General features: G+C 45.9%; 1 long non-coding RNA gene across 1 annotated transcript; it reads right to left on the bottom strand.

Annotated features, from left to right (window-relative positions):
* Window positions 1–31,251: 31,251 nt before the first annotated feature.
* On the bottom strand, window positions 31,252–66,370 carry LOC129696706 (uncharacterized). The gene is made up of 3 exons (XR_008723385.1): window positions 66,235–66,370; window positions 65,534–65,677; window positions 31,252–36,346 (listed from the first exon to the last, which is right to left on the bottom strand). It is a non-coding gene; the product is annotated as an uncharacterized LOC129696706 (long non-coding RNA).
* Between the last annotated feature and the right edge of the window lie 5,719 nt (window positions 66,371–72,089).

Raw genomic sequence — 72,089 nt, 5'->3', positions numbered from 1 at the left:
AGGAGGGTGGAGGGAGTCGGTGGTGGCTGACGAAAAGCAAGAGAACCGGGGTCTGACCTTCCACACCCTCAAGGTCAGCTGAAGGAGGCACCGCCCAGCACAAAGGTTGAACGCGGGCCCAGCGAGGAGAGGCGCGATGGCTGATCGGGGCCGAGTAGATGAATGGAGGCTCGCCTGGATCAGGGGTCGCTGTAGAAGACCATGTGTGGATCGGAATCAGCCTATACAAGGCCAGGCTGACCCTATAACGCTGCCAGGCCAACGGTCCTTTATGACCAGCTGCACTTAAAAGCAACTTGGACTTTGAAAATAAGTGAGTAAGTAAGTAAGTTTATTGGCCAAGTAATCAATCAATCAATCAATCAATAAATCAATCAATCAACCTTTATTGTCATCTTGCAAGCAACAGTTGTACAGTGCAAAATGAAAAGACGTTTCCCAGGGAATAGCGGAGCATCGCACATGAAATTTAAAATATTTCACACATAATAACACTAAAAACAATCCAGTCCCTGATGGAACAGTATAAATAAATAGTTAAAAGCAGGTAAAACACAACGTTAAAATACAATAAACCAATCATAAAAATGTCCGGGGCAGCTGATTTTAGTGGCCAGTGCCAGTTATTAAAGTGTCTGTGCCAGCCGCAGAATCAAGTGACTGTGAGGTATTCACATACAAGGAATTTGCTTTGGTGCTCCGCCCACAAGTAACAACATGACATACCGTGACAGTTACGAATAACTCAGAAAACACTAAACATTAATAATAATAAAACATTAATGATAAAACACCACTGATCAAGCATGTGAACCAACAAAATACCAGATCAAAGGGAGGCTACAGATTTTTGGCTGTTGAGTAGAGCTACTACTCGTGGATAAAAACTGTTTTTATGTCTGGCTGTGGCAGCTTTGACAGTCCGGAGTCGCCTTCCAGAGGGAAGTGGTTCAAAGCATTTGTGGCCAGGATGAGAGGGGTCAGAGATGATCTTGCCCGCTCGCTTCCTGGCCCTTGCAGTGTACAGTTCATCAATGGTGGGAAGGTTGCAGCCAATAATCTTCTCTGGTGATTGGACGATTCGCTGCAGCCTCCGGGTGTCGTGCTTGGTGGCTGAGCCAAACCAGACCATGATGGAGAAGGTGAGGACAGACTCTACGATGGCCGTGTAGAATTGGACCATCATTGCCTGCGGCAGATTGTGCTTCCTTAGCTGCCGTAGGAAGTACATCCTCTGTTGTGCCTTTTTGACTGTGGAGCCAATTGAGCCAAAACCTGGTGACTCTTGTATATGGACTATTTCTATACACGTTGTACTTAATGCTTATATATTTCAATACTTTACTGAGCCGTATGCAAAGAAAAATGTCACTGTACCTCTGTACATGTGATAATCAAGGACCATGGTAATGTCCCATGGCTGAGTTGTACATTGGCTCCTGGCATGAATCATTCCACTTGGGACCAGAATAAAATGGCAGGTGAGCTCTGCCAACAATGAGCATTTGGGCCGCCTGCCACTGTTGCGGGCTGGAAGAGTCTGTGTACCACGTGTACATGGAGTGCGTGAGGCTGCAGCCATTGTTTGAATATCTAAAGGGGCTGCTCCTTGCCTTCTGGCTGCATTTTTCACCCACCATCCTCATCTTTGGACACCCTGTGCGTAGGGGAGAGGGTAGGGCTGAAGATGTCCTGGTTGGGTTGCTCCTGGGCCTGGCCAAGCTGGCCATCCGCGAGTCACGGCGCCAGACGGTGGAGGGCTCTACTCGAGCCAGCTGCCTGCCCCTTTTCCGGGGTTACGTCCGTGCCCGGGTGGGATTAGAAAGGGAATACGCCCTGTCTGTGGGCACCCTGAGGGAGTTCCGGGCCCGCTGGGCTCCGCAGGGTGTTGAATGTATCCTCAATAAGGATTGTATCATAATTGTATAATAGTTTGTTATGGATATATGTTTGTATTGTATTTATGGTGGTGGGTTCTGGCTTGTTTTATTGTAGTGTATCTGAAGACCGCCTGCGGAGTAACGCAGACGCGGAGCAACGGAGTGGCAGAACACCAGCGCGCACCAAGCCAGCTCGGCCCACCAGAAGCACCAACAGACGGCGACGGGTACGAAAACACCGCCGGGGACGCAGAGGTGGGTTAAAGGCCAGGTTAGAGCTAGCCCCACACAGGGCAGCGATTCCTAGCCTTTTCCTCGCCAACGTGCGCTCACTGGTAAACAAAATGGATGAACTCCGGCTAAGGATCACCTCCCATCAAGGACTGCAACATCCTGATCTTCACTGAAACTTGGCTCAACACTGACGTTCCTGACAGCGCCGTCCAGCTATCGGGGCGTCATTTACTCCGAGCGGACAGGACATCAGACTCTGGTAAGACCAGAGGGGGGGGGTCTGTGCATTTATGTAAACAAAGCATGGTGCACGGACTCCACCATCATCGAGAGTCACTGCTCAGCTAACCTTGAGTTCCTCTTGGTTAGATGCAGACCGTTCTATCTGCACAGAGAGTTCACCTCCACTGTTGTGACTGCAGCCTATATCCCTCCTGATGCTAATGCCAAGCTTGCAATGAAAGAGCTGCATACTGCCATTAGCAAACAACAGACGCACAACCCCGAGGCAGCCTTCATTGTTGCGGGTGACTTCAATCACTCTAACCTGAAGACTGTACTCCCCAAATTCCACCAACATGTATCCTTCCCCACTAGAGTAGACAAGACACTGGACAAAGTCTACACCAACATGGCTGAAGCTTACAAAGCCATCCCCCTCCCCCACCTTGGTCAGTCTGATCACGTCTCATTGTTCCTGCTCCCTAAGTACTCCCCACTCATCAGACGGGTTAAACCAACTGTAAGGACAGTTAAAGTCTGGTCAGAGGAAGCGGACTTCACACTTCAGCAGTGTTTTGGAAACACTGACTGGAAGGCGTTTGCAGCCCAGGCCACCCTTGACTCTCACACGGACATTGATTCCTATACATTCTCTGTTCTGGACTTTATAAACTCCACCATCAATAGTGTCACCTCCCTCAAACAGGTGACCATATTCCCGAATCAGAAGCCATGGATGAACAGCGAGGTCAGGCTACTGCTGAAAGCATGGGACACCGCTTTCAGGTCAGGCGATGCTCGAGCCTACAGTTCATCCAGGGCTAACCTGAAGAGGGGCATCAGGAAGGCCAAGCACTGCCATAAGCTCAGGATTGAGGAGCACTTCAACAACAACTCCGACCCCTGACGCATGTGGCAAGGCATCCAGGCCATCACGGACTACAGACCCTCCAACATCACCCCCACATCCAGCGACGCCTCCTTCCTTGAGGAGCTTAATCACTTCTATGGCCGCTTCGACAGGGACAATCTAGAGACAGCCATCAAGGCTGTGCTACCTGCCGATCACCAACCCCTCACACTCACCCCCTACGACGTGTACGTGGCACTGAGTAGGACTAATGCACGTAAGGCTGCTGGCCCTGACGGCATCCCCGGGCGCGTGCTCAGAGCCTGTGCTGCGCAGCTGACAGACGTCTGGACTGACATCTTCAACCTGTCACTTGCCCAAGCAGTTGTCCCCACTTGCCTTAAAGCCACCTCCATCGTGCCAGTGCCAAAACACTCCACTGCGGCAAGCCTCAACGACTTCCGCCCAGTTGCACTTACCCCCATCATCACCAAGTGCTTCGAGAGGCTGGTCCTGGCACACCTCAAAAGCTGCCTACCCCCCACACTGGATCCCTATCAGTTTGCCTACCGCAAGAACAGGAGTACGGAGGATGCCATCTCAACGGCACTTCACTCCGCCCTCTCCCACCTCGACAACAGAGACACTTATGTAAGAATGCTGTTCATCGATTACAGCTCAGCATTCAACACCATTATTCCATCAAAACTGATCACCAAACTCGGTAACCTGGGCATCGACCCCTCCCTCTGCAACTGGATACTGGACTTTCTAACCAACAGACCCCAGTCTGTGAGGTTAGACAAGCACACCTCTTCAATCCTCACCCTGAACACCGGCGTTCCACAGGGCTGTGTGCTGAGCCCCCCCCTCTACTCTCTCTTCACCTATGACTGCACACATGTACATGGTACTAACACCATCATCAAGTATGCAGATGATACAACGGTGATTGGCCTCATCAGCAACAACGATGAGCTGGCCTACAGGGAGGAGGTCCAGCACTTAGCAGCATGGTGCGCTGACAACGACCTGGCCCTTAACTCCAAGAAGACCAAGGAGCTCATTGTAGACTTCAGGAAGTCCAGGGGCGGCACGCACACCCCCATCCACATTAACGGGACGGAGGTGGAACGTGTTTCTAGCTTCAGGTTCCTGGGAGTCAACATCTCCGATGACCTCTCTTGGACCCACAATACCTCTACTCTGATCAAGAAGGCTCATCAGCGTCTCTTCTTCCTGAGGAGACTGAAGAAGGTCCATCTGTCTCCTCAGATCCTGGTGAACTTCTACCGATGCACCATTGAGAGCATCCTTACCAACTGCATCACAGTATGGTATGGCAACTGCTCTGTCTCCGACCGGAAGGCATTGCAGAGGGTGGTGAAAATTGCCCAACGCATCACCGGTTCCACGCTCCCCTCCATTGAGTCTGTCCAAAGTAAGCGCTGTCTGCGGAGGGCGCTCAGCATCGCCAAGGACTGCTCTCACCCCAACCATGGACTGTTTACCCTCCTACCATCCGGGAGGCGCTACAGGTCTCTCCGTTGCCGAACCAGCAGGTCGAGGAACAGCTTCTTTCCGGCGGCTGTCACTCTACTAAACAACGTACCTCGGTGACTGCCAATCACCACCCCCCCCCCCCCCCCCCCCCCCCACTCACTATTATTTTTTTATTCAAATCGTTTGCTATGTCGCTCTTCAAGGGAGATGCTAAATGCATTTCGTTGTCTCTGTACTGTACACTGACAATGACAGTTAAAATTGAATCTGAATCTGGATCTGAATCTGAATCTGATTAGAAAGGGAATACGCCCTGTCTGTGGGCACCCTGAGGGAGTTCCGGGCCCGCTGGGCTCCGCAGGGTGTTGAATGTATCCTCAATAAGGATTGTATCATAATTGTATAATAGTTTGTTATGGATATATGTTTGTATTGTATTTATGGTGGTGGGTTCTGGCTTGTTTTATTGTAGTGTAAATATTATTTTTTAATAATTGAATAAATTTTTTGATTTAAAAAAAAAACAAAAAAAAAAAACAAAAAAAAACAATGAGCATTTGCTCAGTTTGGGGGCAACACGTTACCCTGGGTGAAGTATGGGAACAAATATTTACTCAGGTATTCGCAACCTTCCATTTACAAAAAGGGTTACCTTCCTGTAAAATGCTTCACATCTGTACATCATAAGCAAAAATGCGAAATGCAGGTTGAGATTTTGATCCAGTGTGTTCCTGCTTGTTGTGGCAAAAAATACCGTGGTAAGTTGATGACACATAGCCAAAGGAGTTAAAGGCATTATAGACATGAGCTTTACTTATGGATTTTTGTAAATCAAGAAATACCAGTGTAACATTACAACCAGACTCAAAGCGGACTCATCTTGATGCCAGACTTGTTAACACCACAGCCCCATGTAGATGGCTAATGTTGAGCTGGACTGGGTGGTCAAACCTTCATCACAAGTACAGGCTTGGCCTCAAACTGGCCGGCATCTACCAGGATACAATTGGGCGCTGTCTGGCAGCTAGGCACTCGCTGCACGTCTGTGTGTGGGTGATTGAAGGCTGGCGTGGCGTGGGCCGAAGGGCCTGTTTCCATGCTGTACCTTTCAATTCTCGCAGTCTCCGCCAGGCGGCACTCCTGCACAATGCCAGTCAACGATTAGTGAGGGGTAGCAACAAGACCAGGGTGAATGGCCAGAAATGCCATTTTTCCAAGCAGTGCAGGACAGCCCAATCCAGTCCACCTTACCAAGAGCCTAGTGCACTCTCCCATACTTTAGACTGTAAACTTTAGAGATACAGCATGGAAACAGTCCCTTCAGCTCACCGAGTTCACGGCGACCAGCAATAATCCCGTACATTAGCACTATTCTACATTCTAGCGACAATTTACAATTTACAGGAGCCAATCGACCTCTAAACCTGAACGTTTCTGGAGTGTGGGAGGTGTCCGGAGCACCCGGAGAAAATCCATGCGGTCACAGGGAGAACGTACACTCTCCATACAGACGCTTCCTGTAGTCAGGGTCGAATCCAGGTCTATGGCGCTGTCGGCAGCAACCCGGCTGTTGTGTCACTGTGCTGCACATTGACTGGAGATCTCTGGCAACTCCCACTGCTGGATGCCTTGCACACGTCCTCCAACCACAGCCCTTGTTCTATCTCAGAGGTCACTAGTGAAAAGGGAAATCCATCAGCATGTGTTCTCCAGAGTGTTTCCACCTCATAGACCTGCCCATTTCAGCCTAATACCATGGAGCAGAGAGATCCTGGAGCTTTGAGCAACTTACTCATTGTTCCACGAGCCTTCACCACCTGCCCTGTGAAAGCATTGGCCCAAACTTCTGGAAGCAGCAGACTGATGGGCTAGAGGGACACTTAATGTAATTATCATCAGGATGAAGGCATCGCAGACAAGGCTATTGGTAAGTACCTGTCTCCAATTGCCCTTGAGGAAGTGGTGGTGAGTTGGCTTCATGAACTGCTGCTGTTCATTGGGTGAAGATGCTCCCACATTATGAAGATGTTTGGGACAGAATTCCAGGATATGGACCCACCAACAGTGAATGGCAGTATATTTCCAAGTCAGTGTATGACTTATGCAGAACCTCCAGATGGTTCTGTTCCCAGGTCCTTGTTGCCCTAGTCCTCCTTGGTGGAGGAGAAGGACATTTGGGAAATGGTGCTGAAATAGCTGAGGTGAGTAATAGTTGTTAGACACAAAATGTTGGACTAACTCAGTGGGACAGGCAGCATCCCTGGAGAGAAGAAATGGGTGACGTTTTGTGTTGACATTTTATGGATGGTGCCCACTGCAGTCACTGCCCGCTGGTGGTACAGGGAATGAATATTTAAGGTTGTCATTGGATGATGTTGATCTTCTTGAATGTTATAAGTGTAGCATTCATGGAGGCAATTGAAGAGTATTCTATCATACTCTTGACTTTGTACTCTGTCAACAATGAAATACCTTGCAGTGTCAAAAGACGAGTCCCTCATTACGGGATACCAATGCTCTGACCAGCTATTGTAGCCATGTTATTTATATTGCTAGTCCAGTTGTGTTTCTGATCAATGGAAACCCCAAGGGTATTGAAGATGAGGGACTCAGTGATGGTATTGACTTTGCGCATCACAGGTAGGTGGTTAAACTGTCACCATTTGGACAAGCTCATAGTCTGGCACTTTTAATATAACCATATAACCATATAACAATGACAGCACGGAAACAGGCCATCTCGGCCCTTCTAGTCCATGCCGAACACGTATTCTCCCCTAGTCCCATCTACCTGCACTCAGACCATAACCCTCCATTCCTTTCCCGTCCATATACCTATCCAATTTATTTTTAAATGATAAAATCGAACCTGCCTCCACCACTTCCACTGGAAGCTCATTCCACACAGCTACCACTCTCTGAATAAAGTTCCCCCTCATGTCACCCCTAAACTTCTGTCCCTTAATTCTCAAGTCATGTCCTCTTGTTTGAATGGTCCTTTCTCTCAAAGGGAAAAGATTGTCCACGTCAACTCTGTCCATCCCTCTCATCATTTTAAAGACCTCTATCAAGTCCTCCATTGCATGTCTTGCTTGCCACTTATCAGACCATGCATGATTGTTGTGTGAGTCGTGGCGCATGCATGCATGGGTTGCTTCATTTGCAGAGGAGTTACAAATGATTTGAACATTGTGCAATATTAGCAAACGGCCCCGCTGAAAGTGGTTGATTGATTGATACTGTATTATCACATGTGACCATGTCACAGTGTATGTCTTCATTGTGTATACCACACACAAAGAGTCACCACGTATAAGGCACTGACAAAGTTACAAAAGTCCCCAGTTTTCCCTCTTCAGTCTCTGCGGCAGAGCAGTGCAGTGCCCTTAACTAAGGTGGGAGGCCCCAGCTCACGGGCAGGGAGGGGGGGGTCACGGTTGGCAGCCAGTTGCAGCACCAAAGCACTAAGGCACCAAGGCAACGGGAGATTATGTTTTATGATTCATCGTGATCTTTTACCAATGATCAACATTTCAAATGAAGTCATATGATGAGATTAATGCAATGATTTATAATAGCCTGCACTTTCTATTCAGACTTGAGTTTGAGGACTTAATTATGTTTTAGCAAGTCCTGTCAGGTTCAGGTCGGGCCCACTGGCTCCAACCTGGAAGATAAATGTTGCACATCAGATATATCACAGTTGGCACTTCAATGCTCCCTGCTCACAAAACACATAAATAAGGTTCACATCCCGAAATAAGGGTGGCACAGAGGTGCAGCGGTGGTTGCTGCCTGACAGCACCAGATACTCATGTTCGACCCTGACTACAGGTGTTGTCTGTACGGAGTTTGTACACACTTCCTGTGATCACATGGGTTTCTCCCAATGCTATGGTTTCCTCCCACACTACATACAACAAATAGTCCTCCGTCAATTTCGCCACCTCCAACGTGACCCCACCACTCGCCACATCTTCCCATCTCCCCTCCTGTCTGCCTTCCGCAAAGACCGCTCCCTCCGCAACTCCCTTGTCAATTCTTCCCTTCCCTCCCGCTCCACCCCTTCCACGAGCACTTTCCCTTGCAACTGCAAGAGATGCTACACTTGTCGCTTTACCTCCCCCCTCGACTCCGTTCAAGGACCCAAGCAGTTGTTCCAGGTGCGACAGAGGTTTACCTGCATCTCTTCCAACCTCATCTATTGCATCCGCTGCTCTAGATGTCAGCTGATCTACATCGGTGAGACCAAGTGTAGGCTTGGTGATCGTTTCGCCGAACACCTCCGCTCGGTCCGCATTAACCAACCTGATCTCCTGGTGGCTCAGCACTTCAATTCCCCCTCCCATTCCCCATCCGACCTCTCTGTCCTGGGTCTCCTCCACAGCCAGAGTGAGCAACACCGGAACTTGTGGGAACAGCACCTCATATTCCGCTTGGGGAGTCAGCATCCTGGGGGCATGAACATTGAATTCTCCCAATTTTGTTAACCCTTGCTGTCTCCTCCCCTTCCTACCTCCGCCCTCAGGCTCCTCCTCCTCCTTTTTCCTTTCTTCTCCCCGCCTCCCCCCATCCCCCATCAGTCTGAGGAAGGGTTTTCGGCCCGAAACGTTGCCTATTTCCTTCGCTCCATAGATGCTGCTTCACCCGCTGAGTTTCTCCAGCATTTTTATGTCCCTTCGATTTTCCAGCATCTGCAGTTCCTTCTTAAACACAAGGTCTGTAGGTTGATTGGCTTTGGTGAAATTGTAAACTGTCCCGAGCGTGTCGGATACTGTTAGTGTACAAGGTGATCGCTAGTCGGCACAGACTCGGTGGGCCAAAATGAAATTCCTCCTTGCAGCAGCAGCACTCCCTGTTCTGAGTGGCCTCCCCTGCTAGAGGATTGGTCTCCCCTGCCACATACACAAGAGCGTCCTTCCTGCCAACTTCAGTAGGACCGTTTTCTCCATCTCTCCTACTGAGGGATAAATTTATAAGCAATTCTGGAAAATGTTCTCAATCCAGAACATCAGAATATGCTTTGTCGTACAAGATCTGATGGAAGTGGTGGATTGAACTCCAGTTTGTGGTTCCTCCAAAGGAGGCACATCTGACACTGCAGTAACCATTCAGGTCTCCAGGATTTGCAGGGAGGAGGAACTGCAGATGCTGGTTTACACCGATGGTAGACTCAACCTGCGGGGGTAACTCAGCGGGTCAGGCAGCATCTCGGGAGTAAAGGAATAGGTGACATTTCGGGTTGAGACCCTTCTTCAAAATCCAGAGGGTCAAGCAGCATTGTGGAGTCAAAGCTCCAGATCAGGGCTTCCACCTCAGTGGTGGACAATGCATCTCTCCTGCTGGCATTGCTTCCCTTAAAAAGAAGTTACATCATCAGCTGGCCCAACAACAGCTCACTGTGTACTTTGCCTCTCCACCCCACGTTAGATATTCCTCCCTCTCTGCGTTGTTGGCCACAGATGAACTTGAGCCCACTCCATCTCACTTTATGACAGGTGCATTTATTTCACATTTAGGATTAAATGGCCTCCCTCCCTGACCTCATTCAAACGGCAAGCTCTTTAATGCTATAACAAAGGGTCCCTTGGAGAACCGACACAGAGTTGCAAAGGCTGGAATGTTCGAAGAGCATTCGAGGCAGCACTAATGGCCTCTTTAGATGACAGAGCAGCTGCCAGTGGCAGGACCGACTCTGACAACTGTTTTATTGGTTACTGTCACCGTGCAGCTGCCTTCCAGCTATCCATGCGGGTGGTTTTCCCCAGAGCGCTCCTCACGTCCACCGTGCCGGTGCCAGACATTTATATCACGTTCACAAGTTATAGGAGTAGCATTAGGCCATTCAGCCCATCGAGTCCATACCGCCATTCAATCATGGCTGATCACTGCCTCCTAATCCCATTTTCCTGCCATCTCCCCATAACCCTTGACATGCGTTTTAATCAAGAACTTGTCTATAGAAACATAGAAACATAGAAATTAGGTGCAGGAGTAGGCCATTCGGCCCTTCGGCTATTCAATATGATCATGGCTGATCATCCAACTCAGTATCCCGTACCTGCCTTCTCTCCATACCCTCTGATCCCCTTAGCCACAAGGGCCACATCTAACCCCCTCTTAAATATAGCCAATGAACTGGTGGCCTCAACTACCCTCTGTGGCAGAGAGTTCCAGAGATTCACAACTCTCTGCGTGAAAAAAGTTCTTCTCATCTTGATTTTAAAGGATTTCCCCCTTATCCTTAAGCTGTGACCCCTTGTCCTGGACTTCCCCAACATCGGGAGCAATCTTCCTGCATCTAGCCTGTCCAACCACTTAAGAATTTTGTAAGTTTCTATAAGATCCCCTCTCAATCTCCTAAATTCTAGAGAGTATAAACCAAGTCTATCCAGTCTTTCTTCATAAGACAGTCCTGACATCCCAGGAATCAGTCTGGTGAACCTTCTCTGCACTCCCTCTATGGCAATAATGTCCTCCCTCAGATTTGATGACCAAAACTGTACGCAATACTCCAGGTGTGGTCTCACCAAGACCCTGTACAACTGCAGTAGAACCTCCCTGCTCCTATACTCAAATCCTTTTGCTATCTCTGCCTTAAAAAATATCCACTTACTTGTCCTCCATGGCCCTCTGTGGCAATGAGTTCCACAGATTAACTACCCTCTGACTAAAGAAGTTTCTCCTCACCTCCTAAAAGAGCGCCCTTTAATTCTGAGGCTTTGACCTCTGGTCCTAGACTCTCCCACCAGTGGAAACATCCTTTTCACATCCACTCTATCTATGCTTTTCATTATTCAGTGTTTCAATGAGGTCCCGAAATCCCTCCCATAATACTACAATCTCTCAAAATGTTTCTCAACTTGTTTGGGGGCAGCAGTGGTAGAGTTGCTGCCGTTCAGCGCTGGAGACCCGGGTCCGATCCTGGCTACAGGTGCTGTCTGTATGGAGTTTGTTCGACCTCCCCAACTCCCCAAAGGCGTTTGTTTTCCCTGAGTGCCTCGCTTTCCTCCCACATTCCAAACACCTACAGGTTTGTAGGTTTATTGGCTTCGGTAAAGATTGTAAATTGTCCCCAGTGTGTCGATAGTGCTAATGTATAGGTATCACTGGTCGGCGCAGACTCGGTGTGCAAAGGGCCTGTTCCTGCACTGCAACTCTAAACTAAAATAAACTTTATCAATACATATATCGGTGCAAACTATCGGTAACAATGCTGCTGGCCTCTAAGTTCCTTCACACTTTGTTCTAAACGCAGTAGGAACAGAGAAACATAGAAACATAGAAATTAGGTGTAGGAGTAGGCCATTCGGCCCTTCGAGCCTGCACCGCCATTCAATATGATCATGGCTGATCATCCAACTCAGTATCCCGTACCTGCCTTCTCTCCATACCCTCTGATCCCCTTAGCCACAAGGGCCACATCTAACTCCCTCTTAAATATAGCCAATGAACTGGCCTCAACTACCCTCTGTGGCAGAGAGTTCCAGAGATTCACCACTCTCTGTGTGAAAAAAGTTCTTCTCATCTCGGTTTTAAAGGATTTCCCCCTTATCCTTAAGCTGTGACCCCTTGTCCTGGACTTCCCCAACATCGGGTGCAATCTTCCTGCATCTAGCCTGTCCAACCCCTTAAGAATTTTGTAAGTAGGAAGGCTGTGACCAGAGGTGGACCTAATAACTCAAATAACTACATGCAGGAAAATATGTCAAAGGGCTAATTGCATATTTATTGGAATTAGTGCTAGGGAACTTGCCTTGAAATCTGAATATAATCCAGCAAATTACAGAATTATTCTTGCACCTTGAACCCTTAAAGGAGAGAGATGTTCACTGTTTCTGTCCAAGATTTCTGGTTTGGATGGATTAACCTTATTATCCTAGCCCTCCTCACTTGAATCCCTGGAGTACAGAATAAGGTCTTGGTCTTCCTATACAAGTAAGTAAGTAAGTACGTTTATTGGCCAAGTATTCACATACAAGGAATTTGCCTTGGTGCTCCGCCCACAAGTAACAACATGACATACCGTGACAGTTACAAATGACTCAGAAAACACTAAACATTAATAATAATAAAACATTAATGATAAAACACCACTGATCAAGCATGTGAACCAACAGAATACCAGATCAAAGGGAGGCTTCAGATTTTTTGGCTGTTGAGTAGAGCAACTACTCGTGGATAAAAACTGTTTTTATGTCTGGCTGTGGCAGCTTTGACAGTCCGGAGTCGCCTTCCAGAGGGAAGTGATTCTAAGAGTTTGTGGCCAGGGTGAGAGGGGTCAGAGATGGTCTTGCCCGCTCGCTTCCTGGCCCTTGCAGTGTACAGTTCATCAATGGAGGGAAGGTTGCAGCCAATAATCTTCTCTGCTGATCGGACGATTCGCTGCAGCCTCCGGGTGTCGTGCTTGGTGGCTGAGCCAAACCAGACCATGATGGAGAAGGTGAGAACAGACTCTACGATGGCCGTGTAGAATTGGACCATCATTGCCTGTAGCAGATTGAGCTTCCTCAGCTGCCGTAGGAAGTATATCCTCTGTTGTGCCTTTTTGACTGTGGAATCGATGGTAGCCCCCACTTAAGATCCATGGAGATGATGGTTCCCAGGAACTTAAAAGACTCCACAGATGTGACTGTGGTGTTGTTGATGGTGAGTGGGGTGAGGGGAGGGGGGGCTCTCCTAAAGTCTACAATCAACTCCACTGTCCTATTGAGGAAAATATATATTGTACTGGATTTGGAGACAGCCCAGATGAAATACCTTCGACTAATTCCCGGCATGAGGGGGGTGCCCTATCACAAACGACTAACCAAGTTAAAAAAAACAGGAACTAAAAACCAGAGTAAAAGGCATGACAGAGTAAACATCGATGTGATTATGTCAGCTGTCACTCTACTCAACAACGTACCTCGGTGACTGCCAATCACCACCCCCCCCCCCCCCCCCCCCCGGACACTTATTACTATTTATTCAAATCGTTTACTGTACACTGACAATGACAATTAAAATTGAATCTGAATCTGAATCTGAATCTGTGGGGAGACTTGAATGTGGGGCCATTGTTGCAAGATAAGGGATGGTCATTTAACAATGAGATACAAAGGAATGATTCCTGTCAGAAGGTGAAGGAATTGTCTTCCAAATAAGTTGTGGAAGCTAAATTAGAGAGGGATATTTGGGATAAGATTTATTCCCATTTGGAAAGGAATGGGCCAATTAGGGACAATCAGCATGGCTTTGTATGTGGCAGATCATCTTACTAACTTGATTGATCTTCTGGTAGACAAAAGTGCTGGAGAAACTCAGCGGGTGCAGCAGCATCTATGGAGCGAAGGAAATAGGCAACGTTTTGGGCCGACACCCTTCTTCAAATTGATTGATTGATCTTCTTGGGGACGTGGCAAAGGTGATCGATGAGGATGGGGCAGTGGATGTTGTCTATATGGATTTTAGTAAGACACTTGATAATTTTCACGGTGGCCTATCCAGACGATAAGATGCACAGAATTCATGGTGTTCTGATCATGTTAGATTAGATTAGACTTTATGAATTCAGAACTGACTTACCCATAGAAGGCAGCGAATTGTGGTGGAAGGGCATTATTCTGGTTGGAGATCTTTAACTGGTGGAGTTCCACAGGGCTTTGTAATGGGACAGGATCAGTTGTTTGAAATGCATATAAATAAGTTGGACATTAATCTAGACAGGTTAGTTTGTAAGTTTACAACCAACATCAAGATTGCTAGTTGCTGACTGTGAGGAACGTTGTTAAACCATACAGCGGGATATAGATCAAGTACAGAAATGGGCGGAGAAATAGCATATGGATCTGTGCAAGTGCGAGATGTTGCACGTTGGAAGTTCAAATGGATGGGGAAGGTGTACATTTGATGGTAAGATTTTCAGCATTGATGTGCAGAGGGATCTTGGATTTTGGAGCATAGCTCTCTGAAAGCGGAAACACAAATAGATATAGTAGGCATATAGTGTGTTCACCTTTATTGATCGGGAAGTCCTGATGTGGCTCTACAGGGCTTTGGTTAGGTCGCCTTTGAAGTATTGCTTGCATTTCTGCTCGCCCTATTGCAGGAAGGACGTGGAGGTTTTTGAGAGGGTGCAGAGGTTTCCAGAATGATGCCTGGATTAGGTTGTGACCTCCAAGGAGAGTCGGGCAAACTTGGATTGTTTTCTCTTGGATGCTGGAGTTTCAGTGGAAATCTGATAGATGTGTATAAAATGATGAGAGGCATGGATAGGGTAGACAGTCAGAGGTTTTTCCCAAGGTAGAAATGTCAAAGACTAGATGGCATTGATTTAAGATGAGAGGGTGCTTCATGGTCGACGTAGACCTGGCCGCATTAAAAGCCTGTTACTATGTTGTATAACCAACCTCATAATCTTGTTACTGGGCAAAATCTTCCCTCCCAGAGCTTCCAATGTGTTAAGCAACTCTGTCGGTCCATCTCATTCCAAACCCCCCAGTACAGATAAAGAAACTCTGCTAACAGCCTTTCTTCCCATTCTTCACACTGTCATCTCCATGGCGGACTCGGCCACGTGGATGACATCGGCGGGAGCTCGCAGGTCACAGGTTGGTGACCTGTTCTCCGGAGCTCCCGCGACAACAGCTGCGTCCGCTGGACTGGAGGGTTGCAGCGTCGGCGGCTTCGACCATCCCGGGCCGCGGAGTTGAACCGGCCCGTTCACGGAGCTTGGATTCAGCCGCGGGACTGACATTACTTACCATCACCCGGCGGGGTCACAACATCCGAAGCCTGGATCGCCTCAACGCAGAGGGAGAACAAGGAGGGAAGAGACAAAGACTTTAAGACTTTTGCCTTCCATCACAGTGAGGAGGTGTCTGGTGAACTCACTATGGTGGATATTAATTTGTGTTCATTGTGTGTTTTTGTCATTTTTTACCATATGTAGGACTGCAGGGCAACGGAATTTTGTTCAGACCACAAGGTCTGAATGACTATAAAAGCTACTTTTGATTTTTTGACTTTTTGACTTTTTGATATCCAGAGTATCTGTTCTGGGCGTCTAGTCTCTCCTCAACTTGCTCATCCTTGGCAATTGACTGATTGTAAGATATACAGCATGGAAAAAGGCCATTCGGCCCACTGAGTCCACGCGGGCTATCGATCGGCCGTTCACGCGCATCCAATGTTAAGGGCCTGTCCCACTTCCACGACCTAATTCACGTCCTCTGCCGAGTTTGCCCTTGACTCGTACTTGCAGCATGGTCGTTACGAGGTCGTAGGAGGTCGTGATGCTGGTTGTAGATACTCGTGGCATCAAGTAGGTCGGGGCGCATTTCTAGCCTGATGAAAATTTTCCACGAGTAAAAAAGGTCGTGAATTAGGTCGTGAAAGTGGGACAGGCCCTTTATTCCACTTTTGAATCCACTCCCTACACACTAGGGGCAATTTACAGAGGTCAATGGAGGAAAACAGAGCACGCAGAAGAAGCCACCAGTTGCAGAACGTGCAAACCCCACACAGACAGCACCCAAGGTCAGGGTTGGACTGGGTTTCTGGTGCTATGAAGTAGCAGCTCTACCAGATACATTGGTCTCCCTACCTGCTTCCACTACCTGCAACCTCCGGCAACCACCTGCAACCTCCGGGAACCACACGGAAACTGTGCTGCAATATTTCAGGGGATCTGCTTACCGGGAAACAAACCAATTCAGAACAAGTAAAAGAAATCTAAGATCTACAAACTTCTGGGGCCTTACAATAGCAGGGTTTTGCCCAACATTAATATGAAACCAGCCATTTGAATCACTAGTAGTTCTGCGTGGATCGCTCGATAACAGATGGTTTGGTTCAGCACGCTGCCCAAGAAAAGGTTAATTTGAAAGCTAATTACTTGTAAACCTATTATGGGATGTGTTATTTGTTTCAACATAATGAGATCTCAAGCCCGTTAAAATTTCACCCAAGATAGACACGAAATATCAGAATAACTCAGCGGATCAGGCGGCATCTCTGGGGAAAAGGAATCGGTAACGTTTCAAGTTGACGAATGAGTAAGCAGCCTGGAGAATGGTCTTTTACCCGAAACATCACCCATTCCTTCTCTCCAGAGATGCTGTCCATCCCGCTGGGTTACTCCACCATGTTGTGTCTAGATACCCGCATGTTATAGTTCTGCTTGGATGAAAGTGACTCAAATTTCCCAAAGTTCAGAGTCATTTGATGCAGACAGATCAAACAAAGTTTGTGGGACAAGGTGCTAATCCAACAGCTGTGATTTGCATACATTTTCTCCTACGCCTTGTTATTTTCCCAAACCCAGGCAGCCAACAACTGTCACACCTCTCTAAGTGTTACCCGTAATCATTTCCAATGGAACAAACTCACGGGTATGGTTCCATGACTTACTTGGATACTGACATGAGAAATCCACTCTGAATTTGCATTGCAATCTGGCCTGTCCTTTGTGATGGCTGGTAAACAAGGAACCTACAAGATAAAAAGAAAATCCAGGAATCTGTAAAACCTGTTTTCACCAGCATCAGCTCTCTTGGAGACCTTAACTGGTGGGGTCAGATCTTCCACATGTGGACAACTAACCTGCTGTCTTTTCCGCTGCAAGGTGATGCAGCGATGGCCATCCCAGCTACACCCTTGAAAGGACCATACTGTGCAGGAGGCCAATCAGCCCATTGCACCCGTGCTAACTCCTTGCATGAGCTGAAAATTGGTCTTAATGCTATGCATTGGTGCAATGGCATCCACGAGTACTCAACAGCCAAATATCTGTAGCCTCCCTTTGGTCTGGTATTTTGTTGGTTCACATGCTTGATCAATGGTGTTTTATCATTAATGTTTTATTATTAATGTTTAGTGTTTTTCTGACTCATTCGTAACTGTCACTGTATGTCATGTTGTTACGTGGGCGGAGCACCAAGGCAAATTCCTTGTATGTGAATACTTGGCCAATAAACTTATGCCCCTGTCCCACTTAGGAAACTTGAACGGAAACCTCTGGAGACTTTGTGCCCCACCCAAGGTTTCCGTGCGGTTCCCGGAGGTTTTTGTCAGTCTCCCTACCTGCTTCCACTACCTGCAACCTCCGGCAACCACCTGCAACCTCCGGGAACCGCCCAGAAACCTTGGGTGGGGCGCAGTCTCCAGAGGTTTCCGTTCAGGTTTCCTAAGTGGGACAGGGGTATTACTTACTTACTTATGCATGTGAGTTAGCTGTGTCTCTAAAGTGATCTAAATTAACCTAATCGGAACACATGAATGTGTAGGTGAGAGGTGAAAACTGGGAAACTATCAGAATAGTTTTGGATTTGTTTTGGATGAGTGCTGGATGCTCAGTATAGACAGTGCACAGTGATGCAGTGGGTAAAAGTTGCCTCACAATGCCGGAGACCCGAGTTCGATCCTGACCTCGGGTGCTGTCTGTGTAGAGTTTGCACGTTCTCTCTGTGACCGCATGGGTTTTACGACGGGTCTTCCAGTTTCCTCCAACATAACAAGAGGTTTTCTGTTTCAAGGGGCGTCCGAACCAGGGGCCACAGTCTTAGAATAAAGGGGAGGTAATTTAAGACTGAGGTGAGAAAAATCTTTTTCACCCAGAGAGTTGTGAGTTTATGGAATTCCCTGCCACAGAGGGCAGTGGAGGCCAAATCACTGGATGGATTTAAGAAAGAGTTAGAGCTCTAGGGGCTAGTGGAGTCAAGGGATATGGGGAGAAGGCAGGCACGGGTTATTGATAAGGGACGATCAGCCATGATCACAATGAATGTTTCTATAACATCCAAAAGACATGGGTTTGTAGGTTATTTGGGCCTCTGTAAATTGCCCCTAGTGCGTAGGGAGTGAATGTGAAAGTAGGATGAAATAGAGCTAGTGTGAATGGGTGATCAATGGTTGGCATGGAAACAGCCTGTTTCCATGCTGTATCTCTAAACTAAACTAAACTAAAGGGGTTGAAGGGCCTGTTTCCATGCTGTACGATTCCAGGAGAGGTCCGGTGCCTTCATTGTTGCACTGGTCCTTGTGCCTGCAAGCTCAGGGCCACGATCAACAAGACCACCGCCCCATGGCCTTCAATACCTTAGCACGTTGACAATAGACAATAGGTGCAGGAGTAGGCCATTCGGCCCTTCGAGCCAGCACCACCATTCAATGTGATCATGGCTGATCATCCCCAATCAAGACCCCGTTCCTGCCTTCTCCCCATATCCCCTGACTCCGCTATTTTTAAGAGCCCTTTCTAGCTCTCTCGAGAAAGCATCCAGAGAAACTGCCCCCACTGAGGCAGAGAATTCCACAGACTCACCACTCTCTGTGAGAAAAGGTGTTTCCTCATCACCATTCTAAATGGCTTACTCTTTATTCTTAAACTGTGGCCCCTGGTTCTGGACTCCCCCAACATCGGGAACATGTTTCCTGCCTCTAGTGTGTCCAGGCCCATAACAATCTTGAGTTACTATATGATGCACTGTATTCACACCTAAGCCTCTACACAAGCTTCAATGGTTTGGAGTGAAACTCTCACCTCTGCAGGCGTGCAGAGCTGCTCAAAGTGGTGTCTAGGTGTTCCTCTGGGCAGCAGTGGGCTGGGGCTGGTATCAACTGTCCCCACACAGCCCATCTGCTTCTTGAGTAGAGGCGGATAAGTATCCTGCCAGTTAAATCAGCACTTCTAAACCGAGGGGCAGACAACCACATTTCAGTGCAAGTATCAGGACTGGGTTCACAAGTGCTTTCATTGCTGTTAGGGCCATGTCTGATCACTCTACTGTGCCCACCAAGATCAACTATCGGCGTGTGAATCAGACAAGCCTCCTATAGCAAATCTCTAGACTTCCACAAGCATAAACGTTAGCAGGTACAATCATTGCACATATTTGTGACTGCTTATCATGTGCGATGATCTACCACCAAGCTTTTCTGCACTTGCTGATGGATCCGTGCAGTCGATGGTAGGGTTTAGTAATCAGTCCCTCATCACAGCCGTGGGTATAAGATGCAGGAAGTGGGAGCGCTCCAGCCTTGGGCCATGAATGACTGACTGGTGTTGTGGTTTAGCCAGGAATGTGACACAAAGTGCTGGAGTAATCCAGTGGGACATTGAGCACCTCTGGAGAATATGAATAGGTGATATTTCGGGTCGGGAACCTTCTTCAGACTGAACTCCTGAACTGCTGGCAAGAGGCACTTCTCACTCAAGTAGCATTTCCCATTGATGCCCACCTGGCCTGCAACAGAGCTTTGAGCAAGAACAAACAAGGGACCTTCCCACAAGAGACTTCCCTTATGGCTTCTGCCACCTGTCTCAGCACAGCTGGCTCTCCGTCTGGCTCTGCGAGCAGTCCATAACCCTCAAACATGGGTCTGTGTTTCACTGCATAGATTAAAAAGCTGTGATTGTCTTGTGTCTCTTTCACATAGAAACATAGAAAATAGGTGCAGCAGTAGGCCATTCTGCCCTTCGAGCCTGCACCGCCATTCAATATGATCATGGCTCCATCCATGTAGACACCATCGGGGTCGGGATTGAACCTGTGTACTTGTTGCTGCGAGACAGCAGTTCTACCAGTTACGCCGCTGTGCCAAGGAATTCTCAACTGTTTCTTGCACTTTTCTCACACCCAACCCAATCTGGGTGTCGCTACACAGAACAGGTACTCATGCCCGCTCACGTGTACACCTGCGCAACATCGCTGAGTTCAGTTCTCTTTGGAAAAGCCAAATCTGATACAGTGTTGTGAAATCAACACTCCACTATCCATCTGCAAGGTGGGGAGAAAATAGCTGGAGATCTATATCTGCAGAGCCCCAGAGACCGGCAACATGGCAACTGGCCTTTCCCATAATATGCAACATACATTTATCAATTCTTGCTAATTGCATTTTAATTCCTCCATGCCCTCATCAATCTATATATTACTAAAAGTCTGATCTTGACCGCATTTGGCCCACTGTGCTGCGATTTCCGAGAGAACGCCGCTACCTACGGCTGTCATTTTTGGCCACCTCGCTCAGAGCCCAGGTCTGCCTTCCTGGACCAGAGGATTTTTTCCATCGATGAGAGAGATTTATGTTTAAAAAAAATCACCATTCTCTTTGCTGCCCCTGCTGGAGGGAGGGGGAGGGACCATAAAACCAGGGAGTGGTGTGCCTCACTCAGTCTCTGCAAGATGGAGGTCACGTCTCTCTGAGCTCTGAATAACACTGAACACATGTCTACTCAACTGTGAGTGCCCTTAATGTGGTTTGAAAATGAAAATATGATTGCCTGCTAATGGTTGTTTGGGGGGCTTGGGTTGAATTAAAAAGGCACTCCCTCTCTCTCTCTCCTCCCCCCCTCTCTCTCTCTCCTCTCCCTCCCTCTCTCTCTCTCTCTCCTCTCTCTCTCCCCCCCCTCTCTCTCTCTTCCTCACCCTCCCCTCCCTCTCCCCCCCTCTCTCCTCCCCCCCCCCCCCTCCCTCTTTCCCCCCCCTCTCTCTCTCTCCTCCTCCTCTCCCTCTCCTCCCCCCCCTCCCTCCCCTAAACCTCCCTCCCCCTCCACACCCCCCTACCCCCCTTCCCTCCACCCTCCCTGCTCCCCACCTCTCCCCCCCCTCCCTCACCCCCTCTCTCTCCCCCACTCATTCAGCAGCACCCCCTCTCCCCCCCTATCCCCCCCTCTCTTTCTCTCCCCTCCCCCACCCTCCCTCCCCAAAACTCCCCTCCCCTCCCACACCCCCTACCCTCTCCCTCCACCCCCACCTCCTCTCACCCCCCCCTCTCTCAGCACCCCCTCTCTCTCCCCCTCACTCTCACCCCCTCTCTCCTCCCCTCCCCTTTCTCTCTCCCATCCTCCCCCGCCTTTCCCCCCTCACCAACCCTCCCTCTTCTCCTCCCCACCACCCCCCTCTCCCTCTTGCCCCTCTCTCTCTCTCTGCCTCTCTCTCTGTCTCTGCCCCTTCTCTCTCTGCCCCACTCTCTCTACCCCCCCCCCCCTCCCCTCCCCCCCCTCTCTAGATGTGACTGCAATTTGGGGGCTATGCGTCAGTAGATAGGGTGGTTATGGGGTAAAAGGAGCAAATTAATAACATTAATATAATATCAAGGGGGGTAATTAGCGTGTGTGTGTGGGGGGGATAGTTAGTAGTGTGTGTGACGCTGCATGCCGACTCCCCCCCCCCCCCCCCCACAACTGTAGGTTGGGGGAACAGACCCAATGGGTCTGCACTTGGTCTAGTTCCCCACTATTTCTACCGCTCACGTCAATGGATCTACCAGCCTGTGTGCACTCAACAATGTAGAACACCAATATTTATTTCATGTCATTTGAACCTCAGTGAGGCTCAAACGAAACTCTGTTTCCACAGCCAGACAAACAAAGACAATTTCCTACAGACATACACACACAATTCAATTCACACAAACATCCATCACAGTGAATCTCCTCCTCACTGTGATGGAAGGCAAAGTCTTTTCTCTCCCCTGTTCTCCATTTTCCTCCCGATTTTGAAGCCCCAGGCGGGCGATGGTAAGTCCCACGGCCATTTTAGGATGGGATGTGCGAGAAAACAGGAGCATCCAGAGGAAGCCCATGTGGTCAGAGAGAGAATGCACATTCCCCACAGACAGCACCAGAGGTCAGAGCCGAACCTGGGTCACTGAGGAAGCTGCTCTACTCCGCCCACCCCATTCAACTCTCATTATCCGTGCTTCAAAGGGGGTCATTGCCGTGACATTTTCAGAGATATCCATTGAATTCTTAAGTGATGCCCATGGATTAAAGACTCCGTGAGATTGGATGGAGGAAAGAGAGTATCATCCTACTGGGAGCGATTGAGTAGAGTACGTCCACATTCTCTGGATGTTAGATGAATGATCTAATTGAAATGTACAGAACGCAGTGGAGGTGACAGAGTGGAAGCTGAGAGGCAAACTCAGATGTCTGGAGAGTCTAGGCTTGGGGTTTGGAGATTGGAGGCCTGGATAATTCAGCATGGGACCTGGCCTCACTCAGAAGAGCGTGGATCATTAGATTTACGGATGCTCAACTGATGAGAATAATCAAGAATGAGAGATCTTTGGGCTCAAAGAGAAGGAAATGGCTATATCCTTAGAGAGCTCCATTAAAAGGGAAATGACAAGAATGCAAGGTTTTTACCCTTTGACGCATTTAACCAAATGTCCTTGTTCAGTGGGCATTAGGTATCCACATGCCTTATTTAAAGAAGAGCATAGTCATGGAGTGATACAGTGTGGAAACAGGCCCTTCGGCCCAACCTGCACACACCAGTCAACATGTCCCAGCTACACCAGTCCCACCTGCCCGGGTTTGGCCCGTATCTCTCCAAACCTGTCCTATCCATGTACCTGTCTAATTCTTAATTGTTGGGATAGCCCCTGCCTCAACTACCTCCTCTGGCAACATGGGCCATACACTCACCATCCACGGTGTGAAAATTTTACCCCTCAGATTCCTATTTTCCCATTCACCTTGAACCTATGTCCTCTGGTCCTCGATTCACCTACTCTGGGCAAGAGACTCTGTGCATCTACCCAAAATATTTCTCTCATGATTGTATACACCTCTATAAGATCACCCCTCATCCTACTGCGCTCCAAAGAATAGAGTCCCGGACTTAGCAACCAATGCAACATTTCCATGTGATGCCCATTCCTTCTCCCTTGGCCAATCCTTCTTAGAATGAGATTGCATAGAACATCAAACTTGGACAAAACCCACATGATCTCGAGAAGACAGCATCAAGGATCCCCCACCACTCAGGCCATGCCCGTTTCTCGCTGCTACCATCGGGCAGGAGGGAGAGAAGGTTGAAGTCCCACACTGCCAGCTTCAGGAAGAGCTATGTTCCTTCAACTATCAAATTCTTAGACCAACCAACACAACCTAATCGAACCTCAGGAATGGAACTCTTTTTTTTGGTTTTGTCTTTTTGCACAATAATTATTTAATTGTTTGTTTGTTTCTATGAGCAGGTATGTGTGTGTGAACGGAACATTTTATTCATGTTTATAATGTTTATAGAGAATGGTTTACATATTCTGTTGTGCTGCTGCAAGTAATAATTTTGTTCTCTCTGGAACATACGACAATGAAATACTCTTGACTGATGACCACCTCTTGAACGACTACAAACTTGGGCTTTATTTCCAATTTTGATTTTGCACAAATGTCTTGGGCTTTTAATGCAGTCTTCTTTCTTTTAGAATTTTATATGTAACTAGACCAAGAGCAGACCCATGGGGGTCTGTTTCCCCAATGTTTGTTTGCGGGAGGGGGGGGGGGGGGGGGGAGGTGAGAAGAGGGGAGGATTTATGTATAATGTATCTTTGTACGTTTGGCTGAGTCTATGTGCCTGTGGTGTTGTTGCAAGCAAAGTTTTCATTGTACATGTTGTGCACTGTACATATACATATGAGAAAACAACTCAACACAATCCGATCCCTTGCGTTCATTTTATTCCTGATGTTTGCGTGACGTGCAGTGATAAAGCTACTTGCCTGAGAAACTCATTCCAGGGACGGTAGGACTAAATTGAGTCAATAGCCTTGGCACACTGCAATCCTCCTCCAAAATTAATCCAGCTGAAGTTGTTGAGTTTGTAGAGCCATGTGTGAAAAGTGCTGAGGTACTATACAGCTGGCTCAGTGTTAGAGACCAACAATTGATTTCTAGTCAGTTCCACCTTATCATTTGTGACACCGCTTTACATTACAGCACTTGGTCAAAGGGAGAATCATTAATGCTGCCCATTGAGTTGCCAACCGTCTTGGCTGGAGGAGGTTAAGATGCTTCCCTTAAAGACACAGTGCAGCTGCTTGTAAATGGAATGAGGTGCTACCAACAATGCTCTGAGGCTTGTCTCTCTGATTAAAACCCGCTGTGCACTGTTGCAAAATTTGTCTGCTTTATGCCGATATCTTGCAGCCAACCCCTGAAGGAGGTTTGGAGATGCAAGGAACAGCAGATCTTGGATCTCAAGAGTCAAGAGAGTTTCATTGTCATTTGTCCCAAAACGGAACAATGAAATTCTCACTCGCAGCAGCACAACAGATATGTAAACACTCTGCAAACATCATAATAGAAACATAGAAAATAGGTGCAGGAGTAGACCATTCGACCCTTCGAGCCTGCACCGCCATTCAATAAGATCATGGCTGATCATCCAACTCAGTATCCTGTACCTGCCTTCTCTCCATACCCCCTGATCCATTTAGCCACAAGGGCCACATCTGACTCCACTTAAATAACAAATAAAGTTCAGTATTTATATATAAAAAAATCAAACAATAGAAGTGCAAAGACAAAATCAATGCCACCAGGTCTATGTCATCTGGAGCATATTTGGAGGTTGTAGTGCTTAATGGCCTGATGGTTGTTGGGAAGAAACTGCTCCTGAACTTGCACATTCGTTTTCAGGCTCCTATACTTTCTTCCTGATGGCAGGAGTGAAATGAAAGTGTGGCCTGGGTGGTGTGGGCCTCTGATGATGCTGGCTACCGTTTTGATGCAGCCACTCCTGTAGATCCCTGTAGATGGTGGGCAATGATGATCTTGAGCAAAACACAAAACTGTCAGGCAGACTCGGAGTTTGAAGAAAGGTCCTGACCCAATCCACTCCATCGCCAATCCACTATTTCCACAGGGGCTGCTTGACCTGCTGAGGTACTCCAGCATTCTGTGCTTTCGTCCTAAAGAAAGAATCTATCATAACCAAGTTAGTGGGTGCCTTGCACAAATGAATTATGTGTGTGTAATGAGCAATATAATCACCAACAAGCACCTAACAGCCATTTCAAGTCCAGGATCACACAAACACCTACGACTAATTAGATTGGCCCGGGGAGAGATGGTTGACAGCACCACAATCTCCTCGTTTCTTTGAATAAAGGATAGTTAATGCCCGTCAACAAACAGGTGTGTGGATTGGGTGTTTAGCTACTTTCAAGCAAGAAAACATGAATAACACAGCACTGTAATATTGGCAGCCTACACACTCTGGAATACCCCTAATATCACCCTCGGAAACAATAATGCTGCCAGCTGAGCCAAGCCAATGTTAATAAATCATGTTGGGGAAGGTGCAACAGGATACCTAAGCAACATCACCTTAAGTCCATAGTGACTGACTGCCTTTTGATAATCCACATAACCTAGCTGTAGAATTCCATTCTTTCTAAAGCCGAACCCAGCAGAGTGAAAAAAATCAATAAAGCCACTGATTGTGACCCATCATAATTGCAAAATATGTTTTTATAGCAGTGTTACTTCATTTGAGACATCTGCTTTTCCTCCTGTCCATGAGCAAAGCAGAAAGCTTCCTGACAGCACTGTGAACAACAAACGTCATCTTGTTTTTGGATGACTTTGTTTAATTACTGGAAGTGTTGTTCCACTGCCTTACTACCATGGGAGGGATCAAGATCCTGGGTAAGATTGTTACAAGAATCATCATCATTGTGCACAATGGTCGGACACAATGATCTCTGCCAAACCTCCAATCTCAATGCAACTGCCAACTCAAACTGCTGTTGCAAAATGACTTGGCAAGTGGTACACACTGGAGTGGTTGGAAGAGTGGATTTAGCAGCTGCAAACAGTGCGGCCCTGACAACACTCTTGTGCACACAATGAAAAGGAAATAACCAGATATCAGCTGCTATGCTGGAAATGACGTTGATTTGGATAAGTGTGGCCAATTCAACCATGAATAATTGTGCCTTTTGACTTCTTCTCCGCACATCACTGCTGGCCATAATGATGCTGTGAATCATCTTCTCCTCTGTCTCTCATAGATACATAGAAAATAGTTACAGGAGTAGGCCATTCGGCCCTTCGAGCCTGCACCGCCATTCAATATGATCATGGCTGATCATCCAACTCAGTATCCCGTACCTGCCCTCTCTCCATACCGCCTGATCCCCTTAGCCACAATGGCCACATCTAACTCCCTCTTAAATATAGCCAATGAACTGGCCTCAACTATCCTCTGTGGCAGTGAATTCCAGAGATTCACCACTCTCTGTGTGAAAAATGTTTTTCTCATCTCGGTCCTAAAAGATTTCCCCCTTATCCTTAAACTGTGACTCCTTGTTCTGGACTTCCCCAACATCGGGAACAATCTTCCTGCATCTAGCCTGTCCAACCCCTTAAGAATTTTGTAAGTTTCTATAAGATCCCCTCTCAATCTTCTAAATTCTAGCGAGTACAAGCCGCTATCTCGCGTCTTAGGGTGGCTTAGTGGCACAGTGGTAGAGTTGCTGCCTTACAGCACCAGAGACCAGGGTTAAATCCTGACTACCGGTGTTGTCTGTATGGAGTTTGTATGTTCTCTCTATCCAGCGTGAGATTTCTCCAGATGCTCTGATTTCCTTACACATTCAAAAGACATGCAGGTTTGAGGGCTGATTGGTTTCTGAAATTGTCCCTAGTGTGTAGTATAGCACTAGTGCATCGCGAGTTGGGATCGCTGGTCGGGGGTTGCCTTGGTGATACCACGCTGTATCTCTAAAATTAAAACATCCTCCTTCAGGAAGGAGAATGGGCTGATTTTCAACCTGTCACTCCCACTACTCAACACCGCCTGCTAAATGTGAGCCAATATCAGCAAGGTGCATGCTGACCAGGCCAGGGATCATGAGGTCCATCCATCCAGGACCAGACCTAAGGGAGTGACTACAGTGATTTAGCAGGGATTGGAGGGAGGGAGGGAGGATGAGTGAGGTAAGAGGTGTGCCAGAAGACAGGGTAAAAATAAATGTTAGCGCACTGAATCTCCCCGTTGGATTGCAACCTTGTCGTGGTCGGGGAGCCTGTGTGTCTCAGTGACCCCTGGAGCTATGCCAGCGGGAGATTCGTCTCCTGTTAGTGCCTCCCATGCTGGACAGGTCGAAGGGTAGAGGCGAGACCAAGAGCGATCCACTGGTCCTCCAGGTTGGAGGTTGAGCACAGGGCTAACAACCCTGTCTCGTGAAACAAATATGCTACGGAAACAGCAACTGAAGGAATCAACACTACTGGGTGTATCAGGAGTGGAGGACCTCCGTTGCTGCCCTACATGCCAGGAGGCAGAATAGGCATTACGTAAGTAAGTAGCGCGCTGAATCTTTTCCTCCCCAGGTACATCAGAGCGCCACCCATCACTTATTGGGCCATGCGTGCTGTTAGTTGCCCATTATCGCATGCTGATGTCCATTACAACACAATAATACTTTATTAGCCAAGGACGTTTTGCAACATACGAGGAATTTCATTTGCAAAGTCGGTCATTAAAATAAAAAGCAACAGAGCACACAAAATACATTATAACATAAACATCCACCACAGTGACTCCCCCACATTCCTCATTGTGATGGAAGGCGAAAAAAAAGTTCAATCTCCTGTGCGGCTTTGGAGAGTGGGAATGAGGGAGTGCAGCGTAGGTTCACAAGGTTAATTCCCTGGATGGCAGGACCATCATATGATGAAAGAATGGAACGACTGGGCTTGTATTCACTGGAATTTAGAAGGATGAGAGGGCATCTTATAGAAACATAGAAACATTATTAAGGGATTGGACATGCTGGATGTAGGAAACATGTTCCCGATGTTGGGGGAATAAGGGGTAGGCCATTGGCTCGTTTTCGCCCAGAGAGTTGGGAATTTGTGGAATTCTCCGCCTCAGGAGGCAGTGGAGGCCGATTCACTGGATGCATTCAAAAGAGAGTTAGATAGAACTCTTAGGGCTAGCGGAATCAAGGGATATGGGGAGAAGACAGGAATGGGATACTGATTGTGGATGATCAGCCATGATCACATTGAATGGCGGTGCTGGCTCGAAGGGCCGAATGGCCCACTCCTGCACCTATTGTCTATGTTTCTATGTGGGAGGAAACTGGAGCACCCGGATAAAACCCACGCAGTCACAGGGAGAACGTACGAACTCTGTACAGACAGCACATGTAGTTCGGCTGGTACCCGGGTCACTGGCGCAGTAAGGCAGCAACTCTACCGCTGCGCCCTTTTGCTCGATACAAGTTCATTTATCCATATATTAAAAAGCAGCAAACTACCGGGAGTGTGGGCAGAAGTGAGGCCTCACTCATTCTATTTCAAACAAACCCTTTCTCTCACAGTTCACAAATAAAAATATCTGAAGACATCCTCACAGTCTCACAGCAGGCACAATCCTAGTGCTAAAAATATCTGTGGCTCAACTATCCTAGCTTGCTTCTCTTAGTGGGCAGGGTGCTCAGAGTGGAGTCTTGTAGAAGTGGGAGATCAGCACTAAGGTTACCAATATCTTCCCGGAGTGCAAGGAATGCAAATGAAAGGTTCAAATCCACGACCAAAAAAAAAGCACATTTGATTTTGTTAACATTTTCAGCCACTCCTAGGCTCCACCTTTCCTTGATCATTGTTGCTGGCTTTGATTTGTTCTTACCATAACTTTCCATTCATTCGTTCTTTGTACCTTTTCATACCTCTAGTTTCCCTCTCCCGACTCTGTCTGAAGAAGGGTCTCGACCCGAAACGTCACCAAATCCCTTTCTCAAGAGATGCTGCCTGACCCGCTGTTACTCCAGCATTTTGTGTCTGTCTTCAGTGTAAACCGGTATCTGTCGTTCCTTCCCACACGTTACGTTCATGCTTGTTATGTGAATTAGCTATTTCTAGTACTGTTGGTGGCAGGTACAACACTGGTGTTGAGGTACTGTTGTTGTCCAGCTTTGGGTCCAGATGTGTGGGCTCCTAGCCAGAGCTGCCCAGCTTTGTCAAAGGGCTGAATTACCTACTCCTGCACCTATTTTCTATGTTTCTATGTCAGAGCCTGGTCTAGTATTTTAGTACCTGAAAATCAGTATTTTGCTGAGGAAATCAGTATTTTTACGCAGTGCCATTTTGCTGAATTAAAAAAAAAATTTTAATGTGTGGTCATACCCATGTAAGAGTACAAGATTACAAAAATGTTCTACCAATTGACATGCCTTCTATACACCTTACTTGACAGTGCATTCATTGCCATCTCTTTGTATACTGCTGTTTGAATGGATGCTTCCTGCTTTTAGCACCAATTAAGCCATTTTGCATTTTTAATCCCTGCTCTTTGTAATCTTGTCGCGTCTCATCCCTCGACATAACAGCTTCGCATCCACCATGCCGCGTGGTACGTAACGCGCACGAACACCCATGGAGCCCCGACCAAAGATTAAAGCCGTAGTATGTCAAGGGTAATTTTTTGCGCCATCTTAATGTGCTAGCGATTACCGTCATGGCGTCCACAGCTACATCTACAGCTCACTCACTGAATGATACAGACCAAAGATCCTATAGCGAGCAAGATAGTCCACTCCTGCTAAATGCAATGGGCTGACGTGTAGTATGCAAAGGAGCGGAATGTGGGCCATTTCTTCGTCCATTTCAGTAAACCCGACCCAACTTTGTATATCCTTCTCCCAGTGTAATCAGCGTTGCGGGGGAACAGTTTGTGTAGGGTTAGATTCATAATTCTGTTAATTCATATTTCTGTTAAATTTTGTTAAAGATTAATATGTTAACAAATTATGATTCTGTTAATTGCCATTTATAACGGTTTTTTTTAATTTTTCTTTTTAAATGGTTCATGTGCTGTTTTTGAGTTTGAGTTGATATTTGTATTAAACTTGCTCTCTGTAATTCATCTAATCACACTGCTCACAACTGCGGTATTTGGAAAAATAATGGCAATATGTTCCTCAATGATTTTTTGTGTCTATTGAATTGTTTTTCAACAGTAAAATGGGTCTGGTCTTCCCAATAGCCAGAGAGTGGAATGAGATCTGTCTGTAATGGTGGGGTTATCTGAATGAAGTATTTAACAAAATAACATTTGTTTTGAGCAAGATTGAAAAACGATGTATAACTTAAGGATGATTTTATTCAGCGAATATACAACTGATTAGATTGTATAGGAAAGAACACACATAGATGAATGTGATATAGATGTATATAATCATATAAACACACACACACACATATATTTCTCCAGATTTTTGTATATAATGATAAACTTTATTTCGGACTCAAGGCCCAGACAAGGGACAACATTACATAAAAATACATTGCAAACCTCCCCGCAACGTTACCCTGGCGTCCCAGCCGTGCTGATCCGGGCCAGACTCTCCACACGCTGTGGAAGGAACATACGCGTCTTTTTGCTTTTTATTGTGAGGCAGAGAGGCAGAAAGAAAATGAGAAGATTTTCCCCAAAGGTGTTTGATTTTTACGAGGATATTTCCGTAACTGGCTTGTTTCCGCACTGGTGGACAAAGATGGCGGAGACGGAAGCCGGTTACGGAAATGGGACCGAAGATTACCCATGAATCTGCCCATGACCGTACTACGTCTTTTTCGTCGAGTGGACTAACTTGCTTGCTATAGGATCTTTGATACAGACGACCTGACTGAAAATCACACCCTTCTGATCAATTATTTTAGGATAAGCCTTTCCAGAGAACATGCTACTTTTTGCTTTGCCCATTTTCGAAATAGTCATTCATGGGCAGAAATTGATTTTAAAACCCTCCCACCCTCTGCCCCTCCCCTCTCCATCCTCTCCCTCTCTTCACCCCTTCCTCTCTCCCTCAGCGGGGGTGAGGCAGAAATGCTGGAGAAACTCAGCGGGTGAGACAAAATCTCACGGCAGCGTCTCACCCGCTGAATTTCTCCAGCACTTTGTCCCACTCGCTGTTTCTCCAGCCTTTTTGTCTCCCAACTGAGTTTCTCCAGCATTTTTGTCTCACCTGCTGAGTTTCTCCAGCATTTCTGTCTACCTTTGTTTGCTCCAGCATCTGCAGTTCCTTCTTAAAAACAACATGGGTGAACGACTTTACCTGCACACCAGGAAGAAGCCCGTGCTCATGGTCCAGAGCCCTCAATGACAGAGAGTTTTAAGAAATTCTCCCGTGAATTTTATTCAAAGGAACGCGACGTCATTAACACTTGGCACACAATTACATTTACTGAGGAATGTGGATCGATGTATTAATGACACATTGTATAACTACGTGTTAACTACTGGCTGTCAACAACTGCTAATAGTGGTAGTTAACAAATCGTTTTCGTCTCATGGCCGGTGCAGCGGTGACTCGTAACGATTATCCATGGTCGTTTTTTTCTTTTTAAAGTCTGTATTTCCGTATTTGTATTGCATTTCCGTACGAAATACGGAAAATCCGTACTACATGGCAGCTATGCCTAGCCATTCAATACTAATTCATAGCTGACGTTAACCCCCAAAAAATCCCCATCATGTTGCAATTTATCGTGGTCTTATGGGCGCCTCAGTGGGCTAAGTCAACAGATTCCTTCATCCAATCTCAGGAGAAAAGAACAGAGTAGCAATTTGAGCCTGGGTCACATTATATGTAATTTGAATTGGAAAGGTAGCAGCCAAGACTGTTGTTATGCCACTACATCCATAACCGTCTAATGCATCCTGAAGCTACAGTATTTACAAAGTTGTTGTTGACACCAATTATCATCCTTACCGTTCCACCTCCAAAACGGTACCTGATGCTGCTCTGAGGCTGGGTCCTCCTCAACCTCTTTCCTAGTTCCACACTCAGCATTATTCCAATGACCTCCCTGGCCAGTTAGCTATTTCTACTCTTCCTAAGTGTGGTACCATTCCAACTGCTGTTTCCTGTTGCCCAACTCACATCAAGCCTTGTCCATCTAGTGCCCACGTGTTCACTGACATACAATGGCTCCCACTCTAGTAAGATCACAACTTCATAGAAACATAGAAAATAGGTGCAGGAGTAGGCCATTCGGTCCTTCGAGCCTGCACCGCCATTCAATATGATCATGGCTGATCATCCAACTCAGTATCCTATACCTGCCTTCTCTCCATACCCCCTGGTCCCTTTAGCCACAAGGGCCACATCTAACTCCCTCTTAAATATAGCCAATGAACTGGCCTCAACTACCCTCTGTGGCAGAGAGTTCCAGAGATTCACCACTCTCTGTGTGAAAAAAGTTTTTCTCATCTCGGTTTTAAAGGATTTCCCCCTTATCCTTAAGCTGTGATCCCTTGTCCTGGACTTCCCCAACATCGGGAACAATCTTCCTGCATCTAGCCTGTCCAACCCGTTAAGAATTTTGTAAGTTTCTATAAGATCCCCCCTCAATTTTCTAAATTCTAGCGAGTACAAGCCAAATCTATCCTGTCTTTCTTCATATGAAAGTCCTGACATCCCAGGAATCAGTCTGGTGAACCTTCTCTGTACTCCCTCTATGGCAAGAATGTTTCCTCAGATTTGGAGACCAAAACTGTATGCAATACTCCAGGTGTGGTGTCACCAAGACCCTGTACAACTGCAGTAGAACCTCCCTGCTCCTATACTCAAATCCTTTTGCTATGAATGCTAACATACCATTCGCTTTCTTCACTGCCTGTTGCACCTGCATGCCTACTTTCAATGATTGGTGTACCATGACACCCAGGTCTCGTTGCATCTCCCCTTTTCCTAATCAGCCATCAACATTACTAACACTTTTTCCAATCCCTCTATTGCTCACCCTTCCCCCATGTTATCGTTCCTCCATCCCATCTATCCTCCTGGGTATCTGGGATTGGGAATCTGTGCCACACCATTGGTGCTCCTATTTCTGCTGCCAAGGACTCAGGATCTGGGACTCCCTTCGTAAAGATCTTCCTCTCTCTGACCTGCTTGAAAATGCTCCTCTCAATCTACCTAAGTGAGCAATAGCTCCTGTCCCATCGTCGTGTTTTGTGAAACTATTGTGAACCCTCCCAGATTGTTCCACAATATTAATTGCATTTTATTAAGGAAATATTTTCTTTACTGATTACTGAGGCTTTGGGCAGCATTGGTGTCCATGCATGTCCTGTGCCTATATCTATCTGAGCACATGATCCAGCCGGTTGTTGGGATCTACTATTAAACATTGGGGTCAAGAGTGTTTAATTGTCACCTGCACCAGGAACGGAACAATTACATTCTTTCTTGCTGCAGCTTTACAGGCACATTAAATGCAACAACAACACCAAATAAATATCCCATAAACAATACATTATCAGTTATACTAGTTAACGAGAGTATAAAGTGTAAGCTGATATCTAGTGCAAACTGGGTCCTCTGTATTAATAACCACTTCTATGTGGTTAGTATGTTGAATATAGCAAATGTCACACGAGTTTTCACGGGAGTGTTATCAACCAAAGGTCAGGCACAGAGATATTAGGGGAGGTAAGAAAGAGTTAAAAGAGTGGCAAGGAGAAGGCGTGGGAAGAGAAATGGTGGCGGACCGATAATTCAAGAGTTTGAGGAATGGTCAGCTAAAGGGTGCAAATGTAGTGATAAAAATCAGGGTTGGGTGGAAGGTTCATTGGGGAAAGCACAGATCATGAGCAGAGGTACAGCTGGAGATTATAGAAGATGGAACAGTACAGCACAGGAACAAGCCCTTTGGCCCCCAATATCTGTGATGCTAACTAAGATAAACTAAACTTATCTGCCTGCACATTAAGTTTTCTTGGCTGATTTTTTTTTTTTTTCAGTTAAGACCACAGTTAATGTGAAAGCAAACTTTTGGCAATGAGTCAGGCCAAACCAAGACTTTCTCGCTTGCTCGTGCAGGAGCGGGAAGTCGAACTGTGGCCTCTAACGATGCATCTCACCACTTTCACCAAGTCTCAAACCACACACCTTCCCTTCCTCTTGCGCCTGAATCTGAGGTAAATTTTTACAACGCTCAAAGCCTTGATCAGCAGAAGTGTAACAGACACAATAGGGCCCTTCCTGAAAAGGATGGAGATGGAGGGCTTGGCTGGACACAGCGGGATATTCTGCACGGAACGCTGCTCAGTGCACTCTGGCTACGATGCCAACTCTTTCATTGAAGCAACCTATTTTGATCGAGCACTTGACTGACAACTGGGAATTTATATCTCAATGCAGCAAGCTAAGAAAGTTACATTTATAGAGTCAGTTTATTTTCCTTAAAGCTGAATCCAGGAAAGATCTGTATAGCTGGCATACTTCAGGGTTGCTATCTCAAGTAGGGTCCTGACCCATAAGTTCATAAGTCATAGGAGCTAACATAGCCCATTAATTCTACTCTGCCATTCAATCATGGCTGATCTATCATTCCCCTCTCAACCCCATTGCTCTGCCTTCTCCCCAAGACCCTTACCAATCAAGTATCTGTTAATCTCCGCCTTAAATACCCAATGAATTGGCCTTCACAGCCCTCTGGGGCAATGAATTCCACTGGTTCACCAGCCTCCGACTAAATAAATTCCTCCTCATTTCCTTTCTAAATAAACGTCCTTTTATTCTGAGGTTGTGTCCATTGGTTCTAGACTCCAGTGGAACTAGACTAGTGAAATATCCTCTCCACATCCACTCCATCCAGGCCTTTCACTATTTAGTAAGTTTCAATGAGGCACCCCCTCATCCTTCTAAACTCCAGCGAGGGCCCCAAACGTCACATATCCATGTTCTCCAGGGATGCTGCCTGATCTGCTGAGTTACTCCAGTACTTTGTGTCTTTTGTAAACCAGCATCTGCAGTTCCTTGTTTCTACATAGTGCTGAATGTTACCCTGGTCAAATCCCAGACACTCTTCCACTGACTGGGCTGAGATGTAAAGGAACGAGGGGGAATAGAGAGAGTGCTAGGGTTTGAGGGTGAAGTACGTGGAAGAATTAGGACACACTGGTACAGGCAAGGGTCCAAGATCAGGTGAAATGGGAGGTGCAATGAATGACCTGATTTAAATCTCAGCAGGTTCTTTGTAATTTCTGGCCAAGAAAGACACTTCCTTGCCCTACATGGGACGTAGCTCACATTCGGGAGTTGATTCTCCATTCCTCTTTAAGTGGGACTGCGCCAACATTTGAAGGAGTCCTGATGGAATTCCAACATCAATTCCTTTGGCAAGGCCAGCTTTATGTGAACACAAGGAACTGCAGATGCTGGAATCTTGCGTGGAGTATAAGTGCTGCAGTTAATCAGTGGGTCATGCAACATCTCTGGAGGATGTGGTTAGGCGACTTTTCAGGTTGGGAACGTTCGTCAGACTTTCCAGCTTTGTGGCCTCAATTCCCTAAAATCCCGTCCTTGAATGCATTCTTCATCCGAGTGCATTCTACTATCCGCAGAGGAGGATTCCAAAGTTCGACAATCCCAACAAAATTTCCTCATCTTAGTTTGAAATGATGAGATTATTTTTTCATCTGTGCATTAATTGCCTCATATTGTGTTTTGAATTGAATTCTGTCTTTACTTTGTGTACTAGTCATGTCTCTACTATTTATTTAATTCCCCTTACATGTTTTTCCTCTACATGCTAAATTTTTGTAAGGTGTCTTTTGAGACTCTTGAAAGGCGCCCATAAATAACATTTCTTCTTATTATTATTATTAGAACCTGATGTACTGGGCTTTCCTGTCATGAGAAATAACTATTCAGTATCTGAGTAACTTTGAATGTTTCCAAGAAGTGTGTCAATTCTTTCCAAAGACAACTGGAGATGAAAAATATGGTCTTGTCAGCCAAATAAATTTAAAAATTCATATTTTGCAGAGTCCTGTCTCTCCTTTTCGACTCTTCCGTTTTGAAGTGTAGGTTCTTCAGCTGCGGGCCTCATGGTTCAAGAGAATGTTTCATTGTCCTGAAACGGAACAATGAAATTCTTAAATGCAGAAGTACAAGACATGTAAACATAGTACTCTGTAAAACCCATAATAAACAAAAAGAAGTTCAGTATATATTAAAAAACAAACACAAAAATAAACAATAATAGTGCAAAGTGAAAAATTAAAACTCTTTTTTTATAACTCTTCCCCTCTGATGTGTGAAAGTTGGGTGTGGTTTCTGGGTTCACCACAAGCCTAGTTCCAGTTGGTACCCTTCCATATAACAAACAACAATTACAGCACGGAAACAGGCCATCTCGGCCCTACAAGTCCGTGCCGAACAACTTTTTTCCCCTTAGTCCCACCTGCCTGCACTCATACCATAACCCTCCATTCTCTTCTCATCCATATGCCTATCCAATTTATTTTTAAATGATACCAACGAACCTGCCGCCACCACTTCCACTGGAAGATCATTCCACACCGCTACCACTCTCTGAGTAAAGAAGTTCCCCCTCCATGATGCCATGAAATGGGCAGATCCTCAATTTTGACTTCATGATGATAAGGAGATGGGCAAAAAGCACAAAGGGTAGTTAAGTCATGACTTTTTCCCATTCTGGTGGTGCCAATCACTAGATTGAAAGTTAGAATTTAGAAGATTAAGGCGGGATCTTAAGGGGTTGGACAGGCTAGATGCAGAAAGATTGTTCCCGATGTTGGGGAAGTCCAGAACAAGGGGTCACAGTTTAAGGATAAGGGGGAAATCTTTTAGGACCGAGATGAGAAAAACATTTTTCACACAGAGAGTGGTGAATCTGTGGAATTCTCTGCCACAGAATGTAGTTGAGGCCAGTTCATTGGCTATATTTAAGAGGGAGTTAGATGTGGCCCTTGTGGCTAAAGGGATCAGGGGGTATGGAGAGAAGGCAGGTACAGGATACTGAGTTGGATGATCAGCCATGATCATATTGAATGGCGGTGCAGGCTCGAAGGGCTGAATGGCCTACTCCTGCACCTAATTTCTATGGTTCTATTCTTTTGAAGTAACCATGATAATGATAGATAGTGCAAGTTGTATTAACATGTGTTGCATTGTACCTACTTCTTTCTTTATTAAAACATGTGTTTGAATATTGTTTCTCAAGAGGTTCTTTTCGCAGCTTCTCAAGCACTACGCATTTATTTTCAATGCTCAAACCCAAATGTTTCTGTTTGTAGAAGTACGGGTATCTGGCTTATAATAATGCTGTGTAAATCCTGTGAGCTTCAACAAGCTTGGAAGATTTAATCAATTTAATGGAGACTTACTGTACTCCTGTAATAGCAGTATTACTGTAGTTGATATATCCTAAAAATTCTCTTTGGAGGCTCCCTGAAGGCAGGCTTTTTTCGGGGATAGCGTTAATCTTTGAAACATTGCATGGTTAACCCATGAGGTAGTAAATCAACTGGTGGTTAATGGAGAGGTTGATGCAGCCGAACAGTAATGTTGGAGTTGGTGTGGGTTCTACAGCCAAAGGGGATTGCGAATGAAATGAGTGTCAGATTCCAAATGCTTCTTGAACTATGGTCTACGCCTGGGGTGCAATTTTCACTCATTGGGTTACCAATGACTGACAGCGCACTTCATTGGATGCCGTCCGGCTGCAGAGTTTCCTCCTGAAATTTGGACGAGAGGATGAGGAATTTATGGAAGCAGTGAGCCATCTGGCCCCAAATCTACTCTGCTATTTAATAACCTTTGACCGTCTTAATTCAGCATTGCTTTCTGCATGTCATACTAACTGCATGTCGCTTGGACCCAAAAAATAAATATTTAATAAACAATTAAGATCGCCGTCTGGAATGCATTCAGCAAGCAGACTTTCACAAGCTTCTTGTGTAGAGAATTAAAAGATTGGCTTCTGGACGAAGACATTTGGCCTCATCTTTGTCCTGAATGGCTTCCGCATAAATTGAGACAGTGAACCCTGGGTCTAGACGTCAAGCCATGGGAAACAGCAGCTCCACGTTTACGTTGCAAATCCATGAAGAATTTTGTATGTTTGACAAATCACTTCCAAACTCTATCGCAATGACACCATGACAGTAAATCTTGAGCCACACGTGATGTTCCCATGTGCTGGCAGATTCAGATTTATTGTCATTGTGCAGTGTACAGTAGACAACGAAATACAGTTAGCACCTCCCTCGAAGAGCGACATAGAATATGAGCAATAAATAAATATATTTACGTGCATACAGTCATAGTAGTGCAATTATTTTTTTCCTGGTGGAAGGAGTGTCGGGGGGGGGGGGGGGGAGGTGGTTGGCAATCACCGAGGTAGTAACCATATAACAATTACAGCACGGAAACAGGCCATCTCGACCCTTGTAGTCCGTGCCGAACACATAATCTCCCCTAGTCCCATATACCTGCGCTCAGACCATAACACTCCATTCCTTTCCCGTCCATATAACTATCCAATTTATTTTTAAATGATAAAAACGAACCTGCCTCCACCACCTTCACTGGAAGCTCATTCAACTCAGCCGCCACTCTCTGAGTAAAGAAGTTCCCCCTCATGTTACCCCTAAACTTCTGTCCCTTAATTCTCAAGTCATGTCCCCTTGTTTGAATCTTCCCTACTGTCAGTGGGATAAGCTTATCCATGTCAACTCTGTCTATCCCTCTCATCATTTTAAAGACCTCTATCGTCCCCCCTTAACCTTCTGCGCTCCAAAAAATAAGCCCTAACTTATTCAACCTTTCTCTGTAACTTAGTTGCTGAAACCCAGGCAACATTCTAGTAAATCTCCTCTGTACTCTCTCTAGTGTTGAGTAATGTAACAGCCGCAGGGAAGAAGCTGTTCCTAGATCTGCTGGTCCGGCAACAGAGAGACCTGTAGCGCCTCCCGGATGGTAGGAGGGTAAACAGTCTATGGTTGGGGTGAGAGCAGTCCTTGATGATGCTGAGCGCCCTTCACAGACAACGCTTGCTTTGGACAGACTCAATGGAGGGGAGTGAGGAACCGGTGATGCGTTGGGCAATTTTCACCGCCCTCTGCAATGCTTTCCGGTCGGAGACAGAGCAGTTGCCATACCATACTGTGATACAGTTGGTAAGGATGCTCTCGATGGTGCAGCTGTTTGTAACTCCTCACGGCCTCTTATTTCTGTATTGGAACCTTATTTTACCAGAGTATAGAAACATTGCTACATTTTCCATTGAACATAGCTAACACTAGGGTATCAGTTGTAAACCATTTAGCAATCATCGATCAATCCTCTCATGATACTACCCACTGCTGTGTCTGCAAAACTAAATATAGCAAAATCAATAAGAATGTCAAGATGAATACAGTTCATATAGAAGCATCTTTTTTGTGCCCAGTGTAAGTAAATGCATCCCATTAATATGCACTGATTGCTCAATTCAGAAATAAATCAGAAATTATGAGATGCAGCCAATATCAACTTACTTTCCACCACACGTGAATCACTTCAAACTGCTGTCACCAGATTAGACACAAGGAACGTTTCTTTACAGGAGAACCATACGTCAAACAGATAACCAGACAATTAAACACGCAATCAATAAGTAGACTGGCTGCAGGAGTGCACTGCCTCGATGGTGGGGTAGATCGCTGGAGGCCCTGCTATAGCCTGGACTGGGCTCTGCTCCAAGAAGGCAAGCGCATGGACCACACACAGTGTACAGCAGTGGAGTAGTGGCGGAAATCACCAACGGCTATGTTTGGCTAGGCCGACCCGGCAATGCCATCAGGACAACAGGCCTTCATGATTGTACAAGGCATTGGTGAGACCAAATCTGGAGTATGGTGTACAATTTTGGTCGCCCAGTTATAGGAAGGATGTCAACAAAATAGAGAGAGTGCAGAGGAGATTTACTAGAATGTTGCCTGGGTTTCTCTAACTAAGTTACAGAGAAAGGTTGAATAAGTTAGGTCTTTATTCTCTGGAGCGCAGAAGGTTAAGGGGGGACTTGATAGAGGTCTTTAAAATGATGAGAGGGATAGACAGAGTTGACGTGGACAAGCTTTTCCCTTTGAGAATAGGGAAGATTCAAACAAGGGGACATGACTTCAGAATTAAGGGACAGAAGTTTAGGGGTAACATGAGGGGGAACTTCTTTACTCAGAGAGTGGTAGCGGTGTGGAATGAGCTTCCAGTGGGAATGGTGGAGGCAGGTTCGTTGGTATCATTTAAAAATAAATTGGATAGGCATATGGATGATAAGGGAATGGAGGGTTATGGTATGAGTGCAGGCAGGTGGGACTAAGGGAAAATAATTGTTCGGCACGGACTTGTAGGGCCGAGATGGCCTGTTTCCGTGCTGTAATTGTTATATGGTTATATGATCAGGTCAGTAACCCTGCACTTACAACAACTGCAACTTGAAAATGAGTCAAACTGGTGACTCTGTATACTGCCTCAGTGTACTACTGCTATACGGTGTACTTACTGTATCTGAGATGCTTATCTAAGATGTATCGTGCTTCTTCTCCTTCTTGCGTATGGCGTGCACATCCTAAAGTTGTAGGACAACTTGTTCTATTTGATTGTGCATGCCAGGTTGATTGCATTCGTCGAAACAGGGCGGACTACGTGAAGGTTGCAATCTTCCATCCCATCTAAGTGCTTATGTATCATAATTGTAATGAACTGTTTACAAACACTGTACCTCGGCACATGTGACAAATAAAGTATCATTGAACATATAGTACCATTGAACATTGATAATTAAGGTATTGTTCGTTTTTATTGTATGGAAAATTTATTTGGCAAACATTTTTGACAATTTCTCCATATATAAAATGATTGAATACATGTACAGGTGCACAACCTTTTATCCGGTGTTCCGGAAACCGAAAACCGGGGAGGAGGCAGTCGCTCTGGACTTTTCAAGCCGCCTGTGCTACCTACCTAATCTACGCTAAAATTCTTCCATTCGGAAATCCGAAAATGTCCGAAATCCGGCAAGTGTCTGGTCCCAAGGCTTTCGGATAAAAGGTTGTGCACCTATATCTGATATATACGACATGCAGTAATGACGTGGCTCCGTTGTTTAACAATGATTATGAATCTGCCACAGAGTCACTGTTTGAAGGTGTACACAACCCAGCCTGGTTAATCTCTCCTCATAACACAAACCTTGACTATCTCAGGAATCAAACTGATGAACATTCATTTGGTTCAACTGTTCATGGTGCAATAACGATAGCAACATAACGATGGGGAAAGAGGGGAGAGGAATTTTTGATGTGTGTTTGGGAGAATGTTCTGGTCTAATACTTGTCTGGCTCAACAAGGACAGCAACACTGCTGGTTTCAGTTCTAGGAAATGAAGCTGGCCAAGTGGAGCAAGTGTCAATGGGCTCATACAGGGAACATCAACCACTATTACAATCGTACTGAAAAGAACAAAAAACTCTAAATGGTGGAGGGCGCAATTGTGGCCTGAATAAGTTGGAATTAAGGAATAGCCGGGACAAACGACAACTAAGCATTAAGAGATCTTTAAAGAGATTATTTCTGTACAATCTAGTTGCATTCCCAAGTGGGAGAAAGGAGGTGTGGTTAAATCCAGAGCTATTTGGACGTCCAAGAACACAAACTATGAACAGGCATAGGCCACTCGGCCCCTCAGGCCTGCCCCTGCCCTTCGACAGGGTCCCAACCTAAGCACAATGACTGGCTTGGACCCCACTTGTCAGAACACCCTATTTATATGCTGTAAACGCTGTGTACTGTTTACTGGATGGGGAAGCCCAAATGGTCTCATGTTCAATAGGTGGCCGTTCGATATCTACCACGTTCACCGATCTATTAGATTATTTAATGACCACACTGTCAAGCTGGTGGAATTCAGGTTCAGTGCAGGGTGTTATACAGTAGGCTGATTCCCGTCAAACATAACATAAAAACACAACAACAAACAGTATATAGTACATGCACGAGGTGGCTATGTGATGTTGTCATAGAGTGTTCAAAATGAATTGCATGTGGATAGAAACTGTTTTTAAATCGTGATGTTTTGGCGGGCAGTGAGCTGTAGCGCCTCCCTGACGGCAGCAGGTGGAAGATGTAGTGAGCTGGGTGGGAGGGATCAGAAATGATTTTCGTTGTCTCTACTGTACACTGACAATGACAATTAAAATTGAATCTGAATCTGAATCTGAAATGATTTTCTTCACCCTTGACACGGACCGTTTGAGATTGAGTGATTCTATTGATGGGAGGGGGGTGCTGATGTTTTTGGATGCTTTGTTAACAATGTGCTGTAGTTTATTACGGGAGTGAGTGTCTAAACTGCTGTACCAGACTGTTATAGATGAAGTGAGCATGCTTTGGATGATGGCTGTGTAAAAACGGATTAGGAGATGATTCCTCACGCTGAACCTCTTGAGCTGGAGGAGAAAGAAGAGTCTTTGGTTGGCTTTTTTATAGATGTGATCTGAATTGATTTTCCATTTGAGGTTATTGCTTATATGAGTGCCAAGAAATTTGAATGAGTCAGTGGTGGATATGGGTTCGCCTGAGATGAGTAGGGGGATCTTGGGTTCTTTCGAGAAAAATGATAACTTCACATCTGTTATCTCTCCACTGTATGAATCAACTCTCTCTACTCAACAGGCCTTGAAACATTCTGAGCTGTTTCAAGGACTTTGGAATGGTTTGTATAATGAGTTAGATGTGGCCCTTGTGGCTAAGGGGATCAGAGGGTATGGAGAGAAGGCAGGTACAGGATACTGAGTTGGATGATCAGCCATGATCATATTGAATGACGGTGCAGGCTCGAAGGACCGAATGGCCTACTCCTGCACCTAATTTCTATGTTTCTATGTATTCCAACAAAATACATCGCCTGGACAGTTAGGCGGTTTCCTTTGCCTACTGTTTATTTCATTGCAGATGTGCAGAATGCCACTCGCTCAAAAACCAGGATCCACCGTAATTTGGGCAACAGCGACTGTGAGTCGCAGGTCGTTTTACACCTCTTTGGGTTTGGAAGTAGTGCTGTGTTTTTGAGCTGTGAAACTGTAATATCTTGAGCACAAAATAGACCTCAATATGCTGAAACACGCATTGCAACATCTTTAATCTACTACCGGCAAAATTCCACTTCCAGTGCACAAAACAATAGCACACACTCCTTCCAAAACCTTTCCCAAGATCGTCACAATAATGTTCTTTCCCATTGCACACATACTGCCTGACTTACATTGGACTACCAGCACTATCTCCTTTTATACCTCATTTTACAGGTTGAGAATTTATCCTGCAGAAATAAGTAAAGTGTCCAACACAAATATGCGTCAGCAGTGTTTGGGATTCCACAGCATGTATTTAACACAGACAGTAGCTTTTGGCCACTGAGATTTCATTGACCGCCTTTAAAAAGCTTCCTGTGATTTTATCAGCTATGATTCATGTGTGCAGCAATGATTCAGAGGATGTACAAGCATTCCAACTGAGTGAAATGCACACTGAGTTCCTGTAAACCAAAGGCATTTATTACCCACTTTCTAAAATATTCCATATAAAACTCACAGGAAATTAATAGAAATAATTTTCCTGTTAACAGTCTCTCATGAGATTTCAGCTGATCGGAGGCAGTCATTCATCCCCTTGAGTCTCTATCAGTTTGGTCATGGTTTGAGATGAGTTCAGCTCTAAGTGTCATGTTCCTCCTTTCCCTGTTACTTCTACCCTGAAAATCAAAGCAAAACATGCTTTTAATTCCAGCTATTTCTATTTTCTCATGCACTCATCCAGCTGCTTATCAACACTTCCTCTCTCTTACCATATTAAGGATCTTTTTTAGAGTGCGAATGGAACAGTATATCACTGAGAGAAAGAAGCCTTCTCTTCACCCAAAATGTCACCCTTTCCTCCAGAAATGCTATCTGACCCGCTGAGTAACTCCAGTCTTCTTGTGTCTATCTTTGGTTTATACCTCCATCTGTAGTTCCTTCCTACACATCTTGTTTGTTCGCTGTATTCACTTGATAAACCTTGACAAACTGCTCTTTTTCTCTCTGGTTTTTATAATGCATCATTTTTTGGGCATTATTCATTGCAGACTTGCTGCTTTGTGTCATCATCTAATTTTAGTTTCCTTTTTCCTTCACTGCAGGAACGGCAGCAAGTCACCCATTGTTATAAGCCTCTTTTTCCTGCATGTTGTTGTGACTGGGCCATATCATTTCCTCTAGATCGTTCCCACTGTCTGGCATTCTGCAGGAAACTGCCCGCGAAGAAATGTTTCCCTTCCGTGATGCCAATTCAACACATTCCGTTTCCACATCATTCCCAATGGGAAAGTAGGTACTCTGCCAAAATTGAGTGGACTTGCACCATTCATTCTCCTCTGACAAACATAATTTTAACAATTATTACCTGGATGACAATCTGCTGTGTCCTTGAATGTCGAAGATCAAGAATGGGAAATGCAAGAACCAATGGTCCATTATTGGCTAATATGGACATAATGGGCTGAATGGTCTTTTTCTGTGCTATAATCTTGTGATTCAGCTCGCCACCTAAAATGGATTCATTAGCTCATTTTGTGGAATTGTGCTGGGTAAAATATAACTGCCAAGTGTGCTTAAACAAGCACAATACACCCGAGAATAATTCAGACTGTCAAGCTGAAAACATTGTAAACTATTTCATTTTTAGCTTACCTATTAAATAAAGTTATCTAACTTCCTTGTCCAGCTATTGCCCTCCAAGTAAATTCCAACTTCAACTCTGCAACCTTACTCCAACATCCCACAATCATTGTTACTCATTTCATTTTGGTCAATATATTTTTGAGTCTACAAGCAGATCATTGTCTTTGTAGAGTCAGACCTAAAGTCTGAAGATTTTAGCTGTGCTGCACAAGTTAAACATGAAGTGCCTGGTAGGATCAGCAGCCCAATGCTTTGTTAGTGGTGGGGTCAGATTGGAGGATTATTTTGTCTGTGTGCGTTTATGTATGTATGTGTGTGTATGTATGTATGTATGTATGTATGTATGTATGTATGTATGTATGTATGTATGTATGTATGTATGTATGTGTGTATGTATGTATGTGAGGTAGTAGGGGATGGGGAGGAACATAGGGAGAGCTTCTGACACTATTTAAGATGCAACACTCCACAAGTTGGGTTTCGGCCCGAAACGTTGCCTATTTCCTTCGCTTCATAGATGCTGCTGCACCCGCTGAGTTTCTCCAGCGCTTTCGTCTACCTTTGAGACCTTTAAACGCCGCTGACTGATTTACGCCTTGCATTTGATCCCGAGTCCTGATTGTCTGCGACTTGCTTGTGGCTTCCGCAAGTCATGCTTGTACGAATGAATGTTGTGGAAGATATTCGGGGAATGCCACTGTGCATCTTTACACTCCTGTGGCCTCTGGCACATCATAGTTAAGGAGGTCTGAGGGAAAATCTACGACTTTGTAAATCACACCGCAAGTGCCAAATACCAATAAATGTGTTTAAAAAACATAAACAAACAGATAAATAAATAAATAAATAAATACCCCCACAGTTTTGCTATGAAGTGAACATAAACGTCACACTACAACAGTAGCACAAATTTCTCCCATTTTGATCCTTTAAAAAAAATACTTCTCCCTTTTCCATAATCTTATGGAAGATTTTTCTCGTTGCTTTCCAGAGGCATTGCTGAAATCACTGTTACCATCTCAGCAAAAACCTGAATCGAGTCTGTTGGACACGTGCGGTTAAGAACAAATAATATGGTGGGAGATGTCACAATCCTTCTCTCATGCCACACATTACCTCACTTCCTTGTTATTCCTGTACCGACACTCCCTAAATCTAGATTTGGACAGTTAAGGTTCCAAGGTAAATGCCTTCCCTTCTGGGTTTCGTGCTGAATGGTTGTAGTATACTGTCGAATAGCTCAAAAGAAAAAATAACATTAAGGAATCCGTCTTTCTAAACACCCTCAAGACTCTGCAGAACAAGATTTATACGTCCTGTTCTCGTTGCACTAACAGCTCACCCTGTGGCAGTCAACAGAGCAGAGCAGAGCTGAGGAGAGACCAACCATCTAGCCCTTCGCTCCTTGCAGGATTCAGCTAAACATTCCATGCTGCTCTCGAGACAGTTTGCTCAAGAGGATGACACCTGATGCATGGTGGGTTCGGAAACCAGGGATGGTGATGGTGCATGTGTAAATGACACCAACGCCTTCCTCACCACAGAGACTTGGCAGCGCTTGAGCTTTGAGCATGACTTTATTGGCCGAGAGCCTGAAAAGCAACGTGCACATATGCTTACATCTTAATCAGATTTACTTGTTACTGACGTCGTTGCAGCAGCCTGATCAGTCTAGGTTTCAAGAGTTTAGCTTCGACAGGTAATGCAGAGGATGCTCAGACCTCCCTCCAATCCTCTTCATTGGAAGTAGAGCATAATCATCATCAATGGCTGCACCATGAGCTCATCCATCTTCCTCCAGGTCCTCTCATCCTCTGCAACATTGGCATTCGCGCTCCTTGGTGCCCAGAACAGTGGTACCACGCAGCATCCCTGTGAGAAACGAGGGTTGGTGGCATTGTTGTTCTGCATTCCAAATATGAAGGCGTGGGTTCAAATCCCGCCACAGGAGCCTTATAAACCTGCAATAAAAATCCTGTACTAGTGATAGTGACCATGAGGGCTCAAAAACACATCTCTTTCTCCGGGAACCCAGCAGGAAAGAAACTCAGTGTTTAAGAAGGAACTGCAGATGCTGGAGAATCGAAGGTACACAAAAAAGCTGGAGAAACTCAGCAGGTGCAGCAGCATCTATGGAGCGAAGGAAATAGGCAACGTTTCGGGCCGAAACCCTGAAGGGTTTCGGCCCGAAACGTTGCCTATTTCCTTCGCTCCATAGATGTTGCTGCACCTGCTGAGTTTCTCCAGCGTTTTTGTGTACCCAGGAAAGAAACCCAGTTTGATATTGAGACAACAAAGCCGCCCATTCCTTATGCCCTCTCTAAAGTGACCAAGCGAGCCACTTAGCTCTAATAATTGAGGGTGCGGGCAGTAATGCCCACATCTCCTGTAGCATTCCAAAGGGTTAATCAGCCCTGAAGTGGTGGTGTTAGAGTTAACATGTATGGCATTCGCTGCCGAGATCCCCACATACAACGACTGAGCCCTTAATAGCGTAGTCAACAAAATGGAAATATTGAGTTATGTAAAAGAGGTGGCACAACGCTGAAACTTCAAAGGTAACTGAGCCAGATTAGAATCTCTCCAATTTTCGGCATGATCAAAGCTTCAAACGCTCCACACCCACACTGTCACACACAGAAAACGCAGCTGGGGTTCTCCCGGTAGGTGAGCTGTTTAATGTGCCGGCTAGTGGAGTTATACAGCTTTTGGGTGTCCCAGCTTTGAGCCTTGGCCCAGGTTGACTGGCCAGCAACCTCTCAGATGGGGGACGAGAGTAAGAATATATATATAAATTGGAATAACAGCCCTTTACCCTGGCCCTCAGCTGATCAGGTGAGGAAAATACTGAGTATGGAAATGAGGAACTGCAGACGTTGATTTACAAAACAAAGGCATGGTGTGCTGGAATAACTCCGCGGGTCAGACAGCATCCCTGGAGATTACGGATAGGTGATGTTTCGAATCGGGACTTTTCTTTTTCAGGGTCTAGTTTTCAGAGTCTGAAGAAGGGTTCTGACCCAAAACTTTGCCTATCCAGGCATACTCCCTGACCTGCCGAGTTACTCCTGGATCTTTGTTGAGGGAAATACCAAGAATGGCTATTGAGCCTCTGAACAAAATAAAATATTCTGATGTGGGCTTCCTCTTCTATAATTTGACACGGTAATGCAAGATTGCCAACAGCCAGGTAGGTAACATCCATTGCTCACACACTGCTATACACAGTTCCTACACCGATGATGCAGACACAGATCAGCCAAAGAACAAAAAGTCCCGTGTTTGACTATTTCAGTTTTTAATAAAGTGAAGCCTTATTCATGTATTACTACCAATTTGGTAGTATTTGGTCAAAAATTAGCAATTGCAGAACCTTGCAAATTTTAATTGTGAAAGTTAAAAAAAAAGTTAAATTATTTTTGTTTTACATTCTGTTTGCCTCGTTTAATTTTTTCCCCTTTCAATCCAAACTTACTTTCCCTCTCTTCATTTTGCTTTCTTTATCTGACTCGATATTGGATTCATTATCCTAACATGCTGGTATGACTCCACATTGCCCTTTGATGATTCCACAGGCTAGTTGGCCCCGGAGACCTGCGGCAACTTTTCCTCTTCACTTGGGTCCACGAGACTCTGCAGAGGATGCTGTGGAGTTTTGAACTTTGACTCATAGCACCTCGCCATGCACAGTCCCGTGGCAATCAAGTAGGCAGACCAAGTCTTGGTGGCCACAGGTAGACACAAAATGCTGGCGTTATGCCCTGTCCCACTTAGGAAACCCGAACGGAAACCTCTGGAGACTTTGCGCCCCACCCAAGGTTTCGGTGTGGTTCCCGGAGGTTGCAGGTGGTTGTCGGAGGTTGCAGGTAGTGGAAGCAGGTAGGGAGACTGACAAAAACCTCAGGGACCACACGGAAACCTTGAGTGGGGCGCAAAGTCTCCAGAGGTTTCCGTTCAGGTGTTCCTATTTGGGACAGGGGCAAAACTGTTGTGTCTGCAGCATTTGTGTGGAGTAGAAGGAATGGGTGATGTTTCGGGTCGTACCTTATTCCATAGAAACATATTAAATAGGTGCAGGAGTAGGCCATTCGGCCCTTCGAGTTCCTATGCACCGTCATTCAGATATGATCATGGCAAAGAATCCAAAAACTCAGTGTGATCCTTTACCTGCCTTCTCTCCATGCCTGATCCCTTTAGCCACAAGGGCCACATCTAACTCCCTCTTAAATATAGCCAATGAACTGGCCTCCACTACCTTCTGTGGCAGAGAATTCCAGAGATTCACCACTCTCTGTGTGAAAAATGTTTTATCTCATCTCGGTCCTAAAAGATTTCCCCCTTATCCGTAAACTGTGACCCCTTGTTCTGGACTTTCTGGAATTCAGACTGATCCAAGACTGGGTGGTCACAGTCTACGTATTGCATAGACGTATTGCATATAATTATTCATTATAGTTAGTTGCTGGAGAAAATAATTCAGGCACATTGTGCTGCATACTGGGTTGATGCACTTGTTTGAATCTGATAGAATGAACGTCTATTCGCCCTGCCGCCTACCAACTGCCAGAAAAATAGCTGGGCTCATTCAAACCCAACTGTACTAGATGAAGCCACTCTCACAGTCACAAGTGTGACAAGATTATGAGGCAGGAAGTTAAGATAAGGAGTTTGATTATCAACTGTGCTAATGGGATGATGAAGGTGGGGACATTAATATTTGCACTTGATGCAAGATAATTCACTTTGCAAATTTGGACTGCCTGCAACTTCCCTTGACTGATAAATGGAAGATATATATGTGTGCCTCTGAGGTCTTGATGTATACTCCCATTGCATGGAGCTCTGGCACATGGCATTGCCCATTCCACTGCAAATAAATGACTCACATGCAAGCAGCAAGCAAATACTTACGGAGAAACAGTTGGGATTTTAGATACAAGGAGATTGTTAAACATACTTCAACAATGCAAAAGAAAAATAGAAAACAGAGGAAATTTGCAGCTGGTGAGCCTGCATCTGAAGAAAAAGAAGCTGAATGTGACATGGATTTTAAGTCCGGTGCAAAGTTTAAACTCTGCTGGAATCCACGTGGATCCTCAGCATCAAGAGAAAAATTATTTCCTGCTTTCAGTGAAATTTATCGTCTCAATCAGTGAAGTCTACACGTACAGAATCAAAGAGGCGCGGCGATTACGACAGGAGCCGGCAGTCACCGAAATAAATCGCGTAAGTGGGACAGGCCCTTTCGAACACACTTCCCAACAGACATGGAGAGTATTGTTAAGTACATCTACCTGCGTTTGGAAGCGTTGCACTGGTCATTCAAAAGGATATTTGTTTGGGTCATGCTCAGTAATCCTTGTGTGAATTCTCTCCATGCCTGATCCCTTTAGCCACAAGGGCCACATCTAACTCCCTCTTAAATATAGCCAATGAGCTGGCCTCCACTACCTTCTGTGGCAGAGAATTCCAGAGATTCACCACTCTCTGTGTGAAAAATGTTTTATCTCATCTCGGTCCTAAAAGATTTCCCCCTTATCCGTAAACTGTGACCCCTTGTTCTGGACTTTCTGGAATTCAGACTGATCCAAGACTGGGTGGCCACAGTCTACGTATATTTATTCATTATAGTTAGTTGCTGGAGAAAATAATTCAGGCACATTGTGCTGCATACTGCACTTGTTTGAATCTGATAGAAAGCAACGTCTATTCGCCCTGCCGCATACCAACTGCCAGAAAAATAGCTGGGCTCTTTCAACCCCAACTGTACTAGATGAAGCCACTCTCACAGTCACAAGTGTGACAAGATTATGAGGCAGGAAGTTAAGATAAGGAGTTTGATTATCAACTGTGCTAATGGGATGATGAAGGTGGGGACATTAATATTTGCACTTGATGCAAGATAATTCACTTTGCAAATTTGGACTGCCTGCAACTTCCCTTGACTGATAAATGGAAGATATATATGCGTGCCTCTGAGGTCTTGATGTGTTCTCCCATTGCATGGAGCTCTGGCACATGGCATTGCCCATTCCACTGCAAATAAATGACACAGCAAGGTAAATACTTACCGCAACTTGGGTGGTACAAGTCGCCATTGCGGAAACCTACCCGAAAATGCGGTCTCCCAAAATAGAAACCCGCGGAAATTTGCAGCTGGTGACCGTCCACCAGACCAGCGGCTGGAGCCTCCGAATCCCCGGGGTCGGGTCGCAGCTGCGCGCCACCGCAGCTCCTCCCGCTCAGAACTCGGCCAGCTCTACATGGTGGGTAAGTCCGCATTTCCGCTTTCAGTGGACCCCAGGTCGTTCAGTTGGAGGCCGCTTCACGGTGCTCAGCCCCAAAGACAACGGAGTCCTGACAGACAGGTGTCAGCAGTCGCCGTGCAGGGGAAAGATTTAAACAGTTCCCCCCCCCCCCCCCGCCCCCCCCACACACACACACATCCAGTAAAAAAAAAAAAAAAAGCACTTAAAACTACATTCAAACATTCAAACGCGACAAAAAAGCAAAACGACAGACGGACTGCAGAGGCCGCTGCAACCTGAGTCGCGCCACCCACCCATCTTGGTCCTAAAATACTTCCCTCTTATCCTTAAGCTGTGACCCCTTGTTCTGGACTTCCCCAACATCGGGAATAATCTTCCTGCATCTAGCCTGTCCAACCCCTTAAGAATTTTGTAAGATTCTATAAGATCCCCTCTCAATCTTCTAAATTCTAGCGAGTACAAATCGAGTCTATCCAGTCTTTCTTCATATGAAAGTCCTGCCATCCCAGGAATCAGATTAGGAGACCAAAACTGTACGCAATACTCCAGGTGTGGTCTCACCAAGACCCTGTACAACTGCAGTAGAACCTCCCTGCTCTTATACTCAAATCCTTTTGCTATGAATGCTAACATACCATTCGCTTTCTTCACTGCCTGCTGCATGATGTGTAGTACAGGCAGCAGCCGCAGGTGGGTAAAGGTGTGTAAATAAACAAAGACCATCTGCACTGAGAGCAACATGTCCTGGTTGTTCTCACCAAGGGACTGGAGGACGACTTCAGTGCCTCGCTGTCTCTACCAAGGCATGCACCTATATGCCAGACTGCTGCTGCTGGATGAGCTGGTCTTGGCCTCTGTACCCATCTTATCCCCTCTCCAATTACATCAACCTGTTGTGCCCACTCTTTACACATTGCTTCCTCCTTATTCTTACCAATACGACTCGTTCCTCAATTCTCCGTGGCTCATGTCCCAATGCAGAGAAATGGAGGGGAAAAAAAATTGGCTGCAACAAGAACAATCTGCCAGAGGAACTCAGCCGGTCAGGCAGCATCTGTGCAGGGAAATGGCCAGTCGACGTTTTGGGTCAGGACTCTTCATCTGGGCTGAAAGAGGGCAGGTAGGCAGTATAAAGAGGTGAGGGGGAAAAGCGGAGCTTGGAAGTGATAGGTGGATCCAGGTGAGGAGGAGTTGACTGGTAGATCGAATCAGATGGGGGAGGGGGAGGATGGAGATAGTGAGAGAGGCTGGAAGTTGATTAGAGGAGACACCAAACGGCTGCAGATGATGGGATCGCATGAAGATGATGGAGTATGGACCCAAATAAGGGAGATGGGGTGGGCCGATGGGAACAGGGGGGGGGGGGGGGGGGGGGGGGGGGGGGGGGGGGGTGGTGGAGAACCAGCGGGTGGAGTGTGGGGTGATGGATTGATGGAAGGGGGAAAATCAACTGGCCTTCAACTGTGCAATGTTGCAGGATTGATGCACACTCAGAGGTGCCATCTTCTAGCTGATACTTCCACCCCTGTCCCTTTCCCAACGGCTGTCCTCTTAATTGGATAGGAATACTTCCTTAGGACTATTTTAAACATGAGGGCAACTCGGGCTATGAGGGCAACTATCCAAGCTGTGCATCATCACTAAATCAGTTCACCACCACTTTCAGGGAGGACAGAGATAAGCAATGGGGCAGCACAGAAGTGCAGCTGTTAGAGACACTGCCTCTCAGCTCCAGCAAACTGCGTTTGATCTTCACCTTAACAGGTGTCGGTGTGAGGTTTGCACGTTCTCCCTGTCGATGTGTGGATTTCCCTCAGGTCCCCACATCCTAAAGATGAGCTGGTTTTTGCATGTGTAGGGTACAGGCACAAACCAGGGGTACGTATTAGGAATTAAATAGGGTTAGTACAAATGGGCGCATTGATGTCGAGTGGGCCGAATGGCCTGCTTACGCGCTGTGTGGCTCTATTAGAGGACCCAGCTAGGCAGGTGCAGTGCTGATCAGTACTTGAATGAGAGGCCATCTGGAAAACAGATGACCAACCAACAGGCAGAATTCATAACACAATGCGAATCTCAGCCACACTGCATATGCTTAAATAAAATGAATAGCTACTTGCGGGAGTTTGCAGTGAATAATCCAACTGCTGCTGTTCCTGCATCTGAATGGTGAATGTTGTTAAACATATTTAATTGGCTGGAAACTAGAACTAAAATTGTTTGGTTTTAACCGTGCACACTTTTTGGCGTATGTGTCGGGAGTCTGTGTGCGCGTAAGGTGTGTGTGTGTGTGAGGGGCGTGTGTGTGTGTGTGTGAGGGGCGTGTGTGTGTGTGTGTGAGGGGCGTGTGTGTATGTGTGAAAGAGCTGCGGGTCCACGTTTTTGTGCAATGTGTGTGTTCCAATGTGTGTGTGTGTGTGTGTGTGTGTGTGTGTGTGTGTGTGTGTGTGTGTGTGTGTGTGTGTGTGTGTGTGTATCTCTGCCAGTGTATCTGTGTGCGCAATTATGTCTGTGTAGGTACATACCTCTCTGCCTGTGTGCATGCGTCCATCTCTGCCTCTGCCTGTGTGCATGCGTGCATTTCCACCTGTATGTCTGTGTGCATGTGCACATCTCTGCCTGTGTGTGTACATTGCTGCCTGTGTGTGTGTGCATGGATCTTTGTGTGTGTGTTGTGTGTGTGTGTGTGTGTGTGTGTGTGTGTGTGTGTGTGTGTGTGTGTGTGTGTGTGTGTGTGTGTGTGCGCGCGCGCGCACATGCCCTACGGGTATCTGGCATTGCTCACTTTCGTCCCTTTTTGCGTGTTACATCATTTGCTTGGCTGACATTTGCTCGCCCAGCACTTCACCTCCAGTGATCTGCCTGCGGAAGCCACTTCCTCCAATGGCCGACAACACCCAGACCAGATGCAGGCACGGGCGGCAGAGAGGAGCAGAAGCTCAGTGAGTGTGTCCTTCTCCTGCACGCACAGAACCTAGCGGCGATGATCCCAGCTCACTAAATCCAAAAGAGTAATGGGTAGGCTTTGAATAGGATGGAGCTGGTGGGAGACTAGTGAATTTGTTTTGTTTTGAGAGAGAGGAGAGAAAGGTCGCCATTGCCACAAGAATGATTTTTTACGGGTACAGGTAAGCCTTTGAATTATTACTGCCGATCTTCAAAACAAACTCTGTTAATTATTAGTTTCAACATTAACGATAGTGTCGGCAAGGGGTTGTCAAGACCGTAGAATCTCAACATGTGCGAAAATTTAATCGGCTGACACTAACAAATAACAAAAGAGAGATTAAAAAAAAGCTGCTTGCAAAGGAAGAAGAAAATATTCCGTTCCGCAGTTAAAAACAGGCAAATATTCATAACGATTACTAGACGAATGACATTCAACCGAGACTACATTTCTTATAACTGGGACAAACAAGGTATCTGTTCAACGTTCTACCTTAATTTAGCATCTGGAACACTATTTTAGGCTTAAATTACTAATACCGTTGCCGCTCTAATGGAATTCCCCCAACCAATTAAAAGAAATACAAAGTTTAGATTCTCTATAGAGAAACACGAAGAAAATTAAATTTCCCCCTGTACCATCAGGGAATAATAGCAAGAACAAAAAAACAGATATCTTGAAAACCTTTATGAAAAGGGTGGTGAGTGAAAGCCGTTGGCAATTCAACGATAAGAAAGCCATTGGAAGGAAATGCTGCAGAGTTTGCACCATCGTCAGTGCAGTGGTTATAAGTATCATCTGTTGCAGCTATTGGTCAAAGCAGACAGCACGGTGACACAGCGGTACAGCTGCTGCTCTACAACGATCCCGACTACCGGCGCTGTCTGTGCGGAGTTTGTACGTTCTCCGTGACACCGCCGGTTTCTCCGTTCCTCCGGTTTTCTCCCACGTTCCATGGACGTGCAGGATTGTAAGTTGATTGACTTCTGTAAATTGTCCCTAGTGTGTTGGATAGAACTAGTGTGCAGGCGATCGCTGTTCAGCGTGGAGCCGGTGCGCCAAACGGTCTATTTCCACGCTGCATCTCTAAACTAAAGTAAACTATGACCGCATGAAAAAACCTCCGTCACTCCCTGTTCCTCCGACAGGTTTACTGGAGACCGTGGAGAACTAGTCTTCTGTGCCCAGACTGTGGGACGGATTAATGCACACTGACCCACTGCACCTACCTCAGCTATAAATGATAACTGTTTATCTGGTGTTGAACCTTCTCCCTTCAAATTTCCAAACGGGGCCAGTTTAAACATGCAATATTTTGAAGCATCTCTGACAGCCAAGTTAAAGAGATGGGATGGAAAACACTGCAACAATTCAGGCTGCACATTATCCATCAAACCTCAGAAGTACCACGCTGCTCGATGTAGGGGCGTTTGCCCAGTTACTGCCGTCAGCAGTGAAACAGGAGCTAATGTTGTGGCACAGTGGCGCTGCTCGTAGAGCTGCTGACTCACAGCGCCAGAGATCCCGAGTTCGTTCCTGACTTTCTCCCCGTTTCTTTGCTGCATCTGTCAATCAATCGACGAAAAGGGTGATATGAGGGAGATTCCCTCCAACCTGGGACAGGTCACTTCTTTCCTCATATGCCACCGGATATCTAGGTCCCAGGACTGTGCTTGCCAGTGCTCAGTAGAAGGCTAAGACTTATGCCCCTGTCCCACTTAGAAAACCTGATTGGAAACCTCTGGAGACTTTGCGCCCCACCCAAGGTTTCCGTGGGGTTCCCGGAGGTTGCAGGTGGTTGCCGGAGGTTGCAGGTGGTGGAAGCAGGTAGGGAGACTGACAAAAACCTCCAGGAACTGCACGGAAACCTTGGGTGGGGCGCAAAGTCTCCAGAGGTTTCCGTTCAAGTTTCCTAAGTGGGACAGGGGTATTAGCCAGCACTGAATGATGAAATGTTGATGGAGAGGATGGTGCACAGATCAACTTTGCACCACTTAAAAGACACTTGTAACCATATAACCATATAACAATTACAGCACGGAAACAGGCCATCTCGGCCCTACAAGTCCGTGCCGAACAACTTTTTTTCCCTTAGTCCCACCTGCCTGCACTCATACCATAACCCTCCATTCCCTTCTCATCCATATGCCTATCCAATTTATTTTTAAATGATACCAACGAACCTGCCTCCACCACTTCCACTGGAAGCTCATTCCACACCGCTACCACTCTCTGAGTAAATAAGTTCCCCCTCATATTACCCCTAAACTTCTGTCCCTTAATTCTGAAGTCATGTCCTCTTGTTTGAATATTCCCTATTCTCAAAGGGAAAAGCTTGTCCACATCAACTCTGTCTATCCCTCTCATCATTTTAAAGACCTCTATCAAGTCCCCCCTTAACCTTCTGCGCTCCAGAGAATAAAGACCTAACTTATTCAACCTATCTCTGTAACAGGTACATGGATAGCAAAGGTTTGGCGATATGTGGACAAGGCACAGGCTGGGTTAGCTGGGGAACTTGGTCGGCATAGGCGGGTTGTGCTGAAGGGACATTATCGTGTTGCATTGGTTTATAACTCTGGCACAGCCAGTGCTAGGGGTGCTGATCTTCTCCCAGTACCACCGCCACTACTATGTGACAATGCCTTTCTCACTCTCAAGCAGAGTCCCATGCTCTCTGTCCCCAAGAAAAACTGGCCACCTACAGTTGCAAAATCAGCAAGACTTCACGTCTCTATCCCCTTGCAGCTCATTGACTACACATCACCTGTCTTTCTGCTGGTTTATTTACAAAGCGAAATCTGACCCGTTTTAGTGAGAGCATGTCGTCAGTACATATTATACACAAATAGAAGACTGAAAAGACCGCAGATATTGGAACCTTGAGCAATAAACAACCTGCTGGAAGAACTCAGCAGTCAGGCAGCATCTGTGGAAGAAAATGGGCAGACAACTTTTTTGGGTCGGGACCATTGTCTGTCCATTTCTCTCCACAGATGCTGCCTCACTTGCTGAGTTCCTCCAACATTTTTTAAATCTGTTCTGTACAAATATGCTCTCTTGATAACTACAGTGAAGAGAGGGAAGTCACAGCCCAGACCTACCACACCCCTGCACCACACACTGGAGAAAGCTACATCGTGGAGTCACACAGCAGAAAATCGGGCCCTTCGGCCAATCCAGTCTTGCTAGCCATCAATCACAAATGTACGTTAATCCTACTTAATTCTACACACACACACACACACACACACACACACACACACACACACACACACACACACACACACACACACACACACACACACACACACACACACACACACACACACACACACACACACACACACACACACACACACACACACACACACACACACACACACACACACACACACACACACACACACACACACGTTTTGGGAGCAAACTGAAGCACGCGCGGGAAATTTCACATGGTCCTGTGACAGAGGTGTGAGCTCCACACAGACAGTACTGGAGGTCAGGGTTGAACCAGGATCACAGGAGCCAAGATGTAGCCCCTCTACTAACTGCGCTGCAGTCCTCGTTTGACCCTGCCTTGTTCTTGTTCAAATACAAACACCGCGTTCCATTTAATAACTTACTGACTAAAGTGCTCAGATGAGTTTCAATAAGATAAACAGGATTGTACTATTATTTCACTGCCCCAGTGAACACCAATGCAAACCGCTTGCTTTTTATCTCCCCGTCCATTCAAGATCTAACGATCTTGTGCACGGCTCCATGCGAATGTGTACTTGGCAAGCTACTCTCTTCCAACAAAATAAAATCAGAAATGGCTCTTTGGGGGGAAATAATATAATCATAGTCTGCTGTAAATATTAAATATTTTCAGGCATCAACAAATCATATGGCTCCAGGGCATTGCGCTACTGTAGAATTGGCGATTGGACATATCTTGGTGTGTGTCTGCAAGCTTGATACTATCTTGGCAGGTTCATGACTGTTTCTAAATTTAGTTTAAAGTAAACTGGTGTTTCATACCCATACATAACAATAGAGCAGTGTCAATGCAGCAACAGGAGCGCTGTACAATCACCCGTGCTGGTGAGATGGCTTGCAGCCCAAATATTATTTTTAGACGTTTCTTCCCTTTAAGGTTCTGCTTCTGCCAGATGCTATCGCCAAGTGGTGTGAATGGGATATTGGATTCAGTTCCCGGCAACTGCCCTGCGCCAATGTTCGCTGTCCTTCACTTCATTCCAGGCCATTGGTCAGCTTCCCATCCAACGTCAAGGAACGGGTGCCCGTTATTCGTGCACATGCTTCAGTGTGAGCTGTCGGCAGCATTGTCCACTGTGAAGAGGGCAGTGACAAACTGCACCAGGAGACATATGCAGTGGTAGAATGGGCAGATGTGCAGCAAAGGATGTTTAATGATGTGAGATGTTGCATTTTGGTAGGAAGAAAGTGGCGTAATATAGAACAACGGTGTTCCCGATGCAGGATTTCGACTCAAAATGTTGTCCGTACTTCCTCCCTCCCATCTTTCCCCCACAGATGCTGCTTGATCCACTGAGTTCCTCCAACAGACTGTTAGTTGCTCCACATTCCAGCATCTTGTGTCTCCGCAGAACAAAGGACACCGTTCTGAAAGAGATGCAGGAATGATCTGGGAGTAAGCGAGGCCAAGATCATTGAAAGCGGCAGGGTTGATTCAGAAAGAGTTCAACAAGACACAGGCAATTTTAGGTTCTATCAATAAAGGCCAAGAATATAAAATGAAGGAAGTAACACTAAAACTTCTATAAAACACAGCTCCACCCTCAACTGGAGCAAATATGTTCAATTCTAGTCCACCACATTATAGGAAGGATGTGAAGGCATTAGACAAGTTCCGAAAAAGATTTGTGCGAACCGTTCTCAGGGCTAGGAACTACACTTAGATTTTGAAAGGCTGGGAATAAGAGAAGGCCGAGGATAGGTTTGATAGAAGTCTATAAAATGTCAATGGGTCCAGACATTGTGGAGAGTGGGAGGCTGTTCTCATCGCTGGAATGGTTAGGAAATGGAGGTCACGGTTAGAAAAAAGGGGAAGAGAATTATCAGTGACACGAGAGAAAGCTGTTTTTAAACATTGCATGGTTGTTATCCGGAATGCACTGCTGAATATGTGGTAGAGGGAGGGTCCACTGTGGCCTTGAGAGAATTGGATAAGTGCGTGGTGGAGAACATTTTGCAAGGTTACGGAGAACGGCCAGGGGGGTTGTGGATGGGGTGAGGTGGAGGGAGTAAAGTAGGGTGGAACAAGACATCTTCTCTGGAAAACGGCGGATTTGGTCATGGTACATGGATAGGAAAGGTTTAGAGGGATGTGGGCCAAACTTGGGCAATTGAGACCTGCTTAGATGGAGCATCTTTTTCGACATGAATAAGTTGGTCTGAAGGGCCTGTTGATGTGCTGTATGACTCTCCCTCTCGCTCTCTGATGGGCCAAATGGCCTCCTTCTACGCAGTAACCATTCTACGATTCTGTTTGGCTGCAAGGGAATCAGTGTGGACCCCAATCCTGCCAACTCGCACCAATGCTCACACACACACACTGGCAGCGATGAAAGCAGGTTAAGTTGATATCCACGAGTTCTGTTCTAACCTTTAGGAGACAAACAAATGAACCAGAGATGACAAATGCAGACCTGTGAAGCCGTGAGGATTTGAGCTTCACCGCATGCAAGGGAAGTGTGCTGAGAGGAGGTTCAAAATTAAATGCCACACAGTTTTCAAAGAGAACTGAGTATTCACTTGATGGAGAAACATATGGGGATCTGAGGAAGGATCTGGTGAGAGGCCTAGTCTTCAGAAGGATCTTCAGGAACTTTCAAAATCTGAAGAAGGGTTTAGGCCTGAAACGTTGCCCATTTCCTTCGCTCCATAGATGCTGCTGCACCAGCTGAGTTTCTCCAGCACTTTTGTCTACTTTCAAAATACATTTGGACAGATAAATGGAAAGCAGGGGCTTGGAGGGATATGAACTAAATGCAGGTAAGTGAGACTAACCCAAAGTGCCAACTTGGTGGGTGTGGACAAGTTGAGCCAAAGAGCCCGTTTCCATGCTGTATAGCTTTATGACTTAACACAGAGGAAGGTGGGTAAATCAAAAGTAGATACAATTTCAATAATGGCCGAGGTAGATACAATAACAACATTTATATAGAAACATAGAAAATAGGTGCAGGAGTAGGCCATTCGGCCCTTCGAGCCAGCACCGCCATTCAATGTGATCATGGCTGATCATTCACAATCAGTACCCCATTCCTGCATTCTCTACTATCCCTCGATTCTCCTAGACTAAGAGCTCTACCTAACTATCTTTTGAATGCATCCAGTGAGTCGGCCTCCACCGCCTTCTGAGGCAGAGAAGTCCACAAATTCACAACTCACTGGGTGAAAATGTTTTTCCTCGTCTCAGTTCTAAATGGCCTCCCTTTATTCTTAAACTGTGCCCCCTGGTTCTGGACTCTCACGACATCAGGAACATGTTTCCTGCACCAAACGTGTCCAATCCCTTAATAATTTCCCATGTTTCGATAAGATCCTTCTCATCCTTCTAAATTCCAGTGAATACCCCGACTGCTATTTTTAAGAGCCCTATCTAGCTCTCTCTTGAAAGCATCCAGAGAACCTGCCTCCAACGCCCTCTGAGGCAGAGAATTCCACAGACTCACAACTCTCTGTGAAAAAAAGTGGTTCCTTGTCTCCGTTCTAAATGGCATACCTCTTATTCTCAAACTGTGGCCCCTGGTTCTGGACTCACCCAACATCGGGAACATGTTTCCTGCCTCTAGCGTGTCCCAACCCTTAACAATCTTATATGTTTCAATGAGATATCCTCTCATTCTTCTAAACTTCATAGTGTACAAGCCCAGCTGCTCAATTCTCTCAGCATATGACAGTCCCGCCATCCTGGGAATTAAACTTGTAAACCTACGCTGCACTCCTTCAATAGCAAGAATGTCATTCCTCAAATTAGGGGATCACAACTGCACACAATACTCCACTGTGGTCTCACTGGGGCTCTGTACAACTGCAGAAGGACCTCTTTGCTCCCATATTCAAATCCTCTTGTTATAAAGGCCAACATGCCATTCGCTTTCTTCACTGCCTGCTGTACCTGCATGCTTACTTTCATAGACTGATGAACAAGGACCCCCAGATCCCATTGTACTTCCCCTTTTCCCAACTTGATGCCATTTAGATAGTGATCTGCCTTCCTGTTTTTGCTACCAAAGTGGATAACCTGACATTTATCCGCATTAAACTTCATCTGCCATGTATCTGCCCACTTCCCCAACCTGTCCAAGTCACCCTGCATTCTCATAGCATCCTCCTCTCAGTTCACACTGCCACCCAGCTTTGCATCATCTGCAAATTTACTAATGTTACTTTGAATCCCTTCATCCAAATCATTGATGTATATTGTAAATAGCTGCGGTCCCAGCATCGAGCCTTGCGGTACCCCACTAGTCACTGCCTGCCATTCTGAAAGGGACCCGTTAATCCCTACTGTTTGTTTTCTGTCTGACAACCAATTCCCTATCCATGTCAGCACTCTACCCCTAATACCATGTGCCCTAATTGTGCCCACTAATCTCCTATGTGGGACCTTATCAAATGCTTCCTGAAAGTCCAGGTACACTACAGCCACTGGCTCGCCCTTGTCCATTTTCCTAGTTACATCTTCATAAAATTCCAGAATCTTATAGAAACATATAAACTTCGTAAAGGATTGAACAGGCTAGATGGAGGGAAAATGTTTCCGATGTTGGGGGAGTCCAGAATCAGGGGTCACAGTTTAAGAATAAGGGGTAGGCCATTTAGGACGGAGATGAGGAAACACTTTGTGAATCTGTGGAATTCTCTGCCACAGAAGGCAGTGGAGGCCAATTCACTGGATGTTTTCAAGAGCGTTAGATTCAGCTCTTAGGGCTAAGGGAGTCAGGGGATATGGGGAAAAGGAACGGCGTACTGATTTTGGATGATCAGCCCTGATCATATTGAATGGTGGTGCTGGCTCGAAGGTCTGAATGGCCTACTCCTGCACCTATGTTTCCGCGCTGTATCTCTAAACTAAAGTGCCTGCGGAATGTTGTTTGACCTGTTGCATATTTCCAACACATTCAGTTCCTATCCCAGATGATCAGTAAGTACCTTTGTATTTGCAATGTGTGGCACTGCTTGGCATGCCTTGCCCTTCAAGGGAAGGTCGTTTGCTGTTGGACACAGGCACTTGTCCTTCTTGTTAGCAGAACTATGCCCTAATTGTGTTGATTTGCAGCCTGTTCGCATGCACCTTGCAAAAACAGACACATAGTGACTCCAGCTGAACATGCAGACCGCAGAAATTAGCACCTACAATAGAGAGCACATCATCCCTTTGTAGCTCACCTTGCTACTATGTCTTGCTCTTCTAGAGCAGAAATGTACCTCCCTCCAATTGACAAGCCCATTCACATTTCATTCAAAAATGTATTCTGTGAATGAAAAGGAAAGCCACAGCACATCCTGTGGCTTGTCATTAAAAAGGAAGTTAACTTTGACATTTAATAAGTATCAATGAGACAATCATTCTCTAATGCTTTTTCAAATTCTGGTTCAAATAGCTACAAGTCAAAGTTAAGCCCTTATTCTCTTACACAAATGAGCTGGTTTAGTTTTAAACCAAATAAGATGACCATGACACACACACACACTCGGAGATAGACATCCAATGCGACTGGAACGCCATCAATTTGGCCATAGACGCTCCTTGGTCTGCTTGAAAACTGTCGTTCTTTCACAGAGCAAGTTACCCACAAGTTAAGAGTAGAAACAAAGAACAGCAGACGCTGGTTTACAAACTGTCGGAGTAACTCAGCGGGTTGGGCAGCATCTCTGGAGAACATGGATAGGTGATTCTTTGAGTTAGGACCCTCCAGGACTGAAGAAAAGAAACCTGAAAGGTCACATATCAATAATCCTCCACAGATGCCGCCTTATTGAGTTACTCCGGCACTCTTGTCTTTTTTTTATTTAACATAAGCTATTGCTGCCACCCGACACATTGCAGGCGGCAGGAGTATGTGCTGAAGGATGCACTGAACTTGATGCAGCCAATACAAAGGTTCTGAGTGAAAGTGTTCTTTCACTACTGGACATTGAGGGGCTAGGTCCGGTGTAAAAAGCCCTCGCACAGCAGAAAGGGGGCCAGACGTGGCAATTGTGCTCAGCACAAAACAGACATGCTAACAATGCTATGCATAATACTAACATCACTGAATGTATAGACCAACACTTAGAATGTATGATGAGCTTGGTACTTTCCTTATGTATATACCAGTATATAAAAGCTAAAGATTCATCACATGTGTAATTTTCCTTCAAATACAAACTGAAGGGTAGATGCCCTTAGGGAGCATACCCACCCAGAAATCTATAAGAAAGGAATGATAATTCAAATAAAACTCAGTTTGGAGCGTTAGAAGAGGGGCAGCACAGTGGCACAACTTGTGGAGGTGCTGCCTTGCAGCTCCAGGGATCAGGTGCAATCCTGATGTCGGGCACTGTCTGTGTGGAGTTCGCAAGTTCACTACTGGACACTGAGATTTATCTGGGTGCTCCGATTTCCTCACACATCCCAAACAATGCAGGCAGGTAGGTTTCCTGGTAGACCATTACCACTGGATGCAATTCAATTAAATCATTCATGAGCCGAAATAGCAATAGTGATAATGCTGAAAGTCGGACTGCAGGTCACTTAAGGGGCTGTCCCACTGTACAAGCTAATTCAAGAGCTCTCCCAAGTTTAAAAATAAATTTCATAGCAAAAGGATTTGAGTATAGGAGCAGGGAGGTTCTACTGCAGTTGTACAGGGTCTTGGTGAGACCACACCTGGAGTATTGCGTACAGTTTTGGTCTCCAAATCTGAGGAAGGACATTATTGCCATAGAGCGAGTGCAGAGAAGGTTCACCAGACTGATTCCTGGGATGTCAGGACCGTCTTATGAAGAAAGACTGGATAGACTTGGTTTATACTCTCTAGAATTTAGGAGATTGAGAGGGGATCTTGTAGAAACTTACAAAATTCTTAAGCGGTTGGACAGGCTAGATGCAGGAAGATTGCTCCCGATGTTGGGGAAGTCCAGGACAAGGGGTCACAGCTTAAGGATAAGGGGGAAATCCTTTAAAACCGAGATGAGAAGAACTTTTTTCACACAGATAGTGGTGAATCTCTGGAACTCTCTGCCACAGAGGTTAGTTGAGGCCAGTTCATTCGCTATATTTAAGAGGGAGTTAGATGTGGCCCTTGTGGCTAAGGGGATCAGGGGGTATGGAGAGAAGGCAGGTATGGGATACTGAGTTGGATGATCAGCCATGATCATATTGAATGGCGGTGCAGGCTCGAAGGGCCGAATGGCCTACTCCTGCACCTAATTTCTATGTTTCTATGTTTCTAAGCACGTAGAATGTACGTAGCGGGTATGTCGGAGCTCGGGACGTCTCTTAGCCGCTCGTAATGCTAACGGCAGGTACTCGGGAAAAGCGGTAAGCTCGTGAAGACGTGAAGATTTTTCAACATGTTGAAAAATGTCCACGAGAGCCCCGAGTACCTACAAGCGGCTATTACCGTAATTCTCCGAGTTCGAATCAGGGGAAACTCGGGAGAACTCTTGAATTACCTCGTACAGAGGGACAGCCCCTTCAGTCATGCAGCATGGAAACAAGCCGTTCGGCCCTCCGTGTCCATGGCAACCCTCCGTGTCCATGGCAACCCTCCGTGTCCATGGCAACCACGGGGCAGTCATCGACATTAATCCCATCTTCCAGCACATGGAGACATGAGAGATTGTAGATGCTGGAATTATTAGAGAGAAAAAAAATTGCTGAAGGAACACAGTGGGTCAGGAACACTGCGGAAGGAAATGGTAATGACCAGAGGAACTCTCTCCTTCTTCTGTCTGGGGTTTGGGGACGAGGTGTGAGAACGGAGGCGTGGGAAACCGGAAGAGACACAGGTGAAAACTCCATCCACAACTCTGAGGACCACGTTCACTGAAGAAAGTGAACTTCCCAGATATCCTAGAGTGGAAAGCCTCATCCCCCCCATTCCCCTCCACGGATGCTGCCTTTCCCATCTAGTTCCTCCAGCAGTTCATCATGCAACACTTGGCCTGTGACACTCTACACTTGCGATTCAAATGTTTGTCTGGACTCTCCCTAATTGCTGTCAGCGTCTCTGCTTCTAACTTTCTCTCCCCTATTTAAAAAAAGAAATAATTTATTTAAGGGAACCACGTCTTACCTTGTGACTTTCACAATCTGGTTTGAGAAAAGGGGAACTCGTTGGGTTTTCTCTTGGTCTGAGTCATGGAAAAACACTTTGCCGTGGTCTGCATGGGCTGAAGAATGATTTGCCACTTCATGTCTGCAGAAGCATCAACCAGTCCTGTCCGACACAAAAGAGGATCTGGGATCTAACCTCATTCACACATAACAGAGCACTCAAGGGAAGTCGGCAGAGATTCCCGCGCTTGATGAGAAGAGGCTGATCTCAGGGAAATACAACAGCTGCACAGCCAATGGAAATAGTAGCGTGGGGACACACAAGTTCTAACTTCATTCCAGTTTTACCCCCACGGAGAGGAGAACTGGCAATGATTAGTTAAACTTGCATGGACAATATGGGCCGAAGGGCCTGTTCTTGTACTGCACTGTTTTACCACTAAGGGCGCCATATGATTGGCAGCCTTGCCAACTGTCTGTCTACTTTTTCATATTTTTTTGTCATTGTTAGTGTGTTTTGAAAGTTTGTTTTAATGTTCTCTGGAGTTTTATGTGGGGGAGGGGGAAGGGGTCGGGGGAAACTAATTTTCAATCTCTTACCCTGCCGGAGATGCGATTACTTTCCAGGTCGTATCTCCGATCGCTCTGCGGCCTACCATTTTGGAGCTGGAGGCTTCGCTCGGGACTGACTTTGAGCCCCACCGCGGGGCGTGAACTTACCAGCGGAGCCGACCCCTCGCCAGGGATCGCTCCAACTGTGGCCTGCGGACTTTACTGTCGAGAGCTCGCCGTCTGGGCAGAGCCCGTGGAAGGCGAGAGCTCCAACGATGCAGAAGGTTCGACAAGCTCCGACCCGGGGTCTGATCGCTCGGTGGTGGGGAAGCCAAGATTCCCCCCCCGATGCAGGGCTGATCGCCCCAACGCGGAGGGCACGAAAACGCCGCCAGCTACAGGAGCCAAGATCGTCCCGTCAACAGAAGGCTCAAGGACCCTGACCGCGCGCGGGAGGACAAAGAAGGGGAAAAATTGAACTTTTTTTTGTTGCCTTCCATCACAGTGAGGAATGTGGCGGAGTCACTGTGGTGAATGTTTATGTTAAAATGTATTTTATGTGTTCTGTTGCTTTTTATTTGTATGGTGACTGACTTGGCAAATTAAATTCCTCGTATGTTGCCAAACATACTTGGCTAATAAAGTATTATTGTATTGTATTGTATTATCCACTATGAAGCAGCACTGGATACACTGGAAGCTTCAGCACATTGCCACCACCCTCTCCCAATTTTACCACCTTACATTCAATAAAATTTGCAGAGTGACATGTGCCAACTCTCTAGAATTTACTCTCTAGAATTTAGAAGATTGAGAGGGGATCTTACAGAAACTTACAAAATTCTTAAGGGGTTGGACAGGCTAGATGCAGGAAGATTGTTCCCGATGTTGGGGAAGTCCAGGACAAGGGGTCACAGCTTAAGGATAAGGGGGAAATCCTTCAAAACCGAGATGAGAAGAACTTTTTTCACACAGAGAGTGGTGAATCTCTGGAACTCTCTGCCACAGAGGGTAGTTGAGGCCAGTTCATTGGCTATATTTAAGAGGGAGTTAGATGTGGCCCTTGTGGCTAAGGGGATCAGAGGGTATGGAGTGAAGGCAGGTACGGGATACTGAGTTGGATGATCAGCCATGATCATATTGAATGGCGGTGCAGGCTCGAAGGGCCGAATGGCCTACTCCTGCACCTAATTTCTATGTTTCTATGTTTCAAACTGATACCCAACCCCTGCACCAGAATCAGCATTACGAAGTTGTTGGTTGTCTGAAGTGACAGGGAGTTGGGGGGCAACCAGCTCAGTCAGAGGTGCCATCATCATCAGGTGATTTTAGACTGGGATGCCCCCAGAGTCCCAATAGAAAGAATTTCAATCCATCGTTCTGCTCCATCAACAACCTTAATCCTCGCATACATTACAGTGTTCCCAAATGTCTAGACAAGTCTCAACCAAACACTGAGCCTGACCCAAGAGTTACACAGTGTAGACGGCGAGCAGCTTAGTTCAGAAGGATGGGTTTAAGGAGCATCTTTACAAAAGAGAGGCAGACAGGTTTTGGTTGGGATGGGGCACAAAATGCTTGATTAACTCAGCGGGTCAGACAGCATCTCTGGAGAACATCGATGGGTGATGTTTCAGACTGAGTCAGAAGAAGGGTCCTGACCAGAAACGCCACCTACCCATCATTCTCCAGAGTTGCTGCCTCACCCGCTGAGTTACTCCGGCACTTTGTGTCCTTTTATTACACATGCATCTGCAGTTCCTAGTTTCTAGGTTTAGATTGGGAATTTGAGAGTGTGGGGAGAATAGTACATGGGGCAATAATGTACAGGCTGTATTGGGTGGTTGAACAGGGAGCTACAATGGATGGAGGAAAAAGAGTTATTGGGAAGGAATAGCGGAGGGGCTGAGACCAATGAATGATTTGAAAACAAGGACAAGACTTTTGGATTGTGGAACTGACTTGATGAGATAAGCATTACTTATTCCTCAACCAAAACATAAGAGGACCAATCATGACAGATCAGACATGTTAACTCTGTTTCTCATTCCGCAGATGTTGCCTGACCTGCTGAGTGATACCAGAATTTTCCAAATGTAATACCCACGAGAATTGTCCAGTAGTTACTGCAACATTGCTTCCCCTCTCCTATCAAGCTTCTGAACAGTCCTTCCCTAAGATAGTGTACTGCCCCATTCACCTCTAACTCATTGCGGACGTTACCGATACAGCTGATGCGCCATATCTTGCCCTTTCCTCTATCTATTGTAGTTTTGAGTCATTGTATTCATGTAAAGTGTGCCTTTCACTGTATCTTGGTACATATGACAAAAATAATCCTAAAGCTCAACCTGGTGGAGTTTGTTAATCCAAGATTGCGGAATAAGCTCCCCGTATTATAACAGACTGCCCAGGTGCTTTCTTTTGATGATTTAAGCTTTGAAGAAGGCACTACATAAATGTAGCTCTGTCTATTATAGAGGCTTGTTATATCTTGCAGTAATCCCGTGTTCTCTGTGTGGACTTTGCCTTCCGGATGATCCCATTTCCTCCCACTTCCCAAAGACATACCGCTTGGTTGATGAATTGGCCACTCTAAATTGACCATTTTGTGTTGGTGATTGGTGAAATCTGGGGGTAATCTGTCAGACAGGGAGGGAAATATAAAATGGGATTAATGTGGAATTAGTGTAACTGGCCGACACAAACACAGTGTGTTGATGGGCCCGTTTCTATGCTGTGTCCCTCTCTCTCTCTATGACTCTAAAGCCAAAGAAACATGCAAATATTGGAAAGATTATATTAAATTGGAATCGGGTCAGCAGGAAAGAGGAGCGGCAAATGTTGACTTCAATTACTTTCAGAGCACTTGAAGTATTTCTACCTGGCTTATTTGATGGGGAGCCCAATGGATCCCAGAATTACTACAAGTAATCCAGAACAAGGGGTCACAGTTTAAGGATAAGGGGCAAGTCTTTTAGGACCGAGATGAAGAAAACATTTTTCACACAGAGAGTGGTGAATCTCTGGAATTCTCTCCCGCAGAATGTAGTTGAGGCCAGTTCATTGGCTATATTTAAGAGGGAGTTAGATGTGGCCCTTGTGGCTAAAGGGATCGGGGGGTATGGAGAGAAGGCAGGTACAGGATACTGAGTTGGATGATCAGCCATGATCATATTGAATGGCGGTGCAGGCTCGAAGGGCCGAATAGCCTACTCCTGCACCTATTTTCTATGTTTCTATATATGATTCGATATAGAACTTTATTTTTCCCAGGAAATTGATCTACCAACACAACAAGATACATGAAATATGAAATTAAGGTGATGAGTGGAAAGTCCAGGATTAGGGATGTGTAAGGATTGGAGGCGGTGGGAGGGGGAGTCAGACCACTCTACGGCAGAAGGGGGATTAGTTGCAGTTTGATAACTACAGAGAGAAAGGAGCTCCTGTGGCGTTCTGTCCTGCATCTTGGTGGAACCAGTTTGATGCTGAAGGTGCTCCTCAGGCAAGGCAAGGCAAGGCAAGGCAACTTTATTTATATAGCACATTTCATACACGAGGCAGACTCAAAGTGCTTCACATAAAAACATGTCATACAATAAAATGAAATAATAAAATGAAATAAAATAGAACTAAAAGAAAAGAAAAGCAAAATTAAAAATGCATTATAAAAAGTGCAAAAGTTAAAAGTGCAATGTAGTTAAGATTTAGCTGAAAGCTAAAGTAAACATAAAAGTTTTCAGTCTTGTTTTAAAAGTGGTCAAAATTGGGGCAAGGGTGACCAGTGTGTTATGGAGGGGATGAGCTGTATTGTCCAAGATGCTCCACAGTTTGAGGAGCATCCTCCCCTCCAAGACCATCTCCAGTGAATCCAATTCCACCCCAGGACGGAGCCAGCCTTCCTGATGATAAATTCTGTTGGCGTTCACCACCTTCGCCCCGCTGCCCCAGTATACGAGAAGCGACGAAGATGGCACTGGCTACCACCGATTGGTAGACCATCTGCAGCATCTTACTGCAGGCGTGGAAAGAGCGGAGCCTCACCAGAAACCAAGACAACTAACGGTTGAGGGGCACTGATCAATCTAATACAAATCAGTAATCTACAGTAATGGGAGCAAACAATTGCAGATTCCCAAAACTGGAAATGGAAAATGCCAGAAAAACTCAGCAAGAAAGGTTGCGTCACTAGACTCAATTATTCAGTCCAAAGACCCTCCTCATGATTCACTCCCCTTCTACTGAAAAATCTTCGGCCTGAAACATTAGTCTCTCTCCACAGATGCTGTCTGATCTTCTGTAATTCTGCCGTATCCTCTTTCGGTTGACTGCAATGAGGCTACAGATTTTCTCTAACTGCACTACTTGCGGTCGAGACATAAGCACCATGACTAAAAACACTAAAGTCCCCAGCCCTTACCGTGCTTTCTCAAGTTGCACACTGTGATGGATATCATTGCCTTGATTTGGGATTTAACGTCAAGCAAGGAAACAATCTTCCAGTCCCATGAAAGTCAAACAAGGAAAAGGTGCACCCATTGGGAGCACAAACGCCACAGGGCTGGGGACTGAACAGTGACACAGTAGTAGAGTTGATGCCTGACAGCCCCAGAGACCTGGGTTCGATCCTGACTATGGGTGCTGTCTGTATGGAGTTCGCACTTTCTCCTCGTGACCGCATGGTGTCTTCCCGCATTCCAAAGACTTGCAGATTTGCACATTCATTGGCTTCTGTAAACTCCCCCTGGTGTGTAGGATAGAACTAATATATGAACTACTGTAGTTCATACATAGTACAGGGGTGATCGCTGGTCGGCACGGACTCGGTGGACCGAAGTGATTGTTACCATGCTGTATCTGTAAAACTAAACAGTAACAGCTCTTTGACTACAGCTGAGACAGTTCTCTTCTAGGCTGCAATCTATCCAGTTTTAATCTTCATCGAAAGGCAAACTAAGTGAACATACTGAAGAAGGGTCTCGACCCGAAATGCCACCAACTCCTTTTCTCCAGAGATGCTGTCTGACTCACTGAGTTACTCCAGTTTTGTATCTATCTTTAGTTTAAATCAACATTTGTAGTTCCTTCCTACACATAGAGAAATCTAAAATGTAAGGAGCAAATGGCAACAACTGAGAGTAGAACGGTTAACATTACAAGGCGCTGATCTTTCATGTTTCATGGCTCTGAAATATTAACATTATTTCTCACCACAGGCACCAACAATGTCTTCCCAGCAGGTTCTGGTTTTGAATAGTCAGTGGTGAAATGTGCTTTTGATAGAAATGTAGTCATCTCACACTTGGTGTGGGGCAGGGGAGCGCAGAGCTAAATCATTGACAATAAAAGCAAGAAACGAGAAAAGAATGAGGGAGAAGGAAAGAAACAAAAAGTCAAAGAATGACCTGCATTTCTGTAGCACCTTCCACAGCTTCACCTGAGCTCCCATGCGGTTTCTGGCCAATGAAGCAACAGAGGTCCAGTCACTGAAATCATTCCTGCTCCAGGTTTTTCCACGTTATTTGCCTGTTGCGTGTATTTTCTACTATGCTAGGTCATTTTCATTCATTTATTTCCTTACCAGACATGGACATCATTAACAAACTGGCAATTCAATGCCTGTCACTAATTGCCCATCAATTGTGTTTCGTTTAGTTTAAAGATACAGTGTAACAACAGGCCTCACCGTGTCCGCGCTCACCAGCATTCCATGCAGACTCATGCTAACACACACACACGCGCGCACACTACAATTAACAATTATACCAATCCAATTACAGAAAACCTGTATGTTTTGGAGTGTGGGAGGAAACCGGAGATCCAGGATAAAAACCACGCAGGTCATGGGGAGAACATGCAAACTCCGTACAGATAGCACAGATAGTCAGGGTTGGACCCATGGTTAAGTGTGAGTCTGAATTTATATATCAGCAACATTAATTAAGGCTGGTGGGTGTTATTCCCTTACAGGCATTGGAAAACAGATTTGGTTATCTCCAGGTTACTCTTAGTGCCATTAG

Source organism: Leucoraja erinacea, chromosome 4 (genome assembly GCF_028641065.1).
Source record: "Leucoraja erinacea ecotype New England chromosome 4, Leri_hhj_1, whole genome shotgun sequence".
Classification (NCBI taxonomy): domain Eukaryota; kingdom Metazoa; phylum Chordata; class Chondrichthyes; order Rajiformes; family Rajidae; genus Leucoraja; species Leucoraja erinaceus.
The sequence above is the reverse complement of the archived record's forward strand: the minus strand, read 5'-3'. Positions and strand labels throughout refer to the sequence as shown.